This window comes from Lissotriton helveticus, chromosome 7 (genome assembly GCF_964261635.1).
Source record: "Lissotriton helveticus chromosome 7, aLisHel1.1, whole genome shotgun sequence".
Classification (NCBI taxonomy): Eukaryota; Metazoa; Chordata; class Amphibia; order Caudata; family Salamandridae; genus Lissotriton; species Lissotriton helveticus.
In genome coordinates this window covers 687,573,544-687,645,632 of record NC_136068.1, presented here as the reverse complement: position 1 = coordinate 687,645,632, position 72,089 = coordinate 687,573,544, and positions in this window count along the sequence as shown.

The following is a 72,089-nucleotide window of genomic DNA, read 5'->3' as shown; positions in this document are numbered from 1 at the left end:
AAGGAAAGGCTACAACCAAGAGCCATTTGAGAAAGTTGTCCTAAGGAAGCGTGGATACTAGCTCATAGACTTGCTCTTTGTCAATCCACACAAAAATAGTGTCCCTGGTTGCAGTAATAACAATCGTTCAATCCATTCGGATTTGTAGAGCGTGACTTATCACCCCGTGGGGTATCCAGGGGCTAACATGGCTAAGAGTGATCACTCATTGACCTTATGCTTTACATTGACTCCGCACAGCACCCTGAGGCCTTTTGGCAAGCTTCTCTCTATAGAAACACCACATACATACACATATAGATAGCACCAATTGCTACTATTGATTGTATTTGTCCAATAGTACTCACATTGGCCACAAAGGGATGGAATCTTTTTTCAACTGACTGAACATGTCTCAGTAGGTTCCTAAATATACTTTATAACCATTGAAATTTAACCTTTACAGAGTATATTCTCAACCTGGGGTAATTATTAACACTTATTCTTCATTACTCCACTGCCATATGGCCAGGTGAACTGACCAGAAACGCTGTAAATACATATTTTCCATTTTAGCTGATGCAATGTACTAGGCTTGGCCATAAAATATCACTCGCACTAAACCTTTTGTTGATGGTGAGCACGTTGTAAATGTTGTTTTATGCAATATTGTTATTCATTCTCTCTGGGGAAAATTTCAAACTTACCAGTAACAACTGGATCAACACTGTCACCACACCCTTAATGGCGACTGTGCATCTCCCTTTTCTGCTCGACCCTGCCTACTGACTCATAGTGACGTAATAGCTGATGCGGCCTCTAACAGTGTTACGACTCAACACAATGTGACTTCTGATCGAATATGGCTGACACCGTGCCAGAGATCTAACCAGCGCAGGCAGCACAGGTAAACGCGGTGGGGCGGGCGAGGCGGGGTGGGAGCTGGAGGGAAGCCGACAGACGACGGAATAGGTATAATTAAATAAATAAATAATACCTATTCCATCATCTGTTGGCTTCCCCTCCTGCTGCGCCCTGCCCCGGCCCACCGCACCTACTTGTGCCGGCTGCTGCTGAATTCTAACCATAGCCCCCCAATCCAGAAATGCTCACGGCTTCCCCATGGAGCTTGAATACAGACATGTGAGTACTGGCAGTGGGAGCCAAATACCCAAACCCAGATGTGTGTAGTTGAATAAGAGGATCAGACCACACTAGCCTCCCTTAGACCTAGAGGACAATCCACCCACTCCCCACCGCATGACAACTTGTATCATGGTAAGATGAGGCAGCCTAGCCCAAATGCAACTGGATCAGAAACATCTACAGCTTGTCATAGAGGGTCTCTTTGAGTCTATAGACCCACTTGTCCACCCCCTCCACAGGACACACATTCACCAATTGTGAAGAGACCTCACTTTTTAAAACGCATCTAACAAAACTGCGTTATCTCATCAGATTAATCATGCTTCATTACTCTGTCGGAAAACAAAACCTTTGACTGTTTCCTAAATGTTCCCGAGATACTCTGCAACCGCTGTCTTTTACAGTATTCACTTTGCAGCCCTGTTCACTTTAAACGTTTCTTTCCTTATTTGACTAGTGGGTGCAGTGTCACAGGTTGTAGTACCACCAAAACACGCGTCACCTTTTCTTATTATAGTTGGGTTATACCAGTAAACTAGTTCACCCCCTATTTTATCTTAGCTCCCCAACAACATTATTTCCGTCTTGATAAATCCTTGGGCACATCCCACGCAGGAAGTGAAACACGTCAGTTGGCTGGCACATTCCTACTGTGTCACAAGATGAAATTTAACTGACTGGTTTCTTTGAAGAAGGAAATGTGTGAAAACACACATTTATGCACAGCAACTGCATGACTCCGTGAAATTAGCCTGGACGGGAAGAATACAGAAGCCACAAGATTTCCACTCACAAATTTTAGTTTCCAGTTTACTAAATATGAGCTTTCCATTAAGTATTTTTGTTAATTGACATGTCTCTTAAAATTAATGTGCATTCTAAAACTGTTATTTGTGGTGTGCTAGCGTACATAAATACACTAAGAAGCATAAGTACAAAGGGATTGCGCAACTGACACGTCACTTTGTTTGACGTTTCGGTGGTGCAATACCCTGCACCGTATTTAAAAAGTGGTGTTAAGCTACTTTTAGTGGCTTAACACCACTTTGTAAATATGGTACCCTTTCACGCAGGTATCTGCGTACAAGAGGTGTGCAATGGGTGCTGCTCTACGTGTTCCACTGCAACACCCATTGTTTTTTTATTCTGCCACATATTTACAAGGATCTATAAATCTGTGGCAGTGACAAAAACTAACGCCATGCAATAGAAGGCATTCGAATAGCACAACAAGCATAAATACTTTTATTTCTCCTCGTTGTTGCTTTTTCTATGTGTGCTGCATAAGAGCAAGACACCATTAATGATTGTTTATGTGCAGGAAGGTCTCCCTTTGTGCACATGAACAATCAATTATTATTGATTGGTTATGTGCAGGAAGGGAGACCTTCCTGCACATAACCAATCATACCTTGCAACGCAGACACCCTGGCACTATAACGCAAGGGTGTCTGTATTGGCGCTAAGCAGCTATTTTAGCGCCAGGGCTAGGAAAAACACAGGGGTGGGTATTATTGTAAATACAGCGAATCCCTGCGTTTTGGAAATGGCGGAGCGGGGGGCTTCACAATCTGCTGCAGCTCAGCCATTTCCTTGTAAATATTTGCCTAAGTTTAGGTTCTTGACTGAATCAATGCGTAAACTTTTGGAACTATCTAGTCCCTCCTTACTTAGACATACCTATATCGGTAAAATTGGAGAAGGCTCTACACATCAGCGTCTTTTACTCTTACTACGCAGCAACCTTTCTCACCTGTTGAAAAGGGTGTCCCTGGTCCATGTACAGAGCAATGTATACACTCCTGTTCTTTCCACAGTGAGAGTCATGATACCCGTGCCAGGAAACCAAGCATATTAGGAAGTATCAAGCCACATAGGATTGGGGTGGGAGAAAGAGGCGAACGTGTGAAGGTACAGGAGCCTGCACGAGTGCTGGGTCTCAGGTATTATAGAGGGAAAGGGTTTGACTCATGATTTAGCATTTGTATTTGAGGGAGATTGGTTAACACCGACTAGTCAGTAGAAGTGGCTATGAAAGAGGATGGAAGGTACAAAATGTCCCTGGGCTCCACTGCGTTAACCACCATTCCTAGGGTTACCACTATCTAACCTGCACAACTAATTTCCAGTTCAAGGCTTTCACTTAATACCAACTAGTGCCTTCTGCCGACTGTGAACTAGGCTCACTTTGATCAAAATTCATTGTACTAACACACCTGAAGGCAAGGATGCGTGAAAGGAAACCGCACAGGTGAAAGAACTGTGTCCAGGGAAATGGAGTCTTCTAGTAACCAAGTACAGAGGAACAGTTCATAGCAATTTGGAATGGGGACTATTTTTGGCTTAAGACTAGAATCACCAGCCTGTACTGGTACATACCTGCCAACTTGAAGAACAATCTCACCGTGTGAGGAGGGGACAGGGCCTTGAAAGAAGACAGGGCCTCGTGCCGAGAAGTACCTATAAGGCACTTTTGAGCTCCACCCCACCCCCAAGGCTCCTCCTCCTCTAAAAAAAACATGAAAAGCTTGCTGAGGCTACTGCCGATGACCCAGGATGTATTCACACCCCTGATGGACGTGAGCAGTTCAAAGCCTCAGAAAACGACCTGGAAAACAGCTATATAGAGTGGTTTTCAGTAGCTAATTTTCCATGCCACTGTGTGGTATCCGTGATATCGGCTTCCCACTGGGAGATCGTGTGATGGAAGCCAATATCGTGTGTCACACGGTGGCACCGTGTGAGTTGGCAGATATGTTGCTATCTTCTTATTGAGCATCTCTTTTTAGTCAAAGTCCCTTGCCTACTTTTCTGGCCGGCGACAGTGAGTAAAGGATTTGGGGACAAGGGCAAGCACAGCAGCCCTTAGGGATTCAAACAAATTTTGACTTCCTCCAGACATGCGCAAGCAGACAGAAGGTGGCCGCCACAAAGCCTGTGGGAAAGTCGCCTCTGTGGAGAGGTTGCATTATAAATAATAAGTCTCTGAGGCAAAAATAGCAGCTGCTGAAGGACTAAAACATTCTTCCTTCTGAGATTTGTTTAGATTTTGCATTCTCTTCCCTGAGGCCTACGGCAGGGCTCTGCGCCTCGTGAGCGGCGAGCTTTTTTTTATCCCTCCAGGAATCTTCTGGTCCTTTGCACGCCCCACAAACGTTATTTGAAAGTCCTCCTATATTCAGATTCAGTGTTCCCATAAAATATTAACTTTTAAAATTCCTCGAAAATCCCATAGTGCTGGGCCTTCCCTCGTGTGGCCAGGAAGCAATTTCCCAAAATGTTTTATTGTAATTAATGCAGTCAATGAGAGCAGAGACTACAGTCAACTCTGCCCCGCCATATGCCTTTTCTTATTTTTTAGTACTTTATTGACGGGAAGATTTTTAGTTGTTCATGCATAACAACACATTGCCTACAAGAGAGTAGTCTCAATGCACAGAAAAAAAGGTATTTTTGCAGGCCTGTTGTAGTAGTTTGTTACTACCTGTAGGTGGTGCCCTAAAGCTGCTAATTTGTGAGTTGGAGAGAGAGAGAGCAGTGCAAGAAATTTGCTACATTTGTGCTACAGGGGAATTATATTATAATATTGGCATTACTGGCCCTTTATGTACATGAGGCAGAAAAGGAAAACAACATGGCGTTGAATCTGTTTTCACAACATATAGGGGCATATTTATGAGCCCCTTGCACTGCCTTTAGCATTACTTTTTGTGATGCACCAGTGGCGCAAACTACAAAATCATGTTTATGAGTCCACACAAAGCCACTTTGCATGGCGTTGAATGGCCTCATAGATATTGAATAAAGCAAAGCAATGCAAATTGCTGTGTTGCCTTACCCTGCGCTAAGGAGGCATTCCATGGGCGTTGCGGTGGGTGATCTCACGCAACCCCCATGGATATTGACACGTCTCTAGATTTACAAGACCATGTAAACCTGGTAATGCACCAAAACCTTATGCCTCCACAGAAGAGGTGCAGCGAGGAGAAATAACTTTATTTCGCCTCCTCCTTTATTCCTCCTCCTCTCTCTATGGGTGCTGCATCCTACAGACACATAGAAAGAGGAAAACGCCTTCCAGGATTGTTTTAGAGCAGATAGGGGCACTTGCCTGCAGAAAAGCAATCCTGTCGAGAACACAGGCACCCAAAACTGATCAAGGATTTCAGATGTGTTGTTATGAATACCTGTTTAGAAACTGTTAGAACATAATGACATGCATTCAAAACACTAAACAAAAGACCTTAGTTTACCAGGCAATACATGTCACAAAACATAATATGACCCAATGCATAATTCAAGGCAAGCTAAGGTTTTTGTATAGTACTATTGTAGCTTTCTCTAGATACCTTCTTACTTCCATGAAGCAACCCAGTATTATATAAAAGGCTTCCTTATTTCATCTCACATTTGGTGTGGGAATAGGATGTGTCACCGTAGGGAAATAGACATTACAACGCAGTCATACCCACGCACCATTACCATGCATCCTTTACAACAAACATGCCCCTACCTTGCATATCTGTTACCATGAATCATTTACCACAAATATGCCTTTACCATGCATGCAGTTACTGCAAATTCAGGTGTGCAAGGTAAAGGCAAGTCATGTTTGTTGGCAAAGTGAAAAGCAGCAGAAACCAAGAACCACTCCTGCCCCCACGTCCTCAGGAGGTGGGTGCCCCAACATCGACATCCACCCAGAAGCAAAGGGTTTGAGGGTTCAGAACCCGGCAGGGGGATGTGTCACGGGGCAGTTTTAGGGATCAGGACCAGGAAAAGGGGGGGGTTTAGAGTTCAGGGCTGGGCAGGGGGAGCGGCGGGAGGTGGTTTTACGGCTCAGGGCTAGGGCAAGGGTTTTAGGGTTCTAGGCCATGCCCTGCTGGACCCTGCTGTGTGTGTTTAAATAACAAGGCAACCCAATTGTAATGGTCAGGGACCTTGGGTAGTAGTATGTTACAATTACAAAGTCGTCCCTGACATGGGAGATTCACACACAAAATAATGAATATAGGCCTGAAATTAGTGCTATATTAAAGTTGTCCAGATGGACAAAAATATTTAATAATGTATCAAATCACATAGAACACAAGAATAAAGTGGGACACAATCCTGCGTCCAACGTAACATATATAACAAAACAACACTAATGAATAGAACTTCACAAATTCAGAAAAAGGATCAGGCAGGGCAAGAAATGCTTGTAAATTGTATAAAGAATTGCATCAAGCAAACAATATGTAGTTACACCGTTACAAATCAGTAATTATTTCAATTGCGTTTACAGTGCATATAAGGCCGACGACGCTTCGATCCCTCAGAAACAATATTGGGATCATCATCAGGATGTAAAAATTACATGCCTGAGGGAATTTTGGCCAAGAATAATAGTAAGGGGCAAGCAATAAGGCAGTTGCAATAATGCCAGGAAACGATTACTGCGGACGCATGGAGGCACGTTCGGTCAATAGAGTGTCTTGATACACAGCAGAGGTGGTATTGGAGCGATTCCAATTGAAGGTAGTGGTGTGAAGAAGCGCGGTAACCTAATTACACAAATAGCGGCAAACAATCCACTTTGGAAATATATGAAAGGTGCTGTGAGTCACGCAACAATGATGCAAGTACTCCAAAGCCGGTACAATGACCTGTATGTCCTTTGGTTTTCCAGTGTGCTCGGGGAGCAAAGGGTTTGAGGGTTCAGGGCCCGGCAGGGGGAGGCGACAGGGGGCCGTTTTATGGCTCAGGGCCAGGAAAAGGTGTGGTTTTAGAGTTCAGGGCTAGGCAGGGGGTGCGGCGTGGAGGTGGTTTTACGGCTCAGGGCTAGGGAAAGGGTTTTAGGGTTCAGGACAAAGCTCTGCTGGGTCCTGCTTGGTGGCACAGAGCCAATCTAACCGCCGGAAAGGGAAGGATGACTCAGCTGCTGGACTGGGCCTGGCTCTCTGTGGTGCGCACCGGCCCGCTGAGTCAGCAATTTAGCTGGATCCTGGCTGGTTTGCCGGTTCTGCCCTGCCCTCGTGCCATATCACGAACAGGTGTTCTCCAGTAGGCTGAGGAGAACACAGTCCAGACTCACCCTCTGCCTTCAATGGCGAGAGGCACGTCCTGTTTGGGATCAGAGCCCCACAACAGTCTTGGCCGGCCGGGCAAAAACGATGGACGGGAGGAGGCTGGGAGGGATTGAGCAGACCAGAGATGACAGCAGGAGAAATTGGAGGTGTGGGGAGTCGATGACCAATGAGAAGAAAAGAAGTGAGTGAAGTTGAATTTGTAGCACAACAATGGTATGTAACAACAGCGTTGTTACATGCGTTGTTTGTGTTCAGCTGTGAGTGATTGTGTGTGCTTGTGTAAATTGTCACTACACGTATGTTTTCACCAACCATGCCTATACAATGACATTTTCGTTGCAAAGGCATGCGTGGTAAAGCCACATGCATGGTAAAAATGTTCGTTGTAATGCATGTGTGCTAATGCCGCATGTGTTGTACTGACAGTGAAGTAAAGGTATGTGTGGTATTTGTGATACAAATGAAGTGGAGTGAGGCTTGGGCGCACTGCTTTGTTTATATTAAACGTTCCTACTTTTTTTGGTGAATTTTCTCTAGTTTAAACGTGCTGTCAGGGCGGCGCCTCTTGCCTGTGGTCGCCCACTGAACATTCCAACAAGTAGTGCTTCCCACTATCAAAGTGGAAGCATCCCCTGACGCACAGCTATCAAATCCTCCTGGGGGTAACCCAGAGTTTCTCTGAAATTTATGAAATAAACAAGTTTTCAATGTTCATCTTTCTCTTTTATTAGTCAAAGAGATCTTTTTGTATTTGTTATTTTCAAAACATCAAATTCATCAGTTAGAATATAAATCGATTGTATTCAAGTCCAATGCATTTCGGTCAATAAGACCTTCATCTGGGACCATATGAGCTGAAACAAGGTGTAACAAAAAGCTACATCAGACAAGATGCAAAGAAATAATATCAAGATATACATGCTGTTCGTTTGTGTAAATATTAAGTTGAGGTGACTTTTTGTGCATATCACCCAAGTGCAAAATCCAGCTTCTGTGATGTCGTGACATAAATATAAACAAAAACGCCCGTTCGGGCACTCACATTTGTTCTACTCGATAATCATATGCAGGTTGCCATATTAATGAAAACTGTCAAAGAGAAACGTAAAGACAAGCTTTGCTATAAAGTTTCCTAGTGTATATACAAATGGTTGCTATAACGCGTTTAAGTGCGACATTACTTAGTTAAATGACTCACTTTCTCCATGCGTTAATCCCGCGTTTCTACATTCCTGTATCTGGTTCAAAACTGCAATACGGCAATCTCCCGGCATTCGCATGAAGCCGGGCCAATCACTCGTTTTAAAACTTAAGCTGTCATGAGTGTTATTCTAACTATCCTGCTGATTGGAGGAGTCCCGGTCACATGAGCGGGACATCTGCCAATCACGCGGGTCTCAGCAACGTGAAAGGTCTGTCAATAACAATTCCTTAACGAAGGATTCAACACTTCATATCATGCGATACAATTATCAGGAATACTCTATAAGCATTGTGCATAAGTACATTGTGCATATGAAAATCATAATAATCAAAACCAAAAAAATTTAATTAATTAAAAACTGTTAATCAAAGGAATGACACATTATAGAATGCAATGGTTAGCAAGTGGATGACTCTTATATCCTCCAGTATGAGTCGAGCAAAAACACAGGATGTGTTTCTCAGAGTCTCTAGCATTGTGTTCATAAGTAACACATGAATTCTGTCCGATCGTTGAGTCCGAAGGGCTTATGGGTATTCAATAGATACATCCAACTGTTCTCCCTCTGAAGGAGAAACCTATTATTGTCCCGACCTTCTCTTTTTTCAATTATTTCCAAAATCGTGAATTGAAGTTGTGAAACGTTGTGTTTTGCTTCATTGAAATGCACCGCTATGGTAGATTTTACGTTCACAGTTCTTATGTTTGATTTATGTTCATTTAGTCTTGTTTTTATTTTTCTGGTTGTCTTGCCTATGTAGGCCTTCCCGCATGGACATTTCAACATGTAGATAACATTAGCCGTATCACAGGTTGCATTAACACGTAGTTTTATGTTGTGTCCCTTCATAGGATGTGTGATCATATTTCCTCTTATAATGTTATTACAGTGTCCACATTGCAGACAGGGTCTTGTTCCTCGGTAGATTTCATCTTTTGGTTTTTTCTGTTTCAAAAGTTCTCCTAAATTGCTGCCCCTTGTAAAGGCAAAAATCGGTTGTTGTTCAAAACTGGATTTGAAATCAACTTCTGCTCGTAGGATACTCCAATGGGTCCGTATGATTTTTTTGAATTTATGACTCATGGTTGAATATTTCGATACCACTGTCATTCTCTCTTGTTTGATCTTGGTGCGTGTTTTCAACAGTTCAGCCCTGGATAAGTTTTTTACCTTTTCAATAGATTGATCGACAAGAGTCTTTGGGTATCCTCTCCTTAAAAATCTTTCACCCATATCCCTCAAGGTGAGATCCACTTTGTTCGTCTCCGAAGTAATTCTTTTGGCTCTCATCATTTGTGATAAAGGTAAATTCTTCTTCAATGAATCTTGATGAAAGCTTTGAAAGTGAACAGTATTATTCCTGTCGGTAGCTTTTCTATGCATTTCAGTTTGAATTTGCCTTTCTTGTAGATTGACTCGGACGTCCAAAAACGTTATTGTGGACTTGGAAATCTCCCAAGTGAGTTGTATTCTTTCATTTTTCGAGTTCAGTTCGGTTAGTGCTTGTTGTAATGTCTCTTCTGAGTTCTTCCATATTAAGAATATGTCATCTATGTACCGTACTATTATTTTCAGGTTGTCAGTCCATATCGGGTTATTCAGTATGTGCTCCTCCTCATATGCCTTCATGTATAGATTAGCATATACTGGGGCTGCGCAATTGCCCATTGATGTACCAACTAATTGTTGGTACCATTCATTGTTGTACTTGAAATAACTGTGGTATAGCGTGAAAATTAACAATTCTATGAGAAAGATCTGCATGGGTTCTTCATAATCCGTTGATAGAATGGCTTGTTCCATAGCTTCGATGCCTGTTCCATGGGGTATCGAAGTGTATAGCGACTTAACATCAGCTGTGCATAGTATCAGAAAATTTAAACGGGACACGCTTGACTACAAGCTAGGGGAGGTATACACATGGGCAGATGTGTATGCCCAGAGAAGAAGAAACCGTCCATACACCCCATATACCGATACTTCATCATCAGGTAGTGACGCCACAAACAAACCACCACCAAACAGGAATTATCCGCCCAGAAAGACAGCACAAACTGATCAACCTAACACAGAAACGACCACCACAAAGGGTACGACAGTAGCTGAAAAACCAACAACCTCAGCAACAAGTGGCACCAGTAATGAGGATTTTTTAGACGTAGGTCCAGACCAACAAGGAGATCCTGTAGGAGAAATCGATCCTCCAAACACAAGGAGCGTGACGACGAAAATAAAAGAGAAAGAAAAGAAAAAGACAACACCAAAACTCACCTAGTGATTAACATATCCAATTACCAACTAACAGACCAAGAACTCACAGTACTGGAAAAAGGAACTTCATTCGTTCCCACGACCATGACTAACTCATTGGAACTGGAGATTAGCTTCTTCAAACTCATGCGAAAACTAAGGTTGCGGTATTTTTTCGATCATGTAGTGGACAAACCTTTGACAACAGGACAGGACCAGCTGAAAGGATTACGAGCCAGGAGCACTTTTATGGCACCGTCTAGTCACAAAACACTCGACTTATTTGAAACCATGGTTAAACAAGATCTGAATAAAATAAAATTCGAGAAAAAAACACGAAAAAACATGACTAACAAAGATCTGGACATCTTGAAAAAACTTGCCAACAACAAAGAGATAGTGTGCACAAAAGCGGATAAAGGAGGAGGCTTAGTCATTATGAATGCCACCATGTATCAACGTAAAATTGAAGAGCATTTAGGGGATTCAGACACCTATGCAAAATTGGATGCAAATCCTACCAAAGAATATACCAAAAAATTGACAGAACTAGTTGATAAAGCTAAGGAAAATGGTACCATCGACGAGAAAACTAAGAAATTTTTATTGAAGGAGAATCCCAGCAGCCCGACATTCTACATGATGCCGAAGGTGCATAAAGATCTGTGGGACCCACCTTTACGCCCCATCGTATCTACGAGAAACAGCATACATGAAGCCACAGGTCAATTCATTGACAAATATATGCAACCTTCAGTACAAAACATGATGACGTATATCAGAGACTCTACCGATTTTTTAACCAGGCTGAACCAGTTGGAACTTGGAGAGAATGATGAATTAATACTATGCACAGCTGATATTAAGTCGCTATACACTTCGATACCCCATGGAACAGGCATCGAAGCTATGGAACAAGCCATTCTATCAACAGATTATGAAGAACCCATGCAGATCTTTCTCATAGAATTGTTAATTTTCACGCTATACCACAGTTATTTCAAGTACAACAATGAATGGTACCAACAATTAGTTGGTACATCAATGGGCAATTGCGCAGCCCCAGTATATGCTAATCTATACATGAAGGCATATGAGGAGGAGCACATACTGAATAACCCGATATGGACTGACAACCTGAAAATAATAGTACGGTACATAGATGACATATTCTTAATATGGAAGAACTCAGAAGAGACATTACAACAAGCACTAACCGAACTGAACTCGAAAAATGAAAGAATACAACTCACTTGGGAGATTTCCAAGTCCACAATAACGTTTTTGGACGTCCGAGTCAATCTACAAGAAAGGCAAATTCAAACTGAAATGCATAGAAAAGCTACCGACAGGAATATTACTGTTCACTTTCAAAGCTTTCATCAAGATTCATTGAAGAAGAATTTACCTTTATCACAAATGATGAGAGCCAAAAGAATTACTTCGGAGACGAACAAAGTGGATCTCACCTTGAGGGATATGGGTGAAAGATTTTTAAGGAGAGGATACCCAAAGACTCTTGTCGATCAATCTATTGAAAAGGTAAAAAACTTATCCAGGGCTGAACTGTTGAAAACACGCACCAAGATCAAACAAGAGAGAATGACAGTGGTATCGAAATATTCAACCATGAGTCATAAATTCAAAAAAATCATACGGACCCATTGGAGTATCCTACGAGCAGAAGTTGATTTCAAATCCAGTTTTGAACAACAACCGATTTTTGCCTTTACAAGGGGCAGCAATTTAGGAGAACTTTTGAAACAGAAAAAACCAAAAGATGAAATCTACCGAGGAACAAGACCCTGTCTGCAATGTGGACACTGTAATAACATTATAAGAGGAAATATGATCACACATCCTATGAAGGGACACAACATAAAACTACGTGTTAATGCAACCTGTGATACGGCTAATGTTATCTACATGTTGAAATGTCCATGCGGGAAGGCCTACATAGGCAAGACAACCAGAAAAATAAAAACAAGACTAAATGAACATAAATCAAACATAAGAACTGTGAATGTAAAATCTACCATAGCGGTGCATTTCAATGAAGCAAAACACAACGTTTCACAACTTCAATTCACGATTTTGGAAATAATTGACAAAAGAGAAGGTCGGGACAATAATAGGTTTCTCCTTCAGAGGGAGAACAATTGGATGTATCTATTGAATACCCATAAGCCCTTCGGACTCAACGATCGGACAGAATTCATGTGTTACTTATGAACACAATGCTAGAGACTCTGAGAAACACATCCTGTGTTTTTGCTCGACTCATACTGGAGGATATAAGAGTCATCCACTTGCTAACCATTGCATTCTATAATGTGTCATTCCTTTGATTAACAGTTTTTAATTAATTAATTTTTTTTGGTTTTGATTATTATGATTTTCATATGCACAATGTACTTATGCACAATGCTTATAGAGTATTCCTGATAATTGTATCGCATGATATGAAGTGTTGAATCCTTCGTTAAGGAATTGTTATTGACAGACCTTTCACGTTGCTGAGACCCGCGTGATTGGCAGATGTCCCGCTCATGTGACCAGGACTCCTCCAATCAGCAGGATAGTTAGAATAACACTCATGACAGCTTAAGTTTTAAAACGAGTGATTGGCCCGGCTTCATGCGAATGCCGGGAGATTGCCGTATTGCAGTTTTGAACCAGATACAGGACTGTAGAAACGCGGGATTAACGCGTGGAGAAAGTGAGTCATTTAACTAAGTAATGTCGCACTTAAACGCGTTATAGCACCCATTTGTATATACACTAGGAAACTTTATAGCAAAGCTTGTCTTTACGTTTCTCTTTGACAGTTTTCATTAATATGGCAACCTGCATATGATTATCGAGTAGAACAAATGTGAGTGCCCGAACGGGCGTTTTTGTTTATATTTATGTCACGACATCACAGAAGCTGGATTTTGCACTTGGGTGATATGCACAAAAAGTCACCTCAACTTAATATTTACACAAACGAACAGCATGTATATCTTGATATTATTTCTTTGCATCTTGTCTGATGTAGCTTTTTGTTACACCTTGTTTCAGCTCATATGGTCCCAGATGAAGGTCTTATTGACCGAAATGCATTGGACTTGAATACAATCGATTTATATTCTAACTGATGAATTTGATGTTTTGAAAATAACAAATACAAAAAGATCTCTTTGACTAATAAAAGAGAAAGATGAACATTGAAAACTTGTTTATTTCATAAACTTCAGAGAAACTCTGGGTTACCCCCAGGAGGATTTGATAGCTGTGCATCAGGGGATGCATCCACTTTGATAGTGGGAAGCACTACTTGTTGGAGTATTTGTGATACAACCACCACCATAAGCCGGTGACTAGCCAGCTCATCCTCTGAGCCGACTCTGGGGAAACTGCATGACCCAAACTGAGTCGCTGAGGCCATTCTGTGACATCAGAAACTCACGAGCAGGTTCTGCCAACTCACACGCATAATGAGGGAAAGAAAGATACCACACTGATTCAATCAGTAACTCCCTACTTATTCTTCTTCTCCCTACCTGTTGGCGCTGGGAACCCCTTGGAGTAGCTGTGCGCCTTACAAATATAAATAACATAACATAACACGTCCCTCTTCTTTACAATCTACAGAAGGTGGAAGATCCAAGGCACCATAGCTCTGATGTGTTGTTTGTAAATAGAATAAAAAGTACTTTAGAAACATTTTCCACCTTTGTTGTAGTCTGCAGGTTATCATTTTCTTCTCACATCCCAAAATAAAGCGTTGCATGGAAAAACATACAAATACCACTGAAATATAGAGGGGATGGTAGCAATGTCAAACCTAAACTGCTCCCTGAAATGCACTCATTACGAATAACTCCACAGTTTCTCTCAATGCTGCATTGTTCATGGCCTCACACATGCCATCACCGGTGACATCAAACTGACGTCATCATTAGTATAAATCATATCAAAGAAGCAGCAATTGTTCCCTTTAGACTGGTATTCCAAATATAGCCTTGATTCTCTGTGCATTCTTTACAAGGATGTTGGGATGCTGGAAGGCCTAAACCAAGGCCTGTGTGTTGTGTTCAAATCGTCAGTGACAGAATTGTAAGTACAACTCTTTATTCAGGCCTGGTAAATGCAGAGCAGTATTTCTCTGACAAGTCCCTTCTCTTTCACCCCAACCATTTTGGAATCCATTGCCAGAACCTTCCAAATGACGTGTTAATGACATGACATCACGCGAAGATTAATTAAAGAGCACCTTCAGGGCTCGAGTCGGGGTACCACGCGGGTGGACGGCATCCCCCCACTTATTTTACCGGGTGGACACCGTTCCCCCTGCCAAACAGCTGGACTTCACTCTTTGGCCTCTCTGTCATTAACTGCGAGGGGCGAATGCTAATTTGCGCGCCGTCTCCCGCGGATATTGGCGCCGGTGCGCCACTGGGTTTGTTAATTTTGAGAGGACACTATTATCTTTGCTGAGGGGAGGTAATGAGCGCAATGGCGCAATCCACCTTTCGTGACATCACTTCCTGTCGTGACGTCACTTCCGGTGACAGCGTCCCCCCACTTCTTTTTTTTTTGTGCCCTGAACACCTTACTACGTTCCGTGGCTGTGTGACGGGGCACTGGAAGTGTGTGTACAAAAGATCTATGATAACCTTTGTTCTCCACTGCAGAAAGAAATAAGGGACGAATTTGCCAAAACTCTGATTGACACCTAAACTTCAGCCTAAATAGAGAGCCCTTGTGGGGGAAGGTAACATAGGACACATAAGAATGCAGTTTGACCACATCCAGACTCCCAGGCCCATATTGAAGTGCCCCAAAGGGACCCTCACTCACATTAAAATAAAGAAAAATATATATCCAAGTTAGAGGTGCCCAGCGAGGCCTCCTGTGTGGTACCACACTTGCAACCAGGTATCTTGGCAGCGATAAACATTGAAAAAGTTAGAAGGGTCTTGTCATAGATCAGACCCTGGGCCAATCACCATTGTGCATTGCACAGGGCATGCACTGTCGGGATTGGCTGCCTGTAGCAGGTTGGGTTGATGGTACACAACTTTGCAGTGCCTAAGACTCCAGATGGAAGTTTTATTGCACGAAATGCAGTGGTATAAAAACAATGTTGCACAGGTAAATATGAAATATGGAAAACATTTCACGGTTCCTTGTGAAATATGGATGGATTTCAGCATTTTAATGACAGTACACAGACCACTCTGCAGAGCTATGCCATTGTCAGGGATATTGAGATTATGTGGCATGAAGGAATATATTATGCAGCAAGGTCAACTAAATTATGCTACAAAAATGGCAATTATTTGACACATTCTCTTGCAGAGCCGTTTTCATGAATTCGATCTAGAAATAACATTTTTGGTGAATCTTCAAATAAGTCCATAATTATGTCATAAATGCTGAAGCTACGGAATTGCATGCATTCACCCACCATTGCATATTTCTTATTAATACAACTTCTACACATTCTCAGTGCACACTGTTAGATGTGCTTTGAATAAAGCTACTTTTTACGCCAACTACCCCAAAATGTAATGTAAAAAGATACATGATAGTTAAATGTGTAAAATGGGGGGAACATCCTTTACAACGCAACTGTTACAACGAAGTACCTTTACGACGCAACCATTACAACGTAACTTTTACAACGACTTACGCTGGGGGGCGCTCTAGGATAGGGAATAGTTTCCAACACCTTCCCTACTATCCACGGGGACTGGAGTTGGAATAGTAAATTAAACTATTCACTATCCAGCGCCCCCCAACGCAAGTCGTTGTAACAACTTGCGTTGTAAAACTTGCGTCGTAAAGGCATGCGTTGTAATAGCATGCGTTGTAACGTCATACATCTGTAAAATGGCATTATATTGTCATCTCAGAGTGCTGGTCACATTTACAAACCACTTTGCAATTGGCCATGTACTTTATGATGTCACTAGATCTCCTCATTACCAATGTCAGTCCGTATTACATGGTTACCTGTTACGTGTCTTAATTATATATGTACATATTAATTTATGAAGTGATGTGTGATGTCTTGAACAGAAATGAATCGGCTTTATGCTTGTATGGCTATCAATTACTAAAGAGTGACAGTGGTGTTAAGCTTTTGGATTGTAACCACAATGCTCCTTCAAATGAAGCTTTGTTATGGATTTATTTAATTTTGGTTTTCACATTGATTAGAAGTGATTGCAGTAGACAAATATACTTCCCATTATTAAGATTTTTCAGTTCTTCTTTTTTGGTGTTTGTAATATATTTTTACTCCAGTAGACCGTTTCCTTTGCTACGGTCTTGAACGCTGGTGGAATAGCTGTGCACCATACACCAACCTTTAATAATTGTATTGACTGCACCCTATGCACAGACCCCTTTGAAGTAACTGGGCACAATTTCCAGAATTGCACTGAGGGATCTGGGCATAGGATTTAAATTGTGTCCACACTCGGTAGCCACTTTATCTGGCCCCTAAACCTAAAGCACCAATTCCATCTGCCCCCAGAGCATCATGGACATGGGCTCCCTTCAACTATGAACTCTTGAGCTCTGGGAAAGGGTATGTTCTGCTGCCATGATCTGTGACCACCTGCCCTCAGAGTCCTCTGGACACAGCCTTTTGTTGTGCTCACCAGCACTGGCCCGAAGGCGCGTGCAAACCCTATAGTCCAGAGGGCTTTTCATTTAGTTGGTTGCCCAACATGGAAAGGCATACTGGCTTTCTTCCATACCCTCTGTTTAGTACCCTTGTACTCTCTTTCCAAACATGTCCTGCTGCCCTGCCCAGGAGTCAGTGGGCACAGTGCATGACATTTCACCACACACTCCTGCCCATGGGGCAGAGGGTGTGGTGTGGATTTAGGCTTGGTGTTCAGCCCTACTCTGCAATACCCACTGGGCTTGGATTTTTGGCAGCAGTTTTTATGTTATCACTTGGGAAGAATCACAAATGTGATTATGAGTGGGGAAGGCAAGCTGCTCGATTCCCTGTGTGTGTGCCTCAAGCAATCTGCATGATCCCTTTTAAAATCAAATATTGGTGGACATATTCTATCTTTAGAAGGTTTTGGACATATGTGTTAGGCGGTGCCATGACTATAGCACTTTCAAATATATTGTTCTATATCTGCACGCTGTTCCAGCATGTTCCTCTGTCAACTAGAAGGGAAGAAGCGCCACGTCACCCCCACTCTAAATATGTGAAGGAAAAAATAAAATTCCATATTGGTCGATGAAGCTAAAATTGAGTTGGTGAATCACTCAGTCGCTTTTGGCCATTTACTGAATATCAGGGGATTCATTTGACACTTCTCTGGGAACAGACCTAGCTATTTTTGCCGTGCAGAATGCACACACTGCCCTCACATTGCGCAGTGAGGTTGTCCAACCCCTTTGCGAACCATGAAATAGCTGGTGCAGATGATGCAATTACCACTAGATTTCTAGATTGTTTTGTAATTTCTCAAAAACGACTGAACAGATTTATTCCAATCTAAGCAATGTGGCTAGGTTTGATCACGTTCTACCTCCATGCCATGTTTGGTGGGTGATGACACTTCTTAAATGGCATTTTTTCATCCAGCTGTTTGACACTTGAGGTGCTTACTTTTGTGTGCGCTGTAGTTCGAGAGCCAGGAACTCAGTTTACGTACTGCTAATATTATTTCTTCTTGGCCAATGTAGCATTTTTGGTACAAATGAGAAAAACATGTGCAAATATTTTTTGTTTATAATTGGAGATGAATCATAGAAAAAGTTTAAGCTTGCAAGTGCAGTCAGCACTGAAGTTGCAGTAACTGAAAAATGAAACTATCACAGTTTTTGATTGAATAGGTCTGCGTACACTACATCATGATAGTTGAGTCAGGCTACTCTAGGTATCTAATATAGTCAACTTTGTGCTGTGTTTGTTGGAAAGGTAGATCCATTCCAGATGCAATGAAAGTTGGTAATTAGATCCCTGACAAAACTGTGAGTTATGGGCATGAGTCAACCAGTTACCCTGAGGCCCTGGATATTTTGGGCTGGGATTGGAGCTATTCACAGGACTGGAGTTCATTCGAATGGGATCATGTTGCCTTCTGTTCTGACCAATGGTAGGAATTCCGTTTATGCGTAATTTGTTTTCATCTTTGTTTTCCAAGCCCAGGTAAATCTGGGTGTCATTTGCATACACGTTGATTTGAATTAAAGGTGGTGTTGTTCAATTAGAAGAGCCTATGAGTGCAGTGAAGTAGATTACCCCTGGGAACCTTATCCTGAGACTTTACTCCTGCTGTCTCTACTCATCCTGATCTGATTAGTTGGCTCTGACACCAGTGGATCAATTGGACTTTCTACCTTGCCCAAGAGTTTGGTTGTCCGAACAACTTAGTTCTTTGATTTCCTTTTGATAGGTTTAATCATATGCTGCAGTCAGCAATGTTGAATGTTGTGGATGGGTCTTGGAGAATCTAAGCTGGCTGCTGGTCTTTGTCTTGGGTGATCATGCCATCCCATGAAACGTATGTTACTAAAGTACCCAACTCTAAAATAGGCCTCATGCAGAATTATGGTTGTGGGGTACTTTCTGTTGCTCTATATGTTTCTGTAGTTTCACAAAACCAAAAGGGGAACAACACAACCCTACACTCACAAAAGTGTGTGTGGCGCACCTCTCTCAAGACGCTACCCGCCCGCCCTCCCAATGTAAGACTGATGCACGAGCTATTAGCTCTCACAGTGTGCTCTTCCACTACCACTCTTTGTTCCCAAGGGGAGATTCCAATAATCAATTTCGATTTTTTTACCCACTGTGGATTGCACCACCATATACCAGATATCCAAGAAACAGTAAATAGAAAAATGTCCATCCAGTGATAATCCGTTTCAAAATCTTTTTCTTTATTCTTCTTTAATTTGTAGCAATACACCAAGCAGCCAACGTGTTTCGTGCTTATAAAAAGAACTTGGCCAGGGCAATTCTTCTAAAGGAGATGATTTGCTAGTAAAAGAACATGTGTTCGACGATGGCTTAAATTCAAACTCTCCTGGTATTCCTTTGTTAGGGGCACCTGAAAGGAGATATTGCTGTTGTCCTGACAGAATTAGTTACGGGCACAGCCGCCATCCACCACAATAGAGTCACAAGATCGAAGGGACAAGAAATATAAGAGCAATAGGCATACTAACCGATAAGGACTTTCAAGCTGTTTGGAAATAACATAGTAATACCAGGAGAGTTTGCATTTAAGGCATCGTCGAACACGCGTTCTTTTACTAGCAAATCATCTCCTTTAGACGAATTGCCCTGACAAAGTTCTTTTTAATAAGAACGCAACGCGTTAGCTGCTCGGTGTATTGCTACAAATTAAAGAAGAATAAAGAAAAAGATTTTGAAACGAATTATCTCTGGATGGACATTTTCTGTTTACTGTTTCTTGGATATCTGGTATATGGTGGTGCAATCCACAGTGGGTAAACAATGTTTCTGTAGTTGCTTGTTACTTCCCTTTTAAAGATTTTACTGGAGGAGGAGGGTAATTTGCTAGAACTACAAAGTCAAGTGTTGGTTTCTCTAAGAGTCAGGTGGACGAAGCTCTTCGGGTGTTTGTGCACAATCCCTGTGGGTAAATGGTAAGGAATGCCCTGACGATGTTTGCAATAAATCATCTAGAGTGAAAAAATTTGATCCACTGATAATGTTGAAGCTTTTACATTTGTAGTCGACTTTATTACTTTGGCTAATAGCAAGTGTCTGAAGGAGGAGTTAGAGGAGAATGAATTAATGGGCGCTATTGGGATTCTTCTGCCTTGTTTCCTTTGTTGCCTTAGGTTTTTATTATTTTTGATTCATGGAACTATAGGTTTTTACACTTTTGCACAGCACATAGGGTGTTTCTCAAGGCTTCTGAGTTACCTCCCAAAGATAATGTTAAATATTTATCTTTATTAATCAGCTGTCAAATGGATGAATTCGGTTTCTTGTAGCATGACCTTATATAAGGTCACTTCTCTGTAATTTTTTCTCATATGTTTTTAGCTTCATCTCACTTTTGCGTCATTGTGGGACCATTGTCACATTTACCTTTGGTTCCTTCCCTTCTGCCTAATGTTGGCATACTCCTAGTTATACAGTTTGCTGGATGCCTTTATCCTTGCTTTGATTTCTTTGTTTTTGAGAAGGACTTTATCTAGTTTTTTAATATGTTTCATTACAGAGGTTTTAGTCAATCCGTGGTTCATTTTAAACAGAGCAGTACTTGTTATCTATTGAATTGTCTAAGCCATCTGGGTGAGGACTTTAGTGCGCTGAAAGTTCATTGGAAAAAAGTTAAAGTTAAGTTGGACAAAATTAAATACCATATGCTCCCGTCTAATGTTTGGGAATTTGATCCGAGATACATCCAGCCGTATGGAAGTGCTCGCCCCTTGCTTGTTGAATCCAAGATCTTCCATATTCGCCAGCAAATCAACTCCGCATGTATTTTGGGGATTGCCACCAAAATATTGAAACTCTTTCTCAGTAATTTCTTCTGATCCAATGGCACCAGGTGAGCTGTCAACTTGAGGACTTCCTCCGGAAAAATAAAATGTTATTGCCTCTTTATGGTCGACGACCATGCCAATGGAGACAAGTCTGTACAATCTAGAAGGTTTTGTATGATGTGTTATGGGTCTCAATTTATAATAGTTGCTTGGTGGATGGTCACACTACCCCTCGACCTCTTCTGCTCCTTATTTCAGTTTTTTTGGGATTATTTTGTGCCCAGGAAGGAGCAATTCATTCAGAATGCTCACTAAGGGCTAGGGGCCAGATGTGCGACCATTTATATTGGTCGCAAATGGAAAATCGGGTCATTTGCGACCACTAAAAAGGGTTGTACTATGGATAAAACCTATTTTGCAAGTCGATAACCTAATATAGACTTGCAAAATAGTGTTGGCGAGTCGCTATTAGGAAGGGGAGTGCCAAGGGCATCTCTTCCTAATAGCGAGTCGCAATGGTATGGATGATTGTTTTGCGACCGCAAAAGCGGTTGCAAAACAATCACAGGTGCCACCTACTTTAAGAAGGGGTAAGCTAGTTGCAAACGGGGAGGGGTACCTAGGGGACCCCTTCCCATTTGTGAAGGGTTGCGAATATTTTTTTTAGAGCAGGCAGTGCTCCATCGGACCACTGCCTGCCCCAAAAAAATAAAAATAAAACTTCTAATTTTTTTCCTTTAAACGCATCCCATTTTCCATTAAGGAAAATGGGCAGCATTTGGAAAAAAAAATTGCTTTATTTAACCAGCAAATACAGACATGGTGGTCTGCGGTCCCCAGCAGGCCACCATCCCTGTGATATGTGAGATTCCTAAGGGGTCGCAAATTGTGACCTACCTCATTAATATTAATGATGTAGGTCTTTAGCGACCCCATTAGGAATCGCAAACGGTGTCTGAGACACTGTTGTACATTTCATATTGCGAGTCGCAAAACATTGCAATTTGCAGCATGCAAAATGGAATGGTCGTTCATCTGGCCCTAGATTTACTAACCTTAGGAATTCTGAATTCCTAATTGTGAAACTCTCTGAATCGGTATTAGGAAATTGGTATTCCTAAAGTATGAAACTCTTTTGAGTTTCATTAGTGATTCCTACTAGGTCGAAATTTGCGACCCATTAGGAATCCCAGCCATCCCAGGGATGGTGGCCTGCTGAGGTCAACGGACTACAATGTCTATAATTGCTTTTTCATAAAGCAATCTTTTTTTTTAATGCAGCCTCTTTTTGCTTGAATAAAAACAGGATGCTTTTGAAAGAAAAAATGTAACTTTACTGATTCACTTTTTAAGAGTAGACAGTGCTCTGTGGGACCTCTGCCTGCTCTTAAAAAATATTTGTATTTATATTCTCAGAGGGGAATGGTTCCCCCGTTGACCCCTTCCCCGGTAAGAATGGACTACCACCAGTTTTAAAATAGTGGTAAAGTATTACTGTTTTGCGACTGGTATTCGGTCGCAAAACGTTAATACATACCATACCAATTCAGTATTTGGAAGAGACACCCTAAACACACCCCTTCCAAAAACCAAATCGCAAATGCAAAATGTGATTCAGTAACAAGTTGCTGAATCACATTATGCATTTTGTACATTTAGGGCTAGATGTATGACCATTCCATTTTGCCAGTCGCAAATTGTGACATTTTGCTACTCGCAATCTGCGACACTGTTTGCGATTCTCAACTGGGTCGTAAGGGGCATGCCTCATTAATATTTATGAGGCAGGTTGCAGTTTGCGACCCATTGGGAATGGCCTGCAAACACAGGGATGGTGGCCAGCTGGGGACAACAGAACCCCATGTCTGTGTTTGATTTTTCAATAATGCAACTTTTTCAAATGCAGCCCATTTTCCTTAAAGGAAAAATGAAAAATGTTCTTTTCATTTTTTAAGGACAGTCCCTGGGACAACTGCCGGCTCTTAAAAATATTTTAACACCTATTCAGGTTTTAGTGTCTTTATTTCGATAATAAAATCATAAAAGACAGAATGAAAACATTCACAAAACAAAACAAAACCACCACTATATATAAAAAATTATATAAGAATACACATAGACATGTTATTAAATTTACACTAAGACTAAAATCACAGTTAAAAAGTTATTAAACTATTGTCGATTTCACAGGACATAGATAAACCTGAAACTGAAAGAGCAATAAAGACAAAACTTTTCAAAATATAATTAGGAAGAAGATAGGTTCCTTCTAGCTCTGATTACCCAAGCCCAGCCTAAAAATTTGGCCAAGCATATCACAATGATTTCAGAAGTGTTTGTTTTCAGGGCCCTTATTGCATCGGAAGATTTTCTGTAGGGTAGTCGTTTGAATAGGGGTTTTAGCCACTTGGATCGAGGTTCTGAATACTGGGGACAGACAAACAGTAGATGACCCTCGGTTTCTTTATGATCTGGGCACCAGCTACAAGAGCTAGAAGAGGTTTTACCCCAGGATGAAGTGAAAGAATTCAAAGGTAGTGCGCCCACCCGAAACTGATGATAGAGTTTTTTGTCCAATGGTCTGGTGATAGAGTCCCAGTAAGTCTCTCGGGCGAGATCCAACTTAAAGCTTAGAAATCGCCCCGTTAGACTCCCAGAGCTGGAAGCATTTACCAAGGAGAGACGGGTTGAGGCCCAAAATAATTCCTTGAATTCTTTTTTCGATGGAAAAATATTAGTACCTGGGGACACCCACAATTGTATTAAGCCCATATCATACAGACTCTTTCTCACTGAGCGAAGCCATGGGATTCGTTCAGAACCCCCCATGGACATCACTTCTGCTAACTCCTTTGCAAAGAGTACGAGATCCTCAGAGGTCCACAAGCGCCTCCATGTGGACACTACTCTAAATCTGGCCATATCCGTGATAGGCAGGCAACCCATATCATGGCAGAGGGGAGTCAATGGGGTGGATTGGGGTAACCCTACCAGGTTCCGAAGAAATCTACACTGGATTCTATAAAGACTGGAAAGGTCCATAAACCCCCATAACTCTGCCCCGTAAAGTGTGGCAGTATTTATTTTGGTGTCATATATTCTCAGGGCCGGAATAACCCGCTTTGTGATGGATTTCTTCTGCTCGCGCAAAAGACATCCAGTCAATTGAGCGAGTTTTAACTGCTGAGTCACTATTTGATCTTTCCAAGACAGACGACGGTCCAAAGTGACCCCCAGATACGTCATGGTTTCAACTTGTTCCAAGTTGACCCCACTCATTTGTACGTTACTACGTATAAGGTTTTTCCTGGATAAAACCATAAACTTGGTTTTACCCACATTAATCTGGAGATCATTTTTTTTACAAAACTCCTCAAAACGGTTCAAAGCCCGCTGAAGGCCTCCCCGGGTCTTGGATAGGAGTAGGGTGTCGTCGGCAAAGATCAACATAGGAAATTTAGTCCCTGCCAAAGATGGGGCATCAGTGTGAGTGGACATGAAGAATTTGACTACTTGGTCAATAAAGAGTAAGAAGAGGGTGGGAGCGAGAACGCACCCCTGACGAACTCCTCGTGTAACTGGAAAGGAGTCCGTATGTTGACCTTGTACTCCCCACCTTACCCTGGCGTAGTTCTCTTAGTGTAGTCTAATAATCATCTCCACTAATTCACCGGGCATACCCAGGTCCCTCAATACCTGCCATAATTTGCCCCTTGGTACCATATCGAAGGCTGACTTCAGATCTATGAAAGCGGCAAAGATGGTACCACCGCCAAGCGTAACAACCTTCCAAAAGATCATACAAAATCGTAACACCTGGTCAATGGTACTTATACCAGATCTAAAGCCCGCCTGCATCGGGGACAGTATATTTTCAAGGTCCATCCACCCCTGTACTCTGGCCAGAATCATACGGGCGAAGACTTTTTGGAAGCAGTCGATTAAACTAATCGGGCGATAGTTGCCTGGATTAGATCTGTCTCCTTTTTTATGTATGGGGAGAATCTCAGCCCCCTTCCAAGTTTTGGGGATACAAGCACCCCTCGCTATGGCATTAGCAATGTTTGTTAAGTATGGTACCCAAAGAGCAGTATTGGCCTTAAACAGATCGGCTGGAATTTGATCTAACCCTGGGGCTTTCCCCCGCTTTGTTAAGCCTAGGGCTAACTCTGTCTCTGTTTTGGTAAAGGTCAGGATCGTGTCACAAGGGGGCATTACATATAACAAATTCAATGTGGGAAGGGGATCGATAACTTCTGAACAAAATTGGGAAGAATAAAAGGTTATCCAGGCTTCGGGGGACACATGATTAGATGGAGTACGGAAGTCACCATCCTTTCCACATTTAACAATGTCCCAGAATTTAGTCTGATTATTAGACTTGCTGGCATCCAAGAGATCCGCCCAATAATCATCCTCCCACGCCCTCTTTGCTTCCCACTGTACTCTTTTGTACCATTTCCTGGCCTCCTTTACAGCACTCATGTTTCTAGATTTAACTTTATCAATTAACGTACTGTGGGCCTCCCTACAGTCTTTGTTATACCAATTTGCTCTAGTGGCTTGCGGACGCCCGGTACCTTTCTTGCATGGTTTCGAGAGAAGTTGCTTAAGCTCAATAAAACATTGATCATGCAAGCCCATAATCTCATCTGGTTCAGTGTATCCCCTCCCAATAACCTCTATCATCATTTTGTTTAGTGCAAGCTTCACCACATTTTCTATACTGGCCTTATAGTTACATCACCTGAAATTGTGGACCATTTCAATCTCCTCCGATCATTTGATAAGGTTACAGCCCCTTGCCCCCTAGGAGCTGGTCCTGCCAATCTCGCCACATCATGCAATTTTAGTTTCAAAGACAGAGGATTATGATCGCTTTCTGGACGCGTTACAATTTCCATATCAACTAACAAGCTCCAGAATTCCATCTTTAAAAAAATTTTGTCTATGCGACTTTTTCTCAAACCATTATCGAATGTAAAGTTAGCACCAAGGTCCGATTGAGTGCGTCCATTTACGGCCCTTAAGCCCCAGGTGAGACAAAAAGCAGTCCAGCCCAGAGCTGCCTCCGTTGCTTTAACAGGTTTTCTGTGCATTAATTCAGGTATTTTCCATGTGGCATCCTCTGCAAACCCCCAATTATCCTCGGCCAGATAAAGCGGCTCAATAGTGCAGTTTATATCGCCAGCTAACAGGATAAATGTTCCCTTGTTCCAACCAGCCAGAAGATTGTCCAAGGCACCCACCAGCTGGGGGCATCGGCCGCCAGGAAGGCCTCGAGAATAGATATTGATAATAAGCATGTCCTGGCCGCCTTCCTTGCTCAACCTAATAGCCAAGATATCGGGGTTTTCTACATAAAGTTCTGTAGTTGTATAGCCCCAAGCCTGTTTGACCCACCTGGTCAGTCCCCCAGAGGCGCGCCCTTTATTACTCTTTATTGCAGATTTAGAGAAGTTTATGAACCCAGCTTTGTATATGGGTGCGGTAGCCCAAGTTTCTTGTAGTAACACTACATCGTATTTATCAATGAACTCTAACCAATCCTCAGAGTCCAAGCGAGTCTTTGCTCCAGCTACATTCCAGGACACGATATTTGATATCGATGTATCGAGTTCTACAAGGTTATTACTTAGATAAGAAGGGGGGTGGGGAATAGATAATCTAGCACTTATGGGCTTGATTCTGGCTCCGTTTTCTTCAGTTTTGGGAGTTAACACCCTTTCCCCAGCTGGCAGAACCAACATGTTTACATTTTTATGGGACGTGAGATGGTTATCCGAGTTTGATTTCATAAAATGATTAGTTGGATTTTGTGCTTCTTCCCTGCTCTCATCAATCTTGTTAATTAACGGGCTGGGTGAGCACAGTCAATCTATCCATTCTAAATCGTTCAGCGTCCCAAAATGATTAAAAAGTAGGGGGTACTGTTGAGGGTGAGGTGTTATCGGCCCTTGAAACCTCCCTTCTCTCGCTTTCCACTGATTAGGGCCCATTGGGTAATTAATGTGTGTATGGGGATAGAAATAGGCAAGGTCCAGAGTTTGAACGTCACCCAGACGGGCAAATCTGGCTTTTCGTCGTATTCGATCCACCACCCAAGGGTCTTTAAAAGAAATCAAGATACAGTCCCCTTCTAAGTCTTTAGAGCCCTTACCCACCCAATCTACTCTCCTTACATAGAGGATTTCAGTGGGGGATGAGGGTGGGAGAGGGCGATGTTTATTTAACCAAAATATGACTTTATTCCGCAGGTCCCCTTGGAACTCTTTGATGCCATCTCTTAGGGGGGCCACTCCAGTTAAAACAATGGTATATTGGGACGCTTCTGGGGGTAAGTTAACTCGAGGCGTAGGACGTATTTTTCGATTATCCATCATCTGGGACCTAGAAGATTGGAAATTATTTTGGTCATTACCCGTTTTAAGTAGTTGTACTGGGGTACAATTAGGTTGTTTTGACATGTCTTTCGGCAATGAATGTTTCACTGGGGCTTGTTTAATGGTAGACAGGTGTTTATCCCTTGGTACATTCTTTACGGGAGCTCTACTAACGGTGGTCAAATTAGCAGCGGGTTTTGCCCCTAGTGAGGGTTTGTTATTAACAGCAGATGTCCCTGAAAATACGGACTTACTTGTAGGGATCGCTGTAGGTTTACCCGCTGGTTGGTTTTTACCCAATGTTGGGTTACAAGCCCCCACCCCAGTAGTAGTCTTTATTAGTTTTTGCAAAAGACCCAAATTGGTATTTACAGCTAATTCCAATACATCTATTTTAGCGGTCATCAACCTTGTTCTCTCTAGGACCGGAAGCAGTATAGTTTTTAGTATTGCCTCCATCTTGGCCAGCAGAATATCATCACTGTTAAGACAGGTTGGGCATGGGTTTGATGACCCCAGGGGAGCTAATGAAGGGCAATACACTGTTGGGAAACCTTGAGGGGGCTGAGAAGGAGATAAGCTCACACTATTAATAACATCGATTTTGGGCTGTTTTTGGACCTTTTCCCCCTGTGGACTCGAAACATGTTTTCTTTTCCGGGATGTTGGATTTGGGCTAATTTGGGGCAGCTCACACAAATTGGGGGGAGTAGGAACATAGGAATGAGATGTATTGGACAGACTATATTCGTCATCCTCAATATACTGACTATCATCCCCATCTCTTGTCTGATTAACATAGGATTTCTGTTCCCTGTTATCTTGGGGTGGGGATATGGTGGCCCCATCACCATCTACATGGACTATTGCCTCTGTCTCCGAGGTAGAAATGCAGTTAAAAGCTGCATGAGAGACAGGGCTTTTGGCGTGGGCTAAAGCACCAATTGATGAGCGCTTCCCGGTAACTAGATCAAGGGACAGTCTATGTTCTACCATTTTGATTTCTTTCTCCAAAATTCCAGTTGCTCTAGTGATAAAGGCATCAAGGGGACCAGAAACAACGCCCTTAGAAGTTTGTATGTGGACTAAACGTTCTTTCCCAGATCTTAATGGCATATTTAGAGACTAAGTGAGAAGGTATATAAAGATAAAATATAAATAAGTCCACTATACTACCTATTGGATACCGATGGGCCCTCTCCCTTACAATAGGTAGTAGAAATAGAAATACAAATGTGTACCATACGAGGAAAATAGTTTGAGACAAAAACTGATTTTTACAGGGCTCTGGGCCCAACCCAACCTTGTCCGACCACGGACGGCCACAGACGGTCCCGCCCTTGTCCCGGGCTTCTCCCGGCGCCCTCCCGCAGGCTCCCGCGCAGCGGTGTCACAGTGCAGTAATAAAGGGGAAAAGGTGGGGCGAGGGGCGGCGCAGTCAGGGAGAGCGACCCAGGTGTTGTGGGTTGACCTCACGCAGGGACTCCTGGAAGTTTGAGTCCCTGCGGGTCCGCTCGCAGCCCTGAGCTTGCCTGTGTCCACGCCAAAGTCCAGGAACAAAGCCCCTCCAACCACGCTGCGCCTCTCACCACACCACGAAGCGGGACCCGCGGAGCGGGTCCGGCGAGGAGCTACAGCTGAAGGAGAGAATCCACAGATGCAGGGAACAGCCCACGGCAACAACCGGACAAACAAGGAATCCCACGACGTTCAGGACAGGAGCTGCTTTCAGTGCTAGGGCGGGGGGCGGGGCAGTCAGGGAGAGCGACCCAGGTGTTGTGGGTTGACCTCACGCAGGGACTCCTGGAAGTTTGAGTCCCTGCGGGTCCGCTCGCAGCCCTGAGCTTGCCTGTGTCCAAGCCAAAGTCCAGGAACAAAGCCCCTCCAACCGCGCTGCGCCTCTCACCACACCACGAAGCGGGACCCGCGGAGCGGGTCCGGCGAGGAGCTACAGCTGAAGGAGAGAATCCACAGATGCAGGGAACAGCCCACGGCAACAACCGGACAAACAAGGAATCCCACGACGTTCAGGACAGGAGCTGCTTTCAGTGCTAGGGCGGGGGGCGGGGCAGTCAGGGAGAGCGACCCAGGTGTTGTGGGTTGACCTCACGCAGGGACTCCTGGAAGTTTGAGTCCCTGCGGGTCCGCTCGCAGCCCTGAGCTTGCCTGTGTCCACGCCAAAGTCCAGGAACAAAGCCCCTCCAACCGCGCTGCGCCTCTCACCACACCACGAAGCGGGACCCGCGGAGCGGGTCCGGCGAGGAGCTACAGCTGAAGGAGAGAATCCACAGATGCAGGGAACAGCCCACGGCAACAACCGGACAAACAAGGAATCCCACGACGTTCAGGACAGGAGCTGCTTTCAGTGCTAGGGCGGGGGGCGGGGCAGTCAGGGAGAGCGACCCAGGTGTTGTGGGTTGACCTCACGCAGGGACTCCTGGAAGTTTGAGTCCCTGCGGGTCCGCTCGCAGCCCTGAGCTTGCCTGTGTCCACGCCAAAGTCCAGGAACAAAGCCCCTCCAACCACGCTGCGCCTCTCACCACACCACGAAGCGGGACCCGCGGAGCGGGTCCGGCGAGGAGCTACAGCTGAAGGAGAGAATCCACAGATGCAGGGAACAGCCCACGGCAACAACCGGACAAACAAGGAATCCCACGACGTTCAGGACAGGAGCTGCTTTCAGTGCTAGGGCGGGGGGCGGGGCAGTCAGGGAGAGCGACCCAGGTGTTGTGGGTTGACCTCACGCAGGGACTCCTGGAAGTTTGAGTCCCTGCGGGTCCGCTCGCAGCCCTGAGCTTGCCTGTGTCCAAGCCAAAGTCCAGGAACAAAGCCCCTCCAACCGCGCTGCGCCTCTCACCACACCACGAAGCGGGACCCGCGGAGCGGGTCCGGCGAGGAGCTACAGCTGAAGGAGAGAATCCACAGATGCAGGGAACAGCCCACGGCAACAACCGGACAAACAAGGAATCCCACGACGTTCAGGACAGGAGCTGCTTTCAGTGCTAGGGCGGGGGGCGGGGCAGTCAGGGAGAGCGACCCAGGTGTTGTGGGTTGACCTCACGCAGGGACTCCTGGAAGTTTGAGTCCCTGCGGGTCCGCTCGCAGCCCTGAGCTTGCCTGTGTCCACGCCAAAGTCCAGGAACAAAGCCCCTCCAACCACGCTGCGCCTCTCACCACACCACGAAGCGGGACCCGCCGAGCGGGTCCGGCGAGGAGCTACAGCTGAAGGAGAGAATCCACAGATGCAGGGAACAGCCCACGGCAACAACCGGACAAACAAGGAATCCCACGACGTTCAGGACAGGAGCTGCTTTCAGTGCTAGGGCGGGGGGCGGGGCAGTCAGGGAGAGCGACCCAGGTGTTGTGGGTTGACCTCACGCAGGGACTCCTGGAAGTTTGAGTCCCTGCGGGTCCGCTCGCAGCCCTGAGCTTGCCTGTGTCCACGCCAAAGTCCAGGAACAAAGCCCCTCCAACCACGCTGCGCCTCTCACCACACCACGAAGCGGGACTCGCGGAGCGGGTCCGGCGAGGAGCTACAGCTGAAGGAGAGAATCCACAGATGCAGGGAACAGCCCACGGCAACAACCGGACAAACAAGGAATCCCACGACGTTCAGGACAGGAGCTGCTTTCAGTGCTAGGGCGGGGGGCGGGGCAGTCAGGGAGAGCGACCCAGGTGTTGTGGGTTGACCTCACGCAGGGACTCCTGGAAGTTTGAGTCCCTGCGGGTCCGCTCGCAGCCCTGAGCTTGCCTGTGTCCACGCCAAAGTCCAGGAACAAAGCCCCTCCAACCGCGCTGCGCCTCTCACCACACCACGAAGCGGGACCCGCGGAGCGGGTCCGGCGAGGAGCTACAGCTGAAGGAGAGAATCCACAGATGCAGGGAACAGCCCACGACAACAACCGGACAAACAAGGAATCCCCTATAACACCTATTCACAAAGGGGAGGGTTCCCCCTTGCCGTTTAGAAGTGGCCGTTTAGAAGTGGCTTACCACCTACTTGACGTAGGTGGTAAAGTGCGAGTGTTTTGTGACTGCAAATGCGGTCTCAAAACAATGGTACATACCATTCTGACTCGCTATTAGGAAGGGATGCCCTTGGCAACCCCTTCCTAATAGCGATTAGCAAACACTGTTTGGCGAGTCACTGACTCTACAAATCCCGTTTGTACATACCAACACCCTTTTTTGCGGTCACAAACGGGCTGATTTCCCGTTTGCGACTACAAAACCGGAAGTGCATCTGGCCCTTAAAAAAGCATTTTTTAGGTCGCAAACGGTCCGATTACGCTAATCGGGCTGCTTGTGACCAGAAAAATGCTTTGTACATTTGATCCTAAGTTACCTCAGAACCATGTTTCTGTGAATGTTATGGGTTTTCCGTGGTTGATTTACAAATATGTCATCTAATGTCATCTAGATTTGGGTAGAGATCATATGGCGAAACCTATTGATAATTGCAAGTTTTGGCAAAATATGAGGGTTTTTTAACTTCTCTTTGGTTTGAGAAAGCTGCCATTGTGAATTAATTCCAAATAAAAATTATATATTTGAAGAAAAACAGAAACTCCTTTGCATTATCTAAAGTAGTGATTCTGGAGCTTCCATCGAATCTTTTGTCTAATTTTGATTTCATCATGCCATTTTGATGTGTGTGTTTTTTTCAAACAATGTACTTTTCTGTCTCTTGCATTCTGCAGGGTGGATTTGGTAGGCACGATCCCCACCTTTTTTTTTGCAGCTAGTGTTGGAAAAATAAGCTTGGAAAGGACTGCTGACCTATACTTTGAGTACAGTAGTTGCACCACCCTATTGCCCCTTGTGACTGTTTTGAAGGACAACACAATGGTTGTCCGGGGATATAATACTGAGTGGCCTGATGAAGAGTACTTAAACTGGTATTTTTTTTTATAGGTGTGGGGCATTGTAGGACTTTGCTTCTTCAAGTTTCACGCAATTATGGGACAGCATTGCAAACTACGGGAAATTGGCAACGTTTTTTTATAATAATTGCCGGAAAAGACTCCAATAAAAATAGGTTTCTTACGGAACAAAGATCTGAAAATTACTTTTTTATTATTTTGTTTTCATGAAAAAATATACGATTCCTAAGACTTTTTCCACAATCTTAGTAAAATCTGCAAATTAACTTTTCGAGGTAGAGCTTCCAGAAAAAAAGGATCTCGAGGGGCGGTACAAATCAGCAAAAAATGTGAACTTTGCTATTTCAAGAAACCACAAAGTTATACATTTCTGGCAGACATGCTGGCAGAGTTACAGTTTCACAGACGTCCAATTTTGTGCCATGCAGGGTATTATGCATAGCAAACTTTGAACGTGCTCTTAGCAGTCATCTATGCTACAGAAAGTTATGGAAAGTGTTAAAACACGCCTTCATTTAAATGGTGAGCCATGGTGACATATATATATTACGTCAGAGTTGTGTTGCATGCTAACCCCACAAGTGCTTCTGTGTGTATAGTGATGCTACGAAAGTGCTGCAGATAATAAGAGTATGACTGCAGTGCGGATGAGCCTCAGTGGCATAGGAAGTGGGGTGCAGTGGGTGCGAGCCTCCCAGGGTGTCATCACTGAGGGGGGTGACAAAATGTCTCTGGGGGGTATAAAATGGCAAAAAATTGTGTAACTATCTTTTTGTTCCTTATTTTAATAATTTCAATGTGGGCGGGGGAGTGAAAAGAAATTTTCCGCACCGAGTACCACCTGACCTTGCTACGCCACTGCTGAGCCTTGATGGTATATTTGACCAAAGCTGACCCACAGAGTGACCCTCGTCCTGTTTTGAGACTGTCCTCAGTCTTCCACAATTTGATACGTGTAGTAGTTGGGCATTTTGGGGAGAGGTGAGTATCTGGACAGAGGTAGAGTGGTAGCCACATTCTATCTTCTCTTGCCAGGTAATACTCTCAGCACATTTTCACCCACCATAAGAAGCTTCAGCCCGGGGGCAGATAATGAGGCATGGAGGGGTGCGGGGAGGGCATCAGTCTCAAGTCATTCCTTCACTATGATCAATAAAGTCGCTTAATGGCAAAAAATATGCATTATATGAATGATTGCGCCCATGGTGGCTTTGTTACAAGCCCGGTGCATCACTTTTAATATGGGTAAAAGTGACGTACTGGCGGCGCAAGGGGCTTGTAAAGAAAGCCCATGACATTTCTGTATAATGCCCTTCCGGGCAATCATATAGAACTAAGCATATTGTCAAATCTTTTCACCATGAAACTTCACTAAAACAACCATCACAATGGGCACAACGCTCATACACATACTTCCTGTCTTGGAAAAGAGGCTAAAGATTGAGGTAGACTACTGATTTACCTCCATTGCATGAAAGGGCATTTTTAATGGACAGCAGAGTGGGGGGGGGGGTGCCTCCTCCGACGGGCAGTGTGAGTGGCTGGTACTGATGTGGTCTATGAAGAGATGTCACTGGTTTGCGCTGTGAGAGGTTGAGCCTGGTGAGCAAAGTGAGAAGCATCTAGTGGTGAGCAGTGTGAGAGGTTTACACTGGTGGGCAGTGTGACAGGCTGGAACTGCTGAGGAGTGAGTGACGGTTGTACTCTAGGGCAGTGTAAGATGGTTGTACAGGTGTGGTGGGTGCTTACCTTGCTTCTTCGGTGGGCAATGTGGGAAGTGTGTACTTGTGGACAGTGTATACCGCTTGCACTGGTGGGGAGTGTAAGAAGCTTGCACTGATGAGAAGTATGACAGGCTGGTACTGAGGGTAGTGTAAGAAGCTAGTACTGGTGGGCAGTATGTGATGCTGGCACTAGTATCCTTTGAGAAGTCGACAATGTGGGAACTGTGAGAAGATGTGATTTTGTGGAAGACCTCGGCCTGTTGCTCTCAATCCTGCCGCTTTGACGAGTGCCAAATCCATACTCAGGATGGTCCCATGAGGTGACCGAGTTGGCATTGCACAGCATACAAGCATGTTTACGTATTAACATGCGCTGAGCAAATTTTAAATTGAATCACTCTAGGAATTAAACAATCAGTTCATGAGCACTCAACCATCTTGCATTTGAACGTCTTGGAACTCAACCAAGCTTGGTTTCAATAGAGCCCATTGTGCCTGATTATTCTTCTCGTTGTGCTGGGAGTGCAATTGAGTCTGAACAATACAGCGTGCAAAATGAGAACGTCGTGGAACATCTGCGATTGGAGAAAAGCACATCCCCTGGGTCCCTCGGGGTGAAATGGTCTTTCAGAACAAACCGGGGCTCGTTGGCATGACATCATGTGGAAGAAAACCTTGGGGGACCATCCCTCCTCCTGCCTTTCCCTCAAATAAAATGAGTGCTCCCTCCCCGGGCTCGCAAAAGCGGGTCTCTGTTTATACCAAGTCCATCTGCGATTGATTAGGAAGTATAGAAAATTAGATGGATATAAACAGAGATCTCTCGCGCCAGGTTTACTGCGAGCTTGCACGTTGCAAAGTGGAAACATGCACCAGGGCCGAGGTGAGGGGGAGCTCACTGGGTCTGAGGTGAACACTGCCAAGCATGGCCCTTCGTCCTGTAGGCGTCTGCATAGGACTGTTGCCTCTTTCACAGCTGGGTAGACACTGAGAGTGGATCAGGGACCAGATCCAACATTTGTTGGGACTCAAGCATTTCCCAGTTATTAAGGACACCCTATCCGCTTCTTGATAACAGATATCTTAATCTAAATGAAAGATACATTTCCAGTTAAACATTTTATGGTTGGGGGTGGCCTGTTTTTGTCATTTCCAGGTCTCAGCTGGACACTGGGCCTTTACTTGAAAGTGAAGGATGCGTTCTTCTCTTTCCTGCCATTATTCACAGTCGAAAGAGTAGGATACATAACTTAGAGAAGGTCCTCTTAAATCTTCTAAAAATCACAAATAGGAGAAACTTTGAAGAAGGACCTCTGAAATGTCACCAGAAAGTCATTGGCAGCACTATTTCAATGATTTGGTTACCATTTGTTCTCATCTGAACCCCTTGGTTCCCAAAGGGCTTCAGACAGGGTCAGATTGGTAATGTGGGCACTTGGGCAATGGCCGAGGGGGCAGTATCCGACTTCCAGCCGTGGGCTACTCTTTTTGGAGAGCATGGGGCCGATTTGGGAAATGTCTGTGTTGTTCCGATGCTGTCAGCGGCCTTTCTGGAGGCAGATGGGCCTCCATTACCTCCCTTTTATCACCGGGCTGAGGTGTCACTCTCTTTCTCTCGCTGGGCCGGTCCATTAATGTATGCATATTGAGAAGTGGCCTCACTTGTTTTCAGGTGTGTTTCACCAGTGCAAACTAATCTGTGCATTTTTTTAAAATCTAAGTAAAGAAAACATGCCTCTGTCAGAGAGACCCCCCCTCTTTTTATAAAACTTCACCTAATCAGTGTTTTGCGGAAAGGCAATATGCAAATGAGGGCCACTTTTTTGTGTGTGCCTGGCCGATTTTTAATCCCAATCCAACCCTGGCTTCAGAATCTCAGTAAGGTCAACACAGAGGTGCTCGTTGTTCCATCTTGGCCAGGCGAGCAGGTCCTGAGTCCTGTAGCCTTTCCTTTAATCCTGTATCAAGCCAAGTCACTCAATCCGCTTCAATTCACAGAAGAAGTGGAACTGCCTTCATCACAACCTCCCATTGGTGCGATTTGTACATTAAGGTCTCACGGCTTGGAATATGGATATTTACACCTTCTTCTAGATTGTTGCAATTCTTCAAGAAATACACATGCCCTATCCCCTTCTGTGTCTGGTGCATAAGAAATGTTTTCAATCTCTTCTGTTAAATGTGGAGCGGTAGCTCCTGACACTTTACAAAACATCGCAGTATGTGTATGGTATTCATTAGGGAGGTCAAAAGCCAAATTACTATTACCTCCCCAAAGAGTATATTGTCAACAGTTTAGGGACTTCTCAAATCACCTTCGACGCACTACCTCTGGCTACTGACTCTTGTCCTTTTCTTGTATCTCATGTGAGTGATTCTGTACTGATTGAACATTCACTTCCTTCTGTTTAAAAACTTGCCTTGTATCCTTCCTCCGCCACTATATTTTTTATAATATTTTTCAGGCACCCCTTGATGGTATTTTGTAGATGAGTCTTTCGAATTTCATCTGTCAATCTATACCCAATAGCCGTTGACTCAGGGTCAAGGCAGAATGTCCAGTCCAGGTGGTTGGAATTTTGCTGTTTACTGGCAGGGGCCCAGTAATGTGTCATGAAAGAACTTTCTTGTATCACCTTTCACCTCTCAACTAAAACCTCGTGGCATAACACCCAATACCAGTACCCAGTATCATTTTATTTGGAGCAAAGCCAGATTGTACAGTTAAAGTCCCCCATTCCCCGGTCCACAACAGAGGTCCATCGGTGTCTCTGACCTCCAACATTATGTCAATTTCAACTATGGTTATGCAGGATTTCTTTATCTTTAGACACACCTAATCTTCAGCTGAAGAAGGTTCTGTTCTCATGGAAAGCGGCCCTCAAGAATTTTCAATTTTCACAGCTTTGGCGCCTCTCATGACATTATTGTTGGTTACTCGAAATGAATAGCACAGAAAACTCTTAACCTTGCCCCCAATATTGCACCGAATATTCCTTGGTTTTAAAAATGTCATACATTTTCATTTAAAGTCAAATCATTTACAAAGCAACACTAAAAGGTGGTTTGAGCAGTACACCCGTACGAGACTATTAATTTGCACATGCGAAGTATATAGCCTACAGTAAAAATGATTCCTCGATACTTACAAATCACACCTCCAACAAGGCTAATAGAACTTTGTAGTAAAGTACCACCCTACTAGAGTAAACTATAAGACTAAATAAAAGTATTTAAGAGGAATCAAAAATGTTGAAGCACATATTGCCAGATTCACAAACAATTTTCTCTGGCTTTGTGTCACAAAAGTGATGCGAACCTGCACAAAACGTCTTTTGGGGATTTACTTTCCTGCGCAAAACTTTGTGTGTCCTGGAAAATGGCCAAAAAGTATAACAAAGTGCTGCTTTGCCTTTCTCTGCGTCACAGGGTCATTATGTGGGTGGTACATAGATGTTCCTGTGGTACCACCCATGCTTTTTGATGCAAAACCCTATCTACTACCAATAGTATATAGTGGGGTAGTTTTACTAACATTTTGCGCTTGGTTTGCATCATTAAAAGTGAAGCAAACCAGCACAAAATGTTTTTGGGGTATTTAGTTTCCAGCACAAAACTTGTTTTCCACTGGAAAGTTGCCTAAAACATAATGCAAAGCGCTGGCTTGCGTTACTTAGCACCAAAGGCGTTCCTTGGGTGGTTCTTGGACGTTCCCATGCAACCACCCATGGCTTATGACGCAAAACCCTTTCTACCGAAAAACAGAGGTTTGCATAAAAGAAATAACACCTTTTGAAACCAGGCATTAAAAGGAGAATGTTTTCATTTCTCTTTACTTTTCCTACTTTGCATGTATGCTGCACTGTACGGCACACATATAAAGTAGGAACATTGTTATAATTTGTCTAGGCATAGTATTTTGTACTGAAAGGACACCCTTCCAGTACAAAACCTATGTTAGACTCAAGCACACACCCTTACACTATGGCAGAAAGGTGTGTGCGTGGCGCTGGGAAGCAAAAACCTGCACTGAAGCTCGGGAGAGGAGTGCCATTTCTCTGTACAAATGGCGCTCTCCTGGTCTCTCCTCATGCAATGCAGTGCAGCATTTTTGGTGGTTGTGGTGCGTTGGGTGAGAAATTGCTAAATCTTGCCCCTTGTTTGGTGCCAAAAAATAATGCCACTTTGAAGCAGGCTTTAAAAGAAGAAATACTTTTATATCTCCTTTCTTTACTGACTTTACCTTTGTGCTGCACTGTACAGCACACATACAAAGTAGGAACAGTTTTACAGTTCGTCTAGGCATAGTTCGGTGTACTGGAGGGGTATCTTTCCTGTACAAAACCTAAGCTAGACTCACACAGACACCCTTGCACTATGGTGAAAAGGTGTTTGTGTGTGGCGCTCAGCAACCTCATTGTGCGCCAGCACTAGGGAGAGGGGCGACGAGCGCTATATGTCTGTAGATGTGGTGTTTTCTTCCTGTCATCCTGTCACACCAAACTTTGGTTGCTGCCCTGCGTTGTGAGGCAGGGTCGTAAATCTGGCCCACAGAGTAGTATTAGTTTAACTTAGCATTGCATAATAACAAATGGAAAGATATTAAAAAACGGACATGTATATTCCTGTAGAAATCCCCTATTTAAAGACACTAAGTGCAGAGTTAAATGTAACCACATAAAAACCTTTTACAGTCCCACGTGGAGCCCAGATACTAATTACACCAATGATCACTCTCTCTCCCCCCAAGAGTTCACTAGGTGAGACTAAAGTTGAGGTTTTCAAGTTGTGAAGTGGCATTCTACCCGCCAGGAGATTAATCTTACTAATTTAAAAAGAGAACAGATCTATTTTAAGGTACATGCCAACTGTGTCTAGATAAACATTTAAAGGAAGGTAAGACAGTTTTGAAGGGACAGTCAACTTTCAGTGCATCTGACTTAAAAGATTAATCTATAAAGACTTCATAGGCTTTAATGTGGAGGGAAGGAGAGGAGAGTGTCCATAAAAAAGGAATTTGAGTCTAATCTGTACAGTATTTCTATAAAGAAGTGTGTCAGTGAAGATATTATTTTACCATTGCATCAGCGATATTGACTCCCACATAAATGTGTGTATCAAAGTCCACAAGTGGATGCATGGCAATGCCCTTATTCCACCCATGTAACACCTACCCGATGCAAAGTAATGCAAGTGAGCACTATGCTGTATTTAATAAACCCCACAAAGTGACTTTGCGTGGCTTAGTAAATGCCTGAAATGATTTTGCTTTAGGACTGTGCCTCAAAAGTGATGCAATCCCAAATCAAAATCATAGTAAATCTGAGCCATGTTGTGTAAAAAGGAGAAATGTATGAACTAATGATTAAATCGAGCGATAGTAGATGCAGATTATTTGAGATACAAATATCCTGTTGTCATGGCCTTATATGTTATGCCCAATACCTAATGTATCTTCTGTTGAGTGAAAATATGGAAAATGTGCAAATATGATGTCTGTCCTTCTCTGTAAGATTGTTTGAACAGTTAAAGTACCAAAAAGTCAAGTTACCTTCCCTGAAACAGCTGAATTTATCACCATCTGGAACAATGTAATTGGTAAGCAGCAAAAGTGTGGCTCAAAGACAAAAAATAACCAGACAGTAACGTTTTAGGGGTAAAGAATTATGCGAGTCTCTCCATTTTATTAGAGTCCACATTTTTAATATGTGGATAATTAATGAGACCACAAAAGGAAATGCGGAAAGTTTAGTGTTCAACGAGTTTTAACCTAAAAGTCGAGAATTTGGTAAATTTATGAATTTAGAGATCATCCCATATCAGATAAAATAAGTAGATAGGGGTCCAATTCATATTCGAAAATAATTTCATGATAAAACCAAGAGATTTAATTGTATACAGCACTCCTTAGCCTGATAGCTAGGTTCCAGGTATATAAATCTATACATACATACACTCAGTGTATTTTTTAAGGTTTCCTATTGTTAATGTTGGGGTGTATTATTTGGTACGGATGTGTGACCTTTTTATGTAATAAACTCACAAAAACTGTCTTGATCCACTCAGGCTTGTTTGTAAAAGCTTTAGCTCAGCCCTGGATAGCTATGGCTTCAAGCAGAAAGGAAAGGCTTAAACAAAGGAACTAGTGTTAAACATTTCACAGTATCAGAACAACTAAATAAGAAAGCCACATGACCTTAACCCCTTCCACGCTGATGACGAGCTGGGCTCGTCATGGCGTAGCCTCCTCGCACGCTGATGACGAGCCCAGCTCGTCACGTAAAGTGCGCTTTTAAAAATCTCAGCGTGCAAGCGGAATTCCGCCCGCACGCATGCGGTTAAAGAATTCGAACAGCAATTTATACAAATAGATTATATTTTTATGATTGTTTAGAGTCCAAGATGAGAAAAATCCACTGAAGTTTTCCAGAGACACCGATTTTTGAAGAAAACTTAAATCTCTGGTAACCATAACGTTTGCAAACATTTGAAAAGTTTGTAAAAGTTGTGTTCGACTACTCCAGCTCGACTTGGGTGAACAAATCTGGTCAGGGAGAAAGTCTGGGGGCCAGGAGGAAGTATTTGGACAGTTACCTAGCCACCAAAGCATTTCTAAAAGAAGAATCTATGACGATCTTCTAGGATCTAATGTGAAGGGAAGCAGAGGAGAGTTTCCATAAAAAGGAATATAAGTCTAATCCGTACAGTATTTCTATACAGATGTGTCTCAGTCAAGACATTATTTTATCATCACATCAGTGAGATTGAATACCAAATAAATGTGGAAATGTTTTGAGCTGGAGTACAGAGTTTTATTTTGCGGAGACTGGTGTGATACAACAAAGAAACTTAACGAACACCATAGACTTTAATGGACTGGTCCTTATGCTGCAGATGCAGGAGATGGAAGATGCTCAAGGATGCTCTGGGTGGTCTACGGTCAACAAGGGTGCCTTTTTCTGTTATTCCTCAGTCAACGAGTTAGGTTGGGTGACTTTGGTCACAGAGGTCAGGGTCCCTCGAAGTCCTCTTTAAGCCAGTAGGAGGCCAACTACAGCTGAGCTAGTGGTCTACGTCCACAGTGGTCCCAGCTATATCCTTTGGCGAAGGCTTGTGTCCTTCATGGGTAACCAATCTGGGCTCAGACGAGAGCTTGAGAGCAACTTTTCCACAAGCCAGGAGCAACAGGCACAGGCCTTTTTTCACTAGCCCGAAATGCGGCAAGGGCAGTCCAGAAGCCAATGAAGGCTCTCTTTGCTAAGTCCAGGGGTTAGCTGGTCAGTCCTTCTTCAGTCCTTCCTCCAGTTCAGCCTGGTGTGATATGAGGGTCACGTTGCCAGGGGTGCCCTATTTAAGCCCAGAAAGTGTCCGGGGGGTTGGGTGATGCTTTCCCTAGCCCATGGGCTACCACGACCCCTCCCCAACCACTCTGAGACAACTTTCCAGCTATGTGAGGTATCTAGCAATCCCAGAGTTCACTATTCTTCCTACACTCAAGATTTCTGAACCCTTTCTTGGATGTTAGGAGCTTGGTAGTCCACCCTAGAGGTGTGGCCATCTGTGGGCTACACACCCATGGGAAAACCAGTTTGGGCACTGGTCCCTATCACCAGCCTGTCTACCTGAACAAAGGGCAGCCCCACTAGAGTGTGATCGCCATTTGCCCACCAATGCAGCTTTGCCTTTAAAGTTCACCTTTTAAGCTAACACCCTGAGTGGCTTCCTGCGAATGGAAGGTAATACCGCACTCTGTAGCAGGCCGCTGTTGTTCCTAAGCCTGGGAGTCATTCACAATACTCCCCAGGAGGCCAGGAAGCTGTTGGGTGGCCAGTGATCGTGTGAGGCCACAGGAGAAACTGGATCAACGAGTGGCAACTTTCTAAAAGTTGCACTTCTTTAACAGTGGCATTAAATTCGACTTCGGCATCAAGTTGGGTTTAATGCCACGATTAATTTGGTACCTTTCTGTACCCATCGCAGTAGTCCCATTCAAAGGTTAGCCACGCTGAGTAGACAGCCAGTTACTCTGTTAGCCAATGGGGCTATTAACTTTCCCGCAGTTAAACAGCAATTTGGAAGGGTTGTCGGGACATATTTTTAAATGCAGGTCCTACTTGATAATATACAACTCCCTGCCTTAGGGCTCGATAGGCCTTCCTTAGGTGAGACTTAATTATATTGTTAAGGGAAGTGGGGTCTTTGCCATTGGTTTTAATGGCAAATTGAAGCTAGCAGCTTTAGCACTGCCCTTCCAGTCTGCAGTGGCAGGCTGAAAGACATTTTGAACTTTGTCACACACAGCGTGGCACAATTTGTGCTGCAGCCCTGGGTGGACACTCTGCCTTACACTCCCTGGTTACCATATATTAGGGACTTTTAAGTAAGTCAGTCTCTGCCTATTGGGGTTAGCAAATTTTACATGCACTTTGTGAGAGGTTAGAATACTGGCACTGAGGTCTGGTTACCTTTCTCAGAGTCGAAAAACCAGCAGCATCAGTCCAAAAATGTGGGGGTGAATATGCAAAAAGAGGTATTTCCTTACAAATAAATTCATCCATCAGTGTGAACTGTCATGTGCAAATCTGTTGTCCCTTTGTGCTGTCTCCCTCTTTTTATTGACAGGTGATGTCACAAGCAACACTTCTGTGACCAATCATGTACTGCATGATGTCATGTGCAAACATCCGCCAACATGGCAGCTCCCAGGCAACCAGAGGAATGGTAGGGGAGCTGCTTAAAGAACTAAAAAAACAATCAGATCAAATCAAATAAACATTTTAATTTAGACACATTGAGCCTGGTCAATGTTCATGTAAACGTTTCAAAAGCTGCCAGATGCCTTAGAAGAGGAGAGTTTTCTGTGAAGGGATGTAGTGAAAGCCCAAAGTGCAGAGCCTCCAGAGGCACGTAAGGCCCTCATACCTCCTTTCAGATCTTCAAAGCAAGAACAGCAAACAAAAATGGGCCACCATCTGCTACACGCAAGAAAGGTATGCTGCGAGTTTATTTTTACGCCAAGCAGCGCACTGGGTCGGGTTGTTCTGTAATTCAATAGAGAAGGTGATGGGCAACAGGTTCTAAGTTTTAAGACTGCTTTTTGAAGGAATTGTTTCTTCTTTGAAAGATCAGCTTCAGCAAACCAGCATTAACAGGGCTCTTTCATTATCTAGCAGCACCCTGGGAAGCAGTAGAACATTGAGACAATAGCCCTATGGCTCAAGCAGATATGAGTATTGTTGCCACTGTGTGGTGCCTCTAGAGAGGATTAATGAAATACAGGAAGTAGTGCTTCTGCTGTGTGGTGCCTGTAGTGAGGATTAATGCAATGTGTGATTCACCGAGAGGGAGTTGACAGAGTACTGGAAGAAATGTTCCTGCTGTATGGTGTGTCTATGGAGGGTTTAATAGAATAAAGGAAGTACTTCCCCTTGTGTGGTGCCTGTGCAGATGGTTAATGAAACACTGCAAATTTCAGACCCATCCTATTGCTTCCATGTATAAGCAAATTGCTGGAAAAACACGTCAACTTCTACCTTTCAGAAGTCATAGAAACTAACAATGTTCTACACCCCAGTCAGACTGGACTCCAGCCCAAACATAGTACCAAACCACTCTTTTGGCAGTAGTGGAAGACTCAAAAAGGAGGCTGGACGCAGGGGGCACAGTCGCCATAATACTCTTTGACCTAAGCGCAGCATTCGACACGGTAAGCTAAGAAATCCTACTCAAAAGGATTCACATGGCTGGCTTGTCAGGAAAACCCTGGATTGGCTCAGTTCCTTCCTCAAGGGAAGGTCCTTCCAGGTATTTATTAGATCATGTGCATCAGATGTACTACCCCTGAACGGTGGCATCTGGCAGGGATCATCTTTAAGTCCCACATGTTTAAACCTTCATAGGTAGCCCCTCGTTGACATTGTAAACCCTTCGGGGTTATCATAGTTTCCTATGCGGAGGGTCTTCTCGCTCTCTCCATGTCTGGGGATGGTACCTCTTTGGATGGACCAGTCATGCCTCAAGCTAAATAGAAACAAAGCCAAACTTATGATCCTAGGGAACAACCCAAACCCCCTGGATGTCCCTGGGCTGGCCTGATCGCTTAGGCCCTCTCCCTGCCACCAAAACGGTTATTAACATTTTGGGGGTATGTCTCAACAAATCTCTAACCATGGAAGCCCAGTCTTCCAAGCTCTCTGCCTCCTGCCATGGAATCCTCTGAATGTTACACAAAATACTGCCCCTGCACCCCCACCCAGTATCGAGAAGGCTAGTACTCCAGGCTCTAATCCTCTCCCGCCTTAACTACGGTACTGTGCTCTACCTGGGTGTGCCTAAAGCAGTCACCAAGAAATTGCAAGTTGTGCACAACATGGCAGCACACATCCTGCTAAATATCCCCAGACACAGCTCAGTAGGGTAAGCTATGGCCAACATCCACTGGCTCCCAGTGGCACAAAGGATCACATTTAAATGTCTGTGCATCACACACAGACCCCTCCTATCTCAAGCCCCTCTCATCTCTCTGCAGCTCATTGCCCCCAGACCCCTAAGATAGCCCTCAGATCTTCCAACGCATGTCGGGCTCGCATTCCCTCCATTCGAAGTGCAAGAAGTGGAGGACGTTCCTTTGGTTTTCATGTGGCAAAACTCTGGAATTCCCTTTCCCAGACCTTGCAAACTGTGGACAATTAACTATCCTTCTGAAAACTTCTTAAAACTTGGCTTTTTGAGGATAAACACCCTGACGGAGCTTGCTGAATGTTCATTGTCACATAACTAGTGCTAGGATGCCTACGGGCCGTCAGAATAAGTTAGTGTCCTCACCATGTGGTGCCACTACAGAGGATTAATGGAATGCAGACAGTAGTGTTCTTACTGTGTGGTGTCTCTAGAGAAGTTTCATAGAATAAGGGAAGTAGTGTCCCCACGGTGTGGTGCCTCTAGAGAGAGTTAATAGGATACTGAAAGTTGTGTTTCAGCTGCGTGGTGCCTCTATGAAGCTTTATTAGAATACTGTAAGTAGTGTTCCCACTCTGTGGTGTGTCTAGAAAGTGGTAATAGTAGTGCTGAAAATAGTCTTCCTCTTGTCTTGTGCATATATTGAGGTCTTAGAGGGCTAATAGAATACTGGAAGTAGTGTTCCCACTGTGTGGTACCTCAAGACAGGAGCTCCAGGGACACCTGATGATTAAAAAAAATGTTCAAACGTGAGGAACTTAAACGAAGGGCAGAGATTTACTGTCTCCCCCAGGTCTCCATCCGTGTGTTTTACGCATTTGCTGTGGGTGTTAAATGGCACATTCGCTCATTGATTTTAATAAGTCATGACTGATTAGTATATCAATTGCATTACAAAATAGAGCCTAGGTCTCAAACGAATTGGTGTGCGAACAACAGTGACTAGTTTTTGATCTGGGCTCAAGATACTGAGTTGTAAATTATGTGTGTGTGTGTGTGCATGTGTGTATATCTCTCTGCTATTCTCCCTCTCCCTCTGAGTGCCTCTGCCTATCGGTGGCTATCTGTCTATCCCATCTAATTTATCAGTGACGTAGTCTTAAACACGTTTATTACGTGAAAGCAAACATTACCGTTATAATAGTTTTGCTCCGGTGGACTATCAACTAAGATGGATGCCTCACAATCAGGATTCCATGCCAACCACAGCACTGAGACCGCTCTCGTTGCCTCCACTGATGACATCATAACACTCCTCGACGGCAGAGAAACTGTGACCCTGATGCTCTTCAACCTCTCTGTGGCATTCAACACCGTCTCCCACAACACCCTCTTCAACAGACTCTATAACATAGCCATACAGCAAGATGCCCTCAAGTGGACCATTTCCTTCTTTACAGGATGCACACAGAGCATCCAACTGCCTCCCTTCCCCTTCGGTCCCAAAGACATTATATGCAGTGTACCACAAGGATCATCCCTCAGTCCCACTTCGTTCAACATCTACATGACACCCCCCTCAGATGTCATCACATCCCACTGACTCAACATACTCCCCTATGCCGACGACACTCAACTGATTCTCTCGCTCACCGAGGACCCCTTCAACACCAAAACCAACTTTCTCAATGCTATGACCAACGTAGCCAAAAGGATGAGAGAAAACTGCCTTTAACTCAGACAAAACTGAAGTACTAATCTATGGGAGGAACACCTCCGCAAGGGACCACAGCTGGTAGCCTGCAGACCTTGAACCTACACCCACACCAACCAACCATATGTGCAACCTTGGCATCATCCTCGACAGCCAACTGACTAGGATATGACACGTCAACGCACTCGCCTCCTCCTGCTTCCATACACTTTGCATGCTCCCCAGGATCTTCAGATGGATCCCAACCAACACCAGAAAGACCATCACACAGGCCCTCGTCAACAGCCATCTCAACTACAGCACCACCCTCTACGCCGGCATCTCCACCCAGCTCCTCAGAAGACGCCAGACCATACAGAACACCACTGACGGATTCATCCTGGACCTCCCTAAATGAACCCACTTCACCCCCACCTGAGAGACCTCCACTGGCTCCCCATCCTGAAGAGATGCCAGTTCAAGATCCTCACACATGCCTATAAAGCCCTCCATGGCTTAGGACCTGCCTACGTCAGCCATCAACTGATCTTCCATCAACCCTCTAGACACCTGCGCTCCTCCTCATTTGCACACTCCCCCTGGATCCATCGCAGCTAAAGCAGTGGCCGCTCCTTCTCCAACATCGCTGCTAAGACCTGGAACGACCTTCCCCTCCAGCTCTGTACAGCCCCTTCACTGGCAGACTTCAGAAAGAGACTCAAGACCCGGCTCGTTGATGGAGACACTGCGCCCATATACCCCTAGGGGTTACAGTGTTGTTCTTTACAGATGCTGTTGAAGATGCTGTGATTTGCTAATGCAGAGTATCTTTCGTGAATATGGACCCTTCTCAATCAAACATAAATCACAGTTAACAGTTATACAAAGCCCCCCAATAAGTTAGTAATTAGATTATTCTATGTTCCCTCAATATTTAATATTAGCAGTCAGACGACCGGTGTGCTACACATCATTAGCATGCCTACTTTCCACATATGGCCACAAGACTATTCTATGTCATGCTATCTAATAATTCCTAGTGAGTATCTCTTCATCACATATTCCTCTATTTTATAGTGCTCGTAGGAATTTTTGATTACATTGATTTTTTTTACTGATGAAATAAAATAGTTCTATCTGTGTGGCAAAATAGAGCCCGTGTAAGGCGAGGCAAGAGATTATGAAGTTAGCCCACCAGTCCGGACCACCTCAGTCTCATCAGGGTCCCTGGGGTTGTCTTCCCCCTGAACCGAGGCAGCGTCCTGTGCTGCCAAGTATGTAACTAGTGGGGTCCAAATGTCCTTAGGCCTAGACTTCACAGACATCAGCTCCCAGTAGTCACCGAATTGTTCCTGGCAGTAAACTGTGTCCTTTATCCAGTGAGTTAGTCGGGGAACGGGGAGCCTGCCCCAATGGATGGCAACCTTGCGCTTGGCCAACAATAGCAGAACAATGATCAGCTTTGTGGCCGTGTATGTGGCGCATGGCAGTCAGTGCACTACTAGTCCCATCCTATATAGCTTGGCTGGTGTTCGGTAGACTATATGTAAACAGATCTAGATTGAGTGCAGCAATATCACCACTGTGCCTCAATAAGCGCGTGATTTATGTCAGCAGCCCATGTGGCCCTGGCATTCAGGATACAGATACTTTGTCCTGCAATGGAGCTTATAGTCTGGTGATGAGATTGCATAGGGATAGATTTACCATTAGTCCTCTAAAGCATGAAGATTTGGGGGACATCAGGGAAATTGTGGTGCAGAGCTCGGACGGCTGCACGCAGCTGGTAATAAGTGAGCACTTCGCGAGGTCTGTGAGCAGGTCCTTAAAATATTCTTTGTGGGGGTCAGAAAACGGCCCTCTGGGTAAAGATCCCCAAATGTGTGGATTTGTATTGCTGCAGATATCTTCAGGTACCAGTGTCATTGAGGAAAGGGAGCACAGGGTGCCATCCCACCACGATGTTCGGGCATACATGCAGGTGAGACCTGCACGCTGGTGCATTCTGTCCCAAGCCCAGGTCACACAAGCCACAGTGTCAATTACCACCCGAGGTCACCAGGAGAGGCGCGGGTGGTATGTGCAGCCACTTACAGGGCAGTGGGCTATGGGGTCATGTTCTTGTGGTGTGTGGGGCAGGAATAGGGTGGGTTACAACCAGAAGTGGGCTTGCTGTATCTGTGCAAAAGAGAGATAAAGGTCCATGTCAAGAATGCAGAATCCATCCTGCTTGAAAGGGACAGTCAGAATTTCCCTGGCCACCCGGGGCTGTTTGCCCACCCATGTCAGAGTGATCAGGTTGGACCTAAGGCGTTTTCTAAAGTGGGTTGTGAGCGGAAGCCATGCAATGAATACATGCAAAACCTTTGGGAGTACCACCAATCATGAGTGTACCATAAGTAATTCTCCAGGATCCCTGCTGGGTCATATACCGAGGTATCTCACTGGGGCTGTTGCCCATTGCAGAAGAAACTCTGGCAGAAAGGACAGCACCACGGGTGAAGGGTAAGATGATGGATTTAGACCAGTTAATCAATATCCCTGCATAACCTCCGAAGTGTATAATTTCATGTATGAGTGGATAAATATTGATGTTGGGCTCCCGGACATATAAAGCAACATCATCTATGTACACGGATCCAGGATTGTTTTGGGATTAAAGGCCAGCCCATAACAGGAGAGGTGTTGCCGCAATCTAGTGGCAAGGGACTCATTGCAATAGCAAATAGTAAGAATGACAGTGGGTAGCCCTGTCGGGTGCCCCTGGGTATAGGAAATGAGAGAATAATCGTGCCATTAACACAAAAACAGCCCATTGGCGCAGCATGAATTAATTTCATCTGACACAGGAAACAAGTACTAATCCCTACATGATATAAGGGTTGAAAAGGTATGCCCACTCTAAAGAATCAAATGCCTTGGAGGCATCAAGCAGAACCGCCACCACACTAAGGGGCCCATTACGATCGCGGTTTTCCCGCATCCTCCGGGCCCATCCAATCTGGGTGCCTTGTCTCAGGGCATGCTTTGGATGACCTGTTGATGTCTTCAGCAGTGAAGGGTGTGCCCAGAAATTGGCAGTGTGTGTAATCAAGTCAAAGCATTTGAATCATGTCAAAGAAGGAGGCCAGAGCGGAATAGTTATGCAATAGCGATGAGGTATTTAAATAGTAATTTGAACTTTGAACAGTATCTAGGCTCGTGTGCACCACCTGCTGGTCGTCTATGAGTTCTGGAGGAGTCGGCAAGAGTTTTACCTGCCCTGTCTCCTTCCCCGTAATGCCAGTAACTACCTCTTGACTGAGGTAGGGCATTTCCATAAGTGCTGCCTCCTCATATTCCACTAGTTTAGTCTTGGTGGAGGCCAGCATGGTTCAGCTCTTAGTATCAAAGTACTGAGGTTTGAGAGTGTGGCTATAGGAGTGTGAGCTGTCTGCACAGCTCCCAAAGCACTCCTGCCTTGGCAATACATGCTCCTCAACTAACTACCTTGAATACCTTCCATAGGGTAGAGGGTGAGTCAACTGAGTGCCTGATGAGCTCAGAATATTCATGAATGACAGCCATGATTTTGGTATTGAATGCCCTGGTCTTTAAGTGCATTAGGAGGAAGTCTCCATGACAAGGCCCTCGTGCCCAGGTACGGCAGGGAGATTTCTGGTAGGACCAGCATGTGATCCGATAGCGTCTGAGGGAGGTGAGCAGTGTTCAGTGTTGACAGACCAGCTGACAACGTCCCTTGTAACCAGCTAGTAGTTAGGAATTGTCGTTAAGCTGGTCACCACACAGGTCTCCAGGGAGGAGTGCGCGACTTTCCGCCTGGGGCGCAAAACTGCGAGGAAACTTCAAAGCAGCCTTAGAGCAGGTGAAATAGTGACGTTTTTGTTTGTGCTGAATCAGAATTTTACCGGATATAGCAATGATTAGGTGGCTCCGGCCTGCTGCAGAATGCGCTTGGCTGGCAGAATTTCCAGTTGCTCCATTTGTGTTGCCAGAGTGAAATTGGGATAGAAAGAAGAACCAGCTTCTTTTTTGGTATTGAATCACTAGGAGTTCTCTGGTGAGGCACAGTATGGTGGTTCTATCCCTGTTGTTCAATAGTCAGGTCATAATAGGTCTTGCTTGGGCCTTGGATGGGGGCAGGCTTACAGAGTAATGTGTGTGTTCCACTATGAACACTGTGGAAAGGCCATCACTGAACAGACTGTGCGGCATGATTTTCATGTAGGTTTCCATCTTGTCTATAGCCAAGGATTCTGGGATCCCCAAAATTTGAAGGTTGTTGCAGCGGGAACATGCCTCGAGATCTTCATGTTTGGTTTTGATGACCTCTTTTTCCATGTGTAGAACTGTTCTCCAGCAGTTGCATGAGTATCTTTAATTTCTGAAGTGCAGTGTTCCAACTGGTTGATGCGTACCTCATCTTTCTCCTTGAGGCAATCAAATCTGTTGGTGAGGAAATCTATTTTGAAGTCTATAGTGGTTAGGCTATGTTTGAGGTCAAGGATCATGGTCTTCATATCTCATGCAGTGGCAGCACTGTTCGCATCCGTGCTTCCAGCGCAGTACTCTCAGACTCCAGGATAGCATTTCACATGAGGTGTCTGGATTCAAAAGACAACCTAGATTGCCTGTTGTTGTTTTGCCATGTGGCAGAGTGTGGGAAATCTCATGGTGCTACCTGCAGCACAGTGTGCACAGCAGGTGTGTTAGTTACAAGGTGCCCCCATTGTCAGCAGACAGGGTCCCACTACTGCCCAAAAAAGGATTAGTGGGGGGCACGCGCAGACCCAAGTCACAGCTCCAGCGCCGCCACCACAGCCACACTGATGTTACTGGATTGCGCAATACAGTCAGTGTGTGTATCCTGGGACCAGCTCCCTATGAAATCAGCAATGGCCATACAGCTCAGGTGTCACAAATCAGTCTTCAGGGGCACTATGGGCTTCAGTGCCCTACTAGAAGTCACAGGGGTAGTGTTGTGGGGTTCCCCAGCAGTCCACCAACAGTGTCAGTGTGAAGATGCCCCCTGTCTTGCGGAGTGTCCCATATTTAACATACCGTCAGTGTTGGAGGACTGAAGAGAGGCCAAGGTAGCCCCCTCAGTTCAGGCGCCGGCAGCTCTCCTCTGAGGGCAGGGTGGGCAAGAAGTTTGAGGCCTGGAGGTGAGCGACACACCTAGATATTCCTTATTCACCCATGAAGGGCCCAGAGCAGACCCAACGGGTGGCCACGGACAGTGCGGGCCACAGCTCCACTACATGGAGGCTGCCAGCATCATCTGCTGTGGTGGCAGCAATCAGCCCCTGACTGCCTCAACACTGCGGTCTCTCCCCTGAGTCGCAGCACCGTGGGTCTTGGAGGCCGCTCAGCTCTCAAGGTCCCCGTAGATGCGCTGGGCTCCACTTGGCGGGATCTAAGGCCACTGTGCCAAGTGACGTGCACCCCAGGGCCACAGAGCAGTTCCAGTAGGCACAGTGCGTAATATCACAGTGGCTGCCACTCCCCCTCAGCACTGAAAGGCCACCCCACAGGCAGCAAGTAACGAGGCTGTTCTCACCCCATCAGGATGATTGTCCCCACGATGTACGGGACAAATAGAACATTTCTCTCTCCGGCTGGCAGAGCCTGGCTATGCGGCGGCCATCTTGCTGCCAAGCTCTCTGATGCCCGATGGTCTTTCTTTTGAAAACACTTTTGTCCTGCTTTTTAATTTGCAGGCGGAAATTGTCTATTTGCACATTAAATTCTTTGGATAGCATAGCATCCTGGCAAAGACATTATCCCTTTCAAACTCTAGTTGCTTTTAAAAAATGGTATGTGCCAGAGACAATGGGACACATGTGAGGAGGTGGCAGAATTATGAATCCTCTGAGGAAGTTGATTGGCATAGTGTGGTTTTAGATGCTGTGTCCAGGTGTGGTTTTCATATTAATAAACCTGGACCTGATGGTTCTGAAGCTGATACTTCAATATTGCCTGGTGAACATGAGCATGGATGGAAAAGGGCACTAGCGACAGTCAGGTCATGTGTATCCTGTCAATCCTTTAAGATCTTTCGAAAGGAAAATCAGGAGCCCAAACCTCCTGGTGTCTGCATTCAACACCAATATATCTGTGCAGCTTAATGCTCATGACAGGCACATCTCCAAGCACCGGCGCTCAGACCTCCCTGTTCTGCAAGGATTGTAATTATCACAGGAGTGGGTGGCAGCTACCGGAAATTCAGTTAGCAATACAAATGTCAGAACAAAATGATTTACTTCCAAGAAACCTTATTGGATGGAAAAGGGAATATTAATTACATTCCTTAGAAAGAGTGCAATTCTGGTTCCTTCTGAGGCTGGAAAGGAAAAGATGAAGAATATTTTAGCTTGTGTGTGTCAGCGTCGCAGATGCTCACCTATTTGGATATTTATTTACAGCACTAGTAGCTGGTGCGGGCTGCTTCCAGGCATGATTGTAGTTCGGAATATTGACCCTCAGAAAATCGTGGTACAAAAATATTGCGAGAAGAATATTGAGAGACAAAATATCAAACGTTATGTGCATTTAGGAAGTATTGATTTATTATCCTAACTCACATTTACGTACCATATATATATATACATACACTACATTGACCAGAGTCCTTAGGGGCGACACCGTCGGTGTGTGAGTAGTGTGCGACCCCACCCCATTTGTAACTTTAAAGCTCCCTTGAGCAGCGGGTTGACGAGCCTGGGATCCCGCACCTACGCGCCTGAGTGGTACTATACCTGGCAGATATTGGCAGCCATCGGCAACCCCAGTACATGGCCTATCCCTGCTGATGAGGGGTAATACCCCGAAACACGTGTCCAGGGATGGCGAAGACAGCGAAGATAGCAGAAGATCGAAAGATGATGCATCGCAAACACTTTACTACATTGACCAGAGTCCTTAGGGGCGACACCGCCGGTGTGTGAGTAGTGTGCGACCCCACCCCCATTTGTATATATATAGATATATATATGCTCCGGGGAGGATCACCATTTTCCCCAGGCTAAATAAATAATGATGTGGGGGCCACATGGACCCCCTGGACCCTAGTTATTTAAAACTGGGAGGCTGGGAGGGGGTGCACGCTGTATTCCTACTCTGCCCCCTTATCTTTATTTTTTATATTTTTCTTGGAACTCTGCTGAGTCTGTGTCCCAAAATGACTGCCAACACTTCCTAGTTGATGTGTTAACAGCAGGCGCGCAACACCCACTGGAATCAAAGGGCTTCAGCCCCCCCCCCCGTGGTGAGTGGCAGACTGGGCTCAGACAGCTTCCGGCACACACACAGCACTTCACAGGTCTTTAAAAGACCATGTGCATGTTAATGAGGCTTTGTTGTTGTTTTACCCCTTTCAAGAGCCCCTGCCGCTCCACTCAGCCTACTGCTTAAAGTTTCAGCCCTCCCGAAATTTTTTCTTAGCCCCCCGAAATGTCGCTCTAATTGCGCCTCTGGTTAACAGGCAATTAGATCTCGGCATGAGATCGGGATGATTCATGGAGGGGTCATGTCCCTAGATATGCAAATGAGGTTTTCTTTCAATAACTCTAAAACTGCTGAACAGATTACATCAAATTACAAAAAGGGCTCTTTCTAGACCAACAACTATCTTTCTACTAAATTTGGTGCAATTCCGAACAGTTGTTTGTGCTGTAGTCGTGTTTAAAATTACTGGGAATTAACATGGGAAACACACTTTTTTTTACTCCCGTTTTTCTAAGCCCCCGCTTGACAGATCACCTCAAAGATGTCTATGCACAATAAGACCCACTGGCATACTTTTGTGGAAAATTTCAAGAAGATTCGTCAAACAGCGCCAAAGATATAGGCAAGTCAATAAACGCGTTTCCTAGGGAAACTAGGTCCTAACTATAACTACCTTCTGACGGCCGTAAGTAGGTAATATACCTAACTCCAGATACCACATAAATGTACCTAAGCAATGCATAATATATAAATATATATATTTGTATATATATACTAGCAGCCCGCCCCAGCGTTGCCCGGGGCAGAAGGGGGCTGGGGGCAGCATTTCAGGCTTGCGTGCACTCCCGCCCCGGCCCCCGCCCGCCACCACATTTCCACTCCTCCCCACGCTTCACTCAGCCGCACACGTGCCGCCTCCTCCCAGCACTTCACTGATCCGCACACGTTCCGCCTCCTCACAGCGCTCCCGCGCTTCACCTACCTCAGCCCGACTTCCCTGATCCACGTTCCGCCTCCACACATCAGCCCGACTTCACCGCTCCTCGTTCTGCCTCCTCCCATCAGCCCGACTTCCCCGCTCCTCGTTCCGCCTCCTCCCATCAGCCCGACTTCACCGCTCCTCGTTCCGCCTCTTCCCATCGCTTCTCTGAGCCGCACACGTTCCGCTCCTCCCCACGCTTCATGTATCTCAGCCCGACTTCACCGCTGCTGTCCGCCACTTCTCCACGCGCTAGATGATGTCAGCACGCACGTCCACGTTGTTAGCGCACACGGCCGGCGCTACTTCTTAGGGACTACTTTTTTTTTTTATTGTTTATTTTTTAAATAACGTTTATTTTTGTTTATTTTATAGCCTATGTCCATCTACAGGACCCCCCCTTTCCAACGCTGTATTGGGTGTTGCGATTGGTGGTGTACTTTTCGAGTTTACCTGGCTCAAAGGACACAGTTCTCTCTTTATAATAGTAGTATATATATATATATCAAGGTCCACAAGTTACCCACAGGGCGGGGCTCACTCCCACATCAGCTCGTTCCACATAAGCGGAGACAAAGGCATAACCAGCGTCAGCAGAGCCTGACGCGTTTCGGGATCCTCCCTTCTTCAAAGGCTTCTCTGCTACCGAATGACAGCCAACAAAAGACATCGGTGTTTGTCCCTCTTTTATTGCAACACTAGCACTCAGGTGAGTAAGCATATCCATACTGCATTCTGGGACCGGTAGTCTTTGCAATAATACCCCAGTGGGCTGAAGGCTGTAATTCAGTAAATAAGTTCAATAGTCACGGGTATGCCTCTGCTGTTCTCCCCCGTTCAAAATTGCGCCAGATAGGCCTGATCCGCAGTTGTTTCAACCAGCAGCAGAACCGCTAAGTATTTGCGGCGGTGCGCCCCCCGGCCGGGTCAGCCGTACAAATCAAGGTCCACAAGTTACCCACAGGGCGGGGCTCACTCCCACATCAGCGCGTTCCACATAAGCGGAGACAAAGGCATAACCAGCGTCAGCAGAGCCTGACGCGTTTCGGGATCCTCCCTTCTTCAAAGGCTTCTCTGCTACCGAATGACAGCCAACAAAAGACATCGGTGTTTGTCCCTCTTTTATTGCAACACTAGCACTCAGGTGAGTAAGCATATCCATACTGCATTCTGGGACCGGTAGTCTTTGCAATAATACCCCAGTGGGCTGAAGGCTGTAATTCAGTAAATAAGTTCAATAGTCACGGGTATGCCTCTGCTGTTCTCCCCCGTTCAAAATTGCGCCAGATAGGCCTGATCCGCAGTTGTTTCAACCAGCAGCAGAACCGCTAAGTATTTGCGGCGGTGCGCCCCCCGGCCGGGTCAGCCGTACAAATCAAGGTCCACAAGTTACCCACAGGGCGGGGCTCACTCCCACATCAGCGCGTTCCACATAAGCGGAGACAAAGGCATAACCAGCGTCAGCAGAGCCTGACGCGTTTCGGGATCCTCCCTTCTTCAAAGGCTTCTCTGCTACCGAATGACAGCCAACAAAAGACATCGGTGTTTGTCCCTCTTTTATTGCAACACTAGCACTCAGGTGAGTAAGCATATCCATACTGCATTCTGGGACCGGTAGTCTTTGCAATAATACCCCAGTGGGCTGAAGGCTGTAATTCAGTAAATAAGTTCAATAGTCACGGGTATGCCTCTGCTGTTCTCCCCCGTTCAAAATTGCGCCAGATAGGCCTGATCCGCAGTTGTTTCAACCAGCAGCAGAACCGCTAAGTATTTGCGGCGGTGCGCCCCCCGGCCGGGTCAGCCGTACAAATCAAGGTCCACAAGTTACCCACAGGGCGGGGCTCACTCCCACATCAGCGCGTTCCACATAAGCGGAGACAAAGGCATAACCAGCGTCAGCAGAGCCTGACGCGTTTCGGGATCCTCCCTTCTTCAAAGGCTTCTCTGCTACCGAATGACAGCCAACAAAAGACATCGGTGTTTGTCCCTCTTTTATTGCAACACTAGCACTCAGGTGAGTAAGCATATCCATACTGCATTCTGGGACCGGTAGTCTTTGCAATAATACCCCAGTGGGCTGAAGGCTGTAATTCAGTAAATAAGTTCAATAGTCACGGGTATGCCTCTGCTGTTCTCCCCCGTTCAAAATTGCGCCAGATAGGCCTGATCCGCAGTTGTTTCAACCAGCAGCAGAACCGCTAAGTATTTGCGGCGGTGCGCCCCCCGGCCGGGTCAGCCGTACAAATCAAGGTCCACAAGTTACCCACAGGGCGGGGCTCACTCCCACATCAGCGCGTTCCACATAAGCGGAGACAAAGGCATAACCAGCGTCAGCAGAGCCTGACGCGTTTCGGGATCCTCCCTTCTTCAAAGGCTTCTCTGCTACCGAATGACAGCCAACAAAAGACATCGGTGTTTGTCCCTCTTTTATTGCAACACTAGCACTCAGGTGAGTAAGCATATCCATACTGCATTCTGGGACCGGTAGTCTTTGCAATAATACCCCAGTGGGCTGAAGGCTGTAATTCAGTAAATAAGTTCAATAGTCACGGGTATGCCTCTGCTGTTCTCCCCCGTTCAAAATTGCGCCAGATAGGCCTGATCCGCAGTTGTTTCAACCAGCAGCAGAACCGCTAAGTATTTGCGGCGGTGCGCCCCCCGGCCGGGTCAGCCGTACAAATCAAGGTCCACAAGTTACCCACAGGGCGGGGCTCACTCCCACATCAGCGCGTTCCACATAAGCGGAGACAAAGGCATAACCAGCGTCAGCAGAGCCTGACGCGTTTCGGGATCCTCCCTTCTTCAAAGGCTTCTCTGCTACCGAATGACAGCCAACAAAAGACATCGGTGTTTGTCCCTCTTTTATTGCAACACTAGCACTCAGGTGAGTAAGCATATCCATACTGCATTCTGGGACCGGTAGTCTTTGCAATAATACCCCAGTGGGCTGAAGGCTGTAATTCAGTAAATAAGTTCAATAGTCACGGGTATGCCTCTGCTGTTCTCCCCCGTTCAAAATTGCGCCAGATAGGCCTGATCCGCAGTTGTTTCAACCAGCAGCAGAACCGCTAAGTATTTGCGGCGGTGCGCCCCCCGGCCGGGTCAGCCGTACAAATCAAGGTCCACAAGTTACCCACAGGGCGGGGCTCACTCCCACATCAGCGCGTTCCACATAAGCGGAGACAAAGGCATAACCAGCGTCAGCAGAGCCTGACGCGTTTCGGGATCCTCCCTTCTTCAAAGGCTTCTCTGCTACCGAATGACAGCCAACAAAAGACATCGGTGTTTGTCCCTCTTTTATTGCAACACTAGCACTCAGGTGAGTAAGCATATCCATACTGCATTCTGGGACCGGTAGTCTTTGCAATAATACCCCAGTGGGCTGAAGGCTGTAATTCAGTAAATAAGTTCAATAGTCACGGGTATGCCTCTGCTGTTCTCCCCCGTTCAAAATTGCGCCAGATAGGCCTGATCCGCAGTTGTTTCAACCAGCAGCAGAACCGCTAAGTATTTGCGGCGGTGCGCCCCCCGGCCGGGTCAGCCGTACAAATCAAGGTCCACAAGTTACCCACAGGGCGGGGCTCACTCCCACATCAGCGCGTTCCACATAAGCGGAGACAAAGGCATAACCAGCGTCAGCAGAGCCTGACGCGTTTCGGGATCCTCCCTTCTTCAAAGGCTTCTCTGCTACCGAATGACAGCCAACAAAAGACATCGGTGTTTGTCCCTCTTTTATTGCAACACTAGCACTCAGGTGAGTAAGCATATCCATACTGCATTCTGGGACCGGTAGTCTTTGCAATAATACCCCAGTGGGCTGAAGGCTGTAATTCAGTAAATAAGTTCAATAGTCACGGGTATGCCTCTGCTGTTCTCCCCCGTTCAAAATTGCGCCAGATAGGCCTGATCCGCAGTTGTTTCAACCAGCAGCAGAACCGCTAAGTATTTGCGGCGGTGCGCCCCCCGGCCGGGTCAGCCGTACAAATCAAGGTCCACAAGTTACCCACAGGGCGGGGCTCACTCCCACATCAGCGCGTTCCACATAAGCGGAGACAAAGGCATAACCAGCGTCAGCAGAGCCTGACGCGTTTCGGGATCCTCCCTTCTTCAAAGGCTTCTCTGCTACCGAATGACAGCCAACAAAAGACATCGGTGTTTGTCCCTCTTTTATTGCAACACTAGCACTCAGGTGAGTAAGCATATCCATACTGCATTCTGGGACCGGTAGTCTTTGCAATAATACCCCAGTGGGCTGAAGGCTGTAATTCAGTAAATAAGTTCAATAGTCACGGGTATGCCTCTGCTGTTCTCCCACGTTCAAAATTGCGCCAGATAGGCCTGATCCGCAGTTGTTTCAACCAGCAGCAGAACCGCTAAGTATTTGCGGCGGTGCGCCCCCCGGCCGGGTCAGCCGTACAAATCAAGGTCCACAAGTTACCCACAGGGCGGGGCTCACTCCCACATCAGCGCGTTCCACATAAGCGGAGACAAAGGCATAACCAGCGTCAGCAGAGCCTGACGCGTTTCGGGATCCTCCCTTCTTCAAAGGCTTCTCTGCTACCGAATGACAGCCAACAAAAGACATCGGTGTTTGTCCCTCTTTTATTGCAACACTAGCACTCAGGTGAGTAAGCATATCCATACTGCATTCTGGGACCGGTAGTCTTTGCAATAATACCCCAGTGGGCTGAAGGCTGTAATTCAGTAAATAAGTTCAATAGTCACGGGTATGCCTCTGCTGTTCTCCCCCGTTCAAAATTGCGCCAGATAGGCCTGATCCGCAGTTGTTTCAACCAGCAGCAGAACCGCTAAGTATTTGCGGCGGTGCGCCCCCCGGCCGGGTCAGCCGTACAAATCAAGGTCCACAAGTTACCCACAGGGCGGGGCTCACTCCCACATCAGCGCGTTCCACATAAGCGGAGACAAAGGCATAACCAGCGTCAGCAGAGCCTGACGCGTTTCGGGATCCTCCCTTCTTCAAAGGCTTCTCTGCTACCGAATGACAGCCAACAAAAGACATCGGTGTTTGTCCCTCTTTTATTGCAACACTAGCACTCAGGTGAGTAAGCATATCCATACTGCATTCTGGGACCGGTAGTCTTTGCAATAATACCCCAGTAGGCTGAAGGCTGTAATTCAGTAAATAAGTTCAATAGTCACGGGTATGCCTCTGCTGTTCTCCCCCGTTCAAAATTGCGCCAGATAGGCCTGATCCGCAGTTGTTTCAACCAGCAGCAGAACCGCTAAGTATTTGCGGCGGTGCGCCCCCCGGCCGGGTCAGCCGTACAAATCAAGGTCCACAAGTTACCCACAGGGCGGGGCTCACTCCCACATCAGCGCGTTCCACATAAGCGGAGACAAAGGCATAACCAGCGTCAGCAGAGCCTGACGCGTTTCGGGATCCTCCCTTCTTCAAAGGCTTCTCTGCTACCGAATGACAGCCAACAAAAGACATCGGTGTTTGTCCCTCTTTTATTGCAACACTAGCACTCAGGTGAGTAAGCATATCCATACTGCATTCTGGGACCGGTAGTCTTTGCAATAATACCCCAGTGGGCTGAAGGCTGTAATTCAGTAAATAAGTTCAATAGTCACGGGTATGCCTCTGCTGTTCTCCCCCGTTCAAAATTGCGCCAGATAGGCCTGATCCGCAGTTGTTTCAACCAGCAGCAGAACCGCTAAGTATTTGCGGCGGTGCGCCCCCCGGCCGGGTCAGCCGTACAAATCAAGGTCCACAAGTTACCCACAGGGCGGGGCTCACTCCCACATCAGCGCGTTCCACATAAGCGGAGACAAAGGCATAACCAGCGTCAGCAGAGCCTGACGCGTTTCGGGATCCTCCCTTCTTCAAAGGCTTCTCTGCTACCGAATGACAGCCAACAAAAGACATCGGTGTTTGTCCCTCTTTTATTGCAACACTAGCACTCAGGTGAGTAAGCATATCCATACTGCATTCTGGGACCGGTAGTCTTTGCAATAATACCCCAGTGGGCTGAAGGCTGTAATTCAGTAAATAAGTTCAATAGTCACGGGTATGCCTCTGCTGTTCTCCCCCGTTCAAAATTGCGCCAGATAGGCCTGATCCGCAGTTGTTTCAACCAGCAGCAGAACCGCTAAGTATTTGCGGCGGTGCGCCCCCCGGCCGGGTCAGCCGTACAAATCAAGGTCCACAAGTTACCCACAGGGCGGGGCTCACTCCCACATCAGCGCGTTCCACATAAGCGGAGACAAAGGCATAACCAGCGTCCGCAGAGCCTGACGCGTTTCGGGATCCTCCCTTCTTCAAAGGCTTCTCTGCTACCGAATGACAGCCAACAAAAGACATCGGTGTTTGTCCCTCTTTTATTGCAACACTAGCACTCAGGTGAGTAAGCATATCCATACTGCATTCTGGGACCGGTAGTCTTTGCAATAATACCCCAGTGGGCTGAAGGCTGTAATTCAGTAAATAAGTTCAATAGTCACGGGTATGCCTCAACTGTTCTCCCCCGTTCAAAATTGCGCCAGATAGGCCTGATCCGCAGTTGTTTCAACCAGCAGCAGAACCGCTAAGTATTTGCGGCGATGCGCCCCCCGGCCGGGTCAGCCGTACAAATCAAGGTCCACAAGTTACCCACAGGGCGGGGCTCACTCCCACATCAGCGCGTTCCACATAAGCGGAGACAAAGGCATAACCAGCGTCAGCAGAGCCTGACGCGTTTCGGGATCCTCCCTTCTTCAAAGGCTTCTCTGCTACCCGCCCGCCACCACATTTCCACTCCTCCCCACGCTTCACTCAGCCGCACACGTGCCGCCTCCTCCCAGCACTTCACTGATCCGCACACGTTCCGCCTCCTCACAGCGCTCCCGCGCTTCACCTACCTCAGCCCGACTTCCCTGATCCACGTTCCGCCTCCACACATCAGCCCGACTTCACCGCTCCTCGTTCTGCCTCCTCCCATCAGCCCGACTTCACCGCTCCTCGTTCCGCCTCCTCCCATCAGCCCGACTTCACCGCTCCTCGTTCCGCCTCTTCCCATCGCTTCTCTGAGCCGCACACGTTCCGCTCCTCCCCACGCTTCATGTATCTCGGCCCGACTTCACCGCTGCTGTCCGCCACTCCTCCACGCGCTAGATGATGTCAGCACGCACGTTCACGTTGTTAGCGCACACGGCCGGCGCTACTTCTTAGGGACTACTTTTTTTTTTTTATTGTTTATTTTTTAAATAACGTTTATTTTTGTTTATTTTATAGCCTATGTTCATCTACAGGACCCCCCCTTTCCAACGCTGTATTGGGTGTTGCGATTGGTGGTGTACTTTTCGAGTTTACCTGGCTCAAAGGACACAGTTCTCTCTTTATAATAGTAGTATATATATATATATATATATATATATATATATATATATATATATATATATATATATATATATACACACACACACACACACACACACATAGTATGCATTGCTTAGGTACGATTATGTGGTATGTGGAGTTAGGTATAGAACATCCATATTTACCTGTCGATATTTGAGTTTTGATATTTTGTACTTGAGATTGTGCCATCAATATTCTTGTTTCAATATTCGTGATGATGCACACCTCCAGGCAGGCACTATGTGAAATTAAAATGATATAGCTCCTTGATCAGCTTAATCAAAGGGAAGTACGTTTAACAGGTCAGAGCAGAGAGACTCTAAAATCTGATGGTGGCTGATGAAAATATTTGCGGTACTTCATGAAAAATAATGCATTAAGATGGTTCTTGAAGATGTTGAAGCCGTTCATAGTCCTGAGTTCAAAGAGCAAGTATTAAAAGGCTTCTCTATGATAGTTTACAAATAATCCGTCAAATTTGGATTTTTTAATTTAGGGCTCTGTGACATGGACAAAAATTGCGGAGTGAAAGGATCGCAATGGGGATAGTTGTAGAAGATTGTATTCCCAAAAAATAATGGACATTTGCATCTTGTGTTATGTTATGTCAGAAATATTTCAACATCACGCATTCTGTTATTAGTAAATTTTCAGAGGCAATAATTAATGCAAAAGTGAAGTTGAGTCTGCTTTCAATGTGGGGGAATGAATTCTCATTTAGGAGGAGATATGAAATGATTTTGAATTGTAGGCTGATGTTTGAGCTATTTAATGTAGGATGCATTTTAGGATGTATCGTGAGGGTGCACCAAGAGAAAATAAGCTATTAGGTATTCATCCTCTTTAGAGCCAGGGGAGATTCTCTTTCTGTTCGGTCCATAAGTTGAATTTACACAATAGCTGGCTTTGTGAATTCGGCCCATCGTATTAAGTAAAGATTCCCACTTAGCTTGTATTTTGTTTTGAATGCGGTTTGTGGTTTGTTTTATTATGCATTATGCCTGTTAGAACTCAATCAGCTTCATTTTATTACTTTGAATATTTAAACTGAATTGTACCCAATAAACCAAAATTCAACGTGTGAACAGGATGGAATGTGCAGCATGTTCGTGATTTGTTTGTACTTTGTGTGTGTTACTGTTTGTGTCACTGGCTCCTTATTTTGCAGGTGGAATCTGTTCTGAGTACCAGAGGGTGTTTGTGTGGGCGGTTTCCAGAACTGGCAACCTCTGTTTTTCATCTGTCACTGCTGGATTATGAGGGCTTTATACTAAAATAAATCCATCACATCTCACTTGACATGGGTATGGTATTTCAGTACTAGGCAATATATTTACATTAGAAACAAACAACGAGCTGCAGACATTTCTGTGACAGCAGCTTGGCACTTTTGCAATTATGAAATTCTCTGGCGTTGGTTTTGCGATCAACTTGGAACAAAACTGGTAACTATGGGGCATATTACTAACAACTAGCGATAATTATCGCTATGTTGGCTTAGCGGCAATATTTTTATCGCCGAGCTGCGGTGATTTTTATCGCTTAGGAACCTTGCTATTATCAAGGTTTATCTCCTAAGCGATAAAAATCGGCGAAATGCATGAATATTGCTGAAAAGTCAGCGATATTCATGCATTACCGAGCTAATGCTCTTAGCCATGTTATCCACCTACCATTGGATAACATGGCTAAGAACTGCTCAGGAGCAGGTGTTAGCTTTTGGAGATATTCGCGCTTAGCGCGAATATCTCCAAAAGTTGGTAATAGGAGATAGCGATGTTAGCGACTGTTTCCAGTCGCTAACATCTTGGCACGCCCACTTTGCATGTCATTAGTGATACATTTCACTGACATGCAAAGCGGGGCCCAAGATGGTCGCTATCTCCTACTAGCTGTCGCTAACTGGTGTTAGCGACAGCTAGGTAATAGGGAGATAAATTTATCTCCGCTTTCTTGGCTTTTAAAGCCAAAAAAGCGGAGATAAACCCCCTTGATAATATGCCCCTATGTTCCTACCATGAGTCACCTGTGCTGCTCCCAGTGGCATCACTGGCAGCTAATGTCTTGCCTCCCGTCACAAAATCTTCCAATATGAGGGCATCTGTGATGCCTGGATTGACCTCATTATGCTCTTTTCGACAGCATACTGACCAGGTCTGTCAACATCAGTGCATAAAATGTCACCCAGGTCACAAGCTTTCTGACTAGCGCGAGAAAATATGGGGGATATTTACAATAAAATGTCGCAGCGTGGTGTTGCCCGAAAATTGGCAACACCACGCTTGACATTTTTTAAATGCAGGGATGCGCTGCATGTACAAAAATACGGCGCACTCCTGCGTTTCCCCTAGCGCTGGGGAAAAAAAGCACCAGCACAGGCACCCTTGTGCCATGCTCCAAGGGTGTCTGCACCGTCGGGCGATTGTTTATGTTTAGGAAGTGACACCTTTCTGCACATAGGCAATCTTGAAAGGCGATTTGCTGTTTCTATGTGTGCTGCATTCTGCAGCACACATAGAAAAAGAAATTCGAGGAGAAATGAATAATTTCCCTTCGTATCGCCAATCTAAGATCAGGTATTCCATGGCCTTAGTTTTTGGCATTGCCCCATCCTTGTAAATATGGGGCAGCATCAAAAAGCAATGGGTGTTGCGGCGGAATACCCACTGCAGCACCCATTGCACGCTCCTGTCACACTAAGTGAAGTGAGAAAGGGGGCCTTATTTACATGGTGCGCTAAGCCACATTATGTGGATTAACCCTACTTTGTAAATAAGGAGAAAGGGATATCATCACCAGAATGTCACTAAAGGTACCGTTCTGTGCAATACCCCTCGCAAATATGGCCCTATCTTCTCAAAAGATGCTCTCTTCTCCTCTTTGCCTCCTAACATTGATAACAAAGAGTTACCTCTTCCATGAGCTCCTCTTCAGCCAGGTATACAAAAACATTAGCACTATCTTTTGCAATACTGCTACAACAAGTGGAACATTTTCTTTTTCCCAAATGTTGGGCACATCACCTTAGATGCTGAGTGCCTCAGGTGCATGGCAGTTGTAGGGATCTACTGAATTAGGTGCCCTTTCCCTTTCTTCCCCGAGTCAGTTCTGTTTCTGTTTCACCCACTCAGCATAGTATATCACCTCCCATGCTCATGATGAGCTCAGCTCCTCATGAGGCACGGTGGCGCTGTGCTCATGACGAGCTGAGCTCGTCATGACCCGCGCGGCGCTCACACGCGGGGATAATTCCCCTGCTGTGCTGAGCATTCCACGAAAACGGGTGTGGTCATGACGAGCTCAGCTCGTCATGAGCACAGCGCCACCGTGCAGAGTGACGAGCCGAGCTCGTCACAAGCACGGTGGCGCTGCACGCGCCCCCTTCCCCCCAGCGCCGCGGGGGATTTAGCCCTGTGGCGAAGGGGTTATATTCCACCACTATGTCAACTATGATCAATGTCTCTGGCCTCAAGCATTCCATAAACCAAACACCCCCATGTTCTTTCCTGGTCCTGCGGTGTGTCATAGCCAGTTATGAGCACGCTCATCTTGCAGGAACCCAAACCTTCTAGCTGTTATGTGCTAATTTGTAATTTATCTTTGTTCCCCCAAATCTAAGTGATACTTTTATGGGGTTGCATTAAACTCAGCATGATGAAGTTTGCCAAACGTTCTGTGCTCACTTTAAAGCTATTCAAGGCATTTTACTGCAGAACTTCAATCAGATCAAAAAGATGTTCAAACACAAGCACAATGGAGTGGCAAAGACATTTTCTGGTTTCCGAAATTGGGTCCAAATACCACCATTACATGTTTTGAGGAAATCCACAGCTAGTATTAGGGATATTCGAAAATTTGAATTTAGGATGTGGGACCAGATAGACAACGATTTTCCAAGCGACAGATTCCAACACAAAAGGAATAACATGAAAAGAAACAAAATCCACTGGTGTCTGACCAGGCACCCAAACTCACACAATTCTACCAGTAAATAACTCAATCTGGTACTTGATGTTGACCGAGCACCCGAAAGCACACAACTCCACTATTGCATCACTCCTCAGCTTTGCCTCCCAAGGCATTTCACCTACGGCCGTTGAAGAACACTATGGCCAAAGGCAATCTAAATATAACTTGTGTGGACCAGTGTCCAATTAACAGATCCTGCTCTACAGAAGTAGACAGCTCTTAATGTGCAAATCCAAGTCTCTCCACCTAATAAATGTGAGTACAATTCTGCTTCTGGTTTGATCTGTGCTTCCCGCCTTCACTCATCTATTTCCACAGGAGCTAATGGACATATTGATCACACTCATAGGTGACAAGAACCATGAGCCAAGTGTCCTCATTGATCTTGTTGAGATCAGAGGCGTCGGTGACGTGACAGGTTCCGAGATAGCCTCAAGCCCGGGTAAAGCAGACTCCTTGCCAACGTCACTATTGATGCTTCAGTAGTCAAAACAAAGGCTGATCATAGGCCGTGATGATCCTCCCGCTTCTGTATCAACAACAATGGTGCATGGACATGAGCCTTAAAGGTTTGTCTGTTCATGCCCACCCTGCCCTCCATGTGCACATACCAACCCACTGAAAACAACACCTCATATTTCGTCAATAAAGCAGCGGAGAAAATGGCTTGAGCAGTTGTGGTTTATGGAGCCGACCTATGCAGTTTCTTCAAGGAGACTTTGAGGGTGCCCAGAAGCCCCTCCGATGGGCTCTGGTACAGGATGGTGGATCAATGCAGCAATTAATACATTGTATGGGAACTGACCTGGGATTGGGTAAGAGAACTCCAGCTATCGAGCAGTGCAGTTGAGGTAGTAGAAATTTGGAGCCATTTATCAATGAGGGGGCAGTCAAAAAATGGGATGATCCACAAAATTAAAGGAATAATGTCAGAAAAATAGCTACAACACGACCAATTGGAATTCTATTCCATAGAAAAAGATTTGTTCATGGTTACAAGCACCATATTATAAAACTGTGCTCACTACCAGGGAGAAAACAACGCTTTCTAGAAAGCCAAGAGTAACTTAACTCTTCTGATAGCAATGGAGAGAAGATGGGCAGGGGAGACAGACAATACATGCAAATACAATAGAGGCCAAAAGGAATCATTGGTACACTTTGCCCGCGGTCCTCTATTCTTCTGAAAAAAATGGAGACTACTGAAAACATACGGGCCATATTATCATGAATGGCGTTAAAATTATCGCCGCTTTAGCGGCAGGAAACTGCCGCTAAAGCAGCGATAATGTGCTTGATAATATGCCCTTGTGAATTCCCATAGAAGCCGAGGTTCACACCAGAACCTGGGATTCTATGGGCATTCACAAGGGCATATTATCAAGCCCATTATCGCCGCTTTAGCTGCACTTTCCTGCCAATGAAAGCGGCGATAACTGTAACGCCATTCTTGATAATATGCCCCCTGTGGCACAAAACAGCAATGTTCCTACTGTATGATAAATGGCCAGAGATAGCTGCAACTCTGCTAGTTCCTTAAAGAGGCCACAAACTTGAATGGGCGATATCTCACGTGTCCCCTGGCTAAAGGGAAGCACTCTAGCCTAGTGACCTCCAAAGGGATCCATTTTTCTTTGTAGTGAGGAAGCACTTTGTATAAGGAGGGGACTGTGTGAACAGGGCCAATGTGTGACTGCAATTCAGGCTAACTTGCTTCACTGCCCAAGTTCAAACGCAAGGCGTGGGAGGCAGAAGCTTTGTGTTTGGAGCAACAAAAGCTTGGAATGCTCTTCCTCTATTTATTAAAATCATGCCCAATCGCTTGGCTTTCAGGAAAGCCTTGAAGACATGTGTATAAATAGCATGGGGTGGTGGTGGTTTGGTTTTTGCACTTCTTAGGAAACAGTTGTATACTGTGGGTATATGTTCTTGGAACAATGGTACTCATAAATGATAAGTGGTGCTACTGGGTTTGAAGAGGACCCTACTTCCCAAGGTGCTGTTTACAATTTAGGTCCTAGGACTCCAACTGTGCAGGATATTAGTAAAATGAAAAACCCCAGCACTCATACAACGTCATAACAATGTAAGATCCACTTGTACGATTCTCGCTTCGAAATACAGCCAGAGAGAAAATGGCTGTTTTTCGAAGCAAGAACCTTTGTACAAGTGGATTGTGCAGAAAAACACAAAACTGTATGTGTTAATAAATAGTTTCTTCACTAATACAATATCCTGACTGTTAGGATCTTACATTGTTATGACATTGAAGGAGTGCTGGGGTTTTTGACTAATGTCAAGCCTTGAAGACATGGCTGTTTACCTCTGAATAGGATTCACATCTTCTGGTCTTCTCCTCTGTTAACCTCACCAGGATCAAGATGCCTTTTCTGGAAGTCGAACATTTTAGAAAAAGAATTAATATGACATAAACCCCTTGCTTCAATCCGGAACTCCATCTAGTTTTGGGCTGTGTTCATGCAGATGGTGGGCGGCGACAGTGGTGGGTGGCTCCAGTGATTAAGCGGGTGGAAGTAATGGTGGATGCCATAGCAGGGGCCCAAAATTGTTCTTAGTTGGTAGCCTCCCACATCCACCATTACATAAACATTGTTTTAATAAAGTTGTAAAATGTTTTATATTTTTCTTTTTCTTCTCATTGGAATTTAAATTGGTGAGGTGGGTGTTTTTAAGGTATATATTGAGAAAATCTGAATGATTTACCCCTTTGGCATGTATAGGGGAAGCAGAAAGCCTTTTAATAAAACGAAGGGCCTGATTTAGAATTCTGCTGACGGGTTACTCCATCACAACGGGGCCTGAGGTCATGTCCGCTGAAATCTAAATCCCATAATATCCTATGGGATTTCCATTTCGTCGGACGGGATATCCGTCCTGTTGTGATGGAGCAACCCTCAGGCCGATGTCTAAAGCAGGCCCTTAGACTGAACTAACTAAACAGAGCTGCAAATGTGTCTATGTTGGAGGAGTGGACTCAAGATGTATAATGGATGATGAATTGAAATATACAGGATCATCTGAATGCCCCGATGTGTTCAGATTAAGAATTGTTAAAGCTCAGTGGTAATTGACTTGCACCACATCGATGACTGTAGGACAAGTCGGGTAAGCATTCGAAGTTCAAAATGAACTTTCAGGAGCATATATTTACAAGCCCCTATCGCCACACTTTCAGTGATGCTGGAATGGTGATAGGAGCCTCGCCTTATTTACAGGGCAGCTTTAAGCCACTTAACGTGGCTTAACGCTGCCCTGCAAATAAGGCACACTTTTATGCTGTATTTAGCATGAAAGGGAAGGGCAATGGGTGTTGCGGTGGGCGGTCCACCACAACACCCATGGATTTTAACGCTGCGTCCTATTTACAAGGGCAGTGTAAATAGGAGGCAGCGCCAAAGTTAAGACCAGGGAAAACCTGGTCTTAAATAGGCGAAACAAGGAGAAATGCTTTATTTCTTCTCGTTTTTGCTGTTTCCATGTGTGCTGCCTTGTGCAGCACACATAGAAACAGCAAATTGCCTATGATTGTTTATGTATAGGAAGGTACTCCTTCCTGCACATCAACAATCAATCTTTAAAAATGCAGTTTCGCAACTTCTATGTGTGCTGCATTAAGCAGCGCACATAGAAGTTGCAAACCAGCATTTCAAGATTGTATATGTGCAGGAAAGTGGACCTTCCTGCACATAAACAATCTTCCCCTCAACACAGGCCCCCTTCACTATGGTGCAATGGTGCCTGCGTTGGCGCTAGGCAGCTAAAGTAAGAGCCAGCGCAGGGGGAAACGCAGGGCTGCACCATATTCTGGTAAACATGGTGCAGCCCTACGTTTCTAAAGTGACGAAGCGTGTTGTTCGGCTTCTTGGCTTAACGACACGCTTCGTGTCCATAATCCCCTCTTTGTTTCGCCTTAATTACAATGGGTTTCATAAAACATTCCGAGGTTTAAGTCTGAATTCTGAATGGAGGTTTTATTGCACTGCAGTTAAAGCCACATGCCATTACAATGCTTGTATCCGAATCCTATAGATTTTGATTCCTTCGTTTGGAATCTGAACTAAAGGTTTTCATTATTTGCTGACTTCTAGAATTTTCTGCACTTTTCGCAGGAGCCCAATTTTCTTAAACAAAGAAACACATTGGTTTTCTGCTAGGTCTCGCAAAGACTGCCAAACCCTCCAGCTGCTTGGCGCTTTTATTGGCGCCCACCATCTCTTTGCTGGTGCTGCGATGGAATACACCCCTTTCCCGTGAAAGTGCTGCCTCTGTCACGGTGAGAGTGGCGCAGTCTGACTTCAGCTGGCTATCGTGAAAATAGGAAACTCACTGCATATCAGATGTCCAGGTGCAGCGTTGTGATTGGTCTGAGCACCGTGACATGGCGGTCAGCCAGGGACTGGAGGGGTTAGCATGTTCTCCATGCAGGCTGTAATGCAGCCTGCATGGAGAACAGGGAAAGGGTGCATGACTGTTTTGGGCGGCCTGAGAGGGCTAGGAAAACAGTCATTGCACATGTAGGAGTGTTCTACCACTCCTCCCCTGCTCTGCAGCCCCACCCCCTCACGCAAAGCTGCCGCAGCAGGAGGACAAGATAAAATGATAATAACATTACGTTTTTATCATTTTCATTTTTCCTTTCTTTTACTGCTGCAGAGTAGTGGGGCAACGCTCCTCCACCTCAGCGGAGAAGCCGCCCCAGTAAATATTGTGCTAAAAATATAATAGTAAAAACATTGACGACCAAAATATCAACAAGGTAAGTGTGTTTATAGGTAAGTATAGGTTTACTATACTGAGCCGGGGCGTAACACCATCCTGCAGTCCTTGGGTAAAAAGTTGACCCTCAACTCTTCCAGGAGCTGCCAAATCTTCAGCGGGGCCACCATTTACCCCAAGGTCAATAAATATCTGTGAGAAACGCCACTGTTCTTAACTCCACCTGTATGTACATTGCTGGTATACATATTTCAACGTATTTAGATGTGGAGTTAAGAAGGGTAAATCTATGCTGTTTGATATTTTGCTTGCCAATATTATGGCTATGATATTTTTGTTGCATAATATTTCCAAAGCCAATGCCCTGACATACCACATGCATGCCTGACATACCACCTGCATAAGTGTTTTCATCAATGAATGTATCATCTAGTGAATAGGGCATATTTGTCACAAAACATTACTAGACAACATCAAGCTATGGTGCATTTTGTTGCTGATTGCTGTTGAATTGTGATACGGCCAATCAAGGTGTGTTTTTTTCACTAAATCCTTTTAGAACCAACCTTCCAATTGACTTTGTGAATAACTGTAGCATACAGGAAATAAACACAGACCTGCAGGTGCCTGACAGCTTGTGACCTCAGAGATCAGACGCCTTGACGCCCCATGACAATTTGGAAGTAGGATACACTGCGTAAATTGCCCCAGTGCTTAATTTGAGCCAGTGATTTCCAGTGTTCAGCACTAGCACCTAAATGTCAGCACCTGCACGTATGACAGTCGACCACATGGAGGTGCTCTTTGTCTAATTTCGAGATGAGCACAAAAGTGGTTTATTATTCCAATATACATTAAAAATTACTAATTTCTGCAGCCTAAGCCATTGTAATAGCATTGGGTGGCCTGTAATGGTCTAAATTGTCACATTTGTAGCAGTGTGTTGGTTAGTAGTTGTGTTGGTCCTGTTGTTGGCAACGCTGGCAAAGCGCAGGCAGAGGCAATGTGTGGGGCAAGCTGCAGTGGACTCCTGGCGAGGGCCCTGGCACTTAAAAAAAAAAATACAAATTAAGCACTGCTTCTGTCCACATCCCAACAAGCGTAAACAATTGTTCTATGATGTTGAAGACCTCCCCAATGACCAGGAGAGAATACCGTTTACCCACTACATCCAGATTGAAGTGTTGGAGCACTGACATCAGAGAAGCCACGCCCCTTTCTTTAATGCCTGTCATCCCTCCCATCCTCTTTGAGCAATCACTATTACTCCCAGCATGCTCTTTGCGTGTTACACGGTCCTGGCATCTGTCCAGTTTGCAGACATTTTACTGCGTGTCTAACATCGACTCACTCTAAACGCAGGTGTTTGTCCTGCAGTGATTGTGTCTTTCTTTTTGATCCCCCACCCCCCCTCCCCCACCTCCCGCTGCGTTTCAAACCGGCTGAATGGCATGTCCCCGCCTACACCTGCAGCGCTCGCTCTTTAATTAGGAGCTGCAGTGCAGGTGGCGAAATATCCGGGCGACAGGAACAACGCAGCCCAAAGTCCGCATACCGAATATAACTAGGGATTGGTCTTTTATAAAATATTAAA